The following is a 60,948-nucleotide window of genomic DNA, read 5'->3' on the forward strand; positions in this document are numbered from 1 at the left end:
TGTTCCTAAGGTATAGCAGGAATATATATGCTGTGTGACCTTACATATGCATACAACCTTATGCCTCCTGGGTGCTGTGGAGGTGTGTTGGGGTGGAGGGCAGTGAAATGGTTGCTGGCCCTCTTGGCTGCTCTTGACGTGTGTTAATGACGTTAATATATGCAATATGCTTGCTGTGTTGTCCTTACTAACCGTCTGCCTCGTGGTGCAAGGCCCGTGGAGTGCGGACGCTTTTGGCTACTCTGTCTGGAGGTGTGTTGTGAAGGTAGAGAGGGCAGTGGAGTGCGTTTGACTGCTCTCGGGGTGTGTTGTAAAGGTTGAGACGGCAGTGGAGTGCTGGCCCTCCCATTGGAAACAAACTTGACCTAGTTGGGGCGCTCCTCTTAAACAAGGAGCTATATACAGTACATGCAGTAGGCCTACAGTATGTGCTACATAATATCTGTCATGTGTGAACATGATGTCCGTACTGTATTTCTTTGATGTGTTTGCATGAGGCATCAGGACATGTATTGCTCTACTTTTGTAGTGTGCTGCTTTTCATAACTGGGAATTATAGTGAACACTCGAACATACACACATGCATGTGTAACGGATGCCAACTGCTGGGGTTCATCGGTAGAACGTTAGTAAACTCGAAGCCTGATACAGTATCGGTCGCACTGAGCAGACTGAACCTTTAGCTCAGTGGTATCGTCCTGTGCCTCCAATGCTCGAACTGGAGCGTTGATTGGTATGTTCGCGGGTTCAAGCCCAGAGTGGCAAACTAGCGCAGATGACCTCAGTTCCATATGCACACAAGCACACACACACACACACACACACACACACACACACACACACACACACACACACACACACACACACACACACACACACACACACACACACACACACACACACACACACACACACACACACACACACACACACATACAAACACACGCCAGAAATAGATTGGTGGCGACCACTGACCCAGAACTGCACTGCATCTTAACGATGTAAAAACAACACCACGCTTCACTCTTAACGATGTATAAACAGCACCACGCTTCACTCTTAACGATTTCAAAACATCACCACCACATTTCCCCCCTTCTACCACCAGTGACTTGTAGCTTACAGTTCACCTCACACCCTACAAAGCACGAGCTGTTCTCCACATCATGTCAAAAGGGCATGCTATAGGGGAGGAAACAGCATACTCTGGAACTGTCTGGCTTTGGAGACTTAGTGAACCATTACATGAGCTGACAGCAGGACTTGAAGAGACAATTGTGATGTCTTCCATTGCTTGGAATGATTACGTGTTGACCGTAAAGATGACAGTACAGGTGACATTGAAATTAACTGATCATTATATGACCACCTCCAAACCAACAAACAGTTAAGTAATTTCCTACAATTGAACAGCATAATATACTATAGGAAAGGATAGAATTTGCTTTCAAAAGTGTGTGATATAATGATAGAATATGTAGAACCAAACAGACTACATTAGCATGCTCTTTCCCATCTGACAGAACCATACTGAAAGTAAAAAAAAAAATATAAAATGAACAAGTCACTTGCAGGGTCAAAAAATCATTTAGAATGTTTTACATTAGTGTCAGAGAAATGAAGATGGAACATTTCATGTCAACTGATTCTGGTCTGGTTCTGGTCACAAGGGAAAAAGTAGACCTACGGAAATGTCAAGGTGTCAGGGGATCGATTTGAAGTCACACAGGAAATGTCAAAGGAAAAACCAGGTGTTAATGACGTCCGTTACAACTGAAACATCCGGTAAAGTCAACATGAAAAGACCACTGTAATAATCTGAGGATTAACAAACCATCTGCTGGATCAAGGGGGAACCTAACATTTCTCGGAAGAACCGAAAACATTCCCTGAAGAACCTTAAAGTTCCTAGAAGAACCCCAAGCTTCCTTACGCTGGAGACATATCAATCAAATATTTTCGCTTCGCTTCACTCCTGTTGGCTTGCCTTCGTGTCCCTCATAGGAACTAATGGCGAAGTTCGCTTCTCTTGGCCAAATTCGCATGTATGTGTCCTTGGCATTAGAGAATTTAGCACATTGGCAAAATGAAGGTTCTTTGGGTAACTTTTCATTTGTACAGTGCCCAAATCTCCACGAGCAACCCAACATGACTAATGTGTTCTCTGTAAATGTTAATGGCAAACAGGAAACACCTGTGAATGATAAGTCAGAGAAATTAAAATGAACTCAAAGGACAAATGATACTGGCAAAGCCTCTCAACAATACAAAGAACCATTTATCACACACCCATCTGTTTAGGTTAACATGTCTATTGACAATAAGTACTTAGCGCTTAATTTTTCAACTTCGTTATTTGTAATGCATCCACAGCTGTGCTACATGCAATGCAACTTCCTCATCGGTTAAACAGACTTGAGCGTCATGAATTATTATTTGAAACTCTATTTGGTTTGGAGTCGGACACACCTGAGCTAAACTCTCTAGTAAACCCTGAGCTAAACCTATAAGGCCTGAGTCAACACAGTGCTCTTTCACCACAGAGGACAATAATTTGTTTACCTGTCACATAGCAATCAAGTATGCTTGGTAACTAACGACTGGCTCACAGGCCCTGGGCAATTGAGCGGATGCTGGATGCTGTGAGCGACACGCCTGGGGAGATGTGCAGAGCATCCCTCAGACACCATGCCACCCCACTGCACACTCAGTATGTGACACACACACACACGAACACACGCACGCGCGTCGCACGCACGCACGCACGCGCACACACACACACACACACACACACACACACACACACACACACACACACACACACACACACACACACACACACACACACACACACACACACACACACACACACACACACACACACACACACACACACACACACACACACACACACACACACACAATCTCTTTGAGACTCGTCCGGGGAGACATCCAGAGCAAGTCGGCCCAGCTAATTGGGCTCGACTCAAAGCCTCTCTCTGCTTTGTTTGCTTGGTATCCCTGACTTGGGTCTCTGTGGGGATATGAGTGTGCCGTGTGTGTCGTATGTGCGTGTGTGTGTGTGTGTACTGTATACTTGTGTTGGACCAGAGCATTTATCATTACACAAAACATCCCCTCAAACCACCAACTGTGGAGCAATTACTGCAGCATATGCACCACAATGCACTGAGCAAATATGATCTTCTCGGGCTATTATCTTCAGCAGTGAATGAACCACAGTGTAAATACAGCACTACTGATGCGGTACCTGCAAATCTGTTATTGACAAGGCAATCAAACCAGGTCAGGTTACTTAGCACACATGAGTCTTCAGCCTAAAACTTCTACAAGATGTTAATGGTAGGTATAAACATTCTATTTAGCAGATGGGCCTCTATATTTTATCAAATATATCCTGATGTATTAATTTACTTTTATCAATACCTATAAAATATTTCATTAAAGAGGTCGAGAGAGTCTAGCACATACACTAAAAGGCATCTGCATGAGAGGAGGTCTGGTAAAGATTTTCCTGTATCATTTGGATTTCAATTGAGGCACGACGTCTAAGAAAAGATCTAGAAGAGGCAGCTTTAGCAGACTGCTATGACAACTGCTACTAATGTTCACCTTAACATGTCTTTTGATCATACGTAGCCTTCTTACAAGCTGCTGGTTCAGCAGACACTGCTAGACTGACTATCTTGAGTTGTTAGCCTACTTGGGACTCTCTGGGATAGTGTTTCTCAAACTGCGGTCCCTTGGAATCGTTTTCTAAAAAATCTAAATAATATTTGTGTGCGCGTTGCTCTTGGCTGCTTATTTGAGCATTCTATTGTTAATGGCGTCAGAGATGGGCCCTGAACATTTCAAGAAAATTTCAAGCAGGCCTCAATTCGACAATGCCAGACTAACGAATATCCTCTGAGACCCTTGACTGCCCTTAGGTCAATGAGTATGGGGTGACAGGTGGGGAGTATCATTCAGAGCCACACACCTGTCATTCAGAGGCACGCAGGTGTCACGATGAGGTGCTCCCTCCCATCTGCCCTCTAGGTGGGATCAGGGACAGAATACTACTTGGGCCTACTGGGCCCAGCCCCAGGGGCCCAAGACTCAAGGGGGGCCCGAAGCTCCAGCCTCTACATTTACATTCTCATATTGCATTAAAATCTCACTTTAAAAAAAAAAAACTATTTTGAAATGTTCTTGTGGGACAACTGCCCCACACCCCGCACAACATAGGATTTCACACCTGGCCAAAAACCTTGAATCGTTTGGTAAACAAGCAACACCCATTGAGGGGGGCTCTTTTGTTGTCTGACCAGAGGGCCCATGGAATCATAATCCGTCCCTGTGTGGGATGAGCTAGAATAGTGAACAGGGCTGCCATTGTGAGCAGCTGCCTGCCACACAAAAGCAAGACCTGTATTACCAACACCACACTGGTGTCCATAAGACTACACACACACATGCACGCACGCACGCACGCGCACACACACACACACACACACACACATGCACACACACACGCACACACACACACACACACACACACACACACACACACACACACACACACACACACACACACACACACGTGCACGCAGGTGTACACACTCTCTCTGTCTCTGTCTCTGTCTCTGTCTGTCTCTCTCTCTCTCTCTCTCTCTCTCTCTCTCTCTCTCTCTCTCTCTCTCTCTCTCTCTCTCTCTCTCTCTCTCTCTCTCTCTCTCTCTCTCTCTCTCTCTCTCTCTCGCTCTCTCTCTCTCTCTATTTGAGGGCCAAGGGCATGTCACACACCCATCTGCCTATCCTACAGACCTGCTCACATCACATCATGTTTCAACAAAAAACACTCTTAGAAGGACGAACACTAGGCCTAGCTAATGCTCTTTGGAAAAGAATGCCACATACCAGTGATATTGAATTCAAAACCTCTTTGTGAAAGATACCACATGACATGAAATTCAAAACCTCAGAGTCTTTACAACAGAATGCCTCACAACATTGAATGCAAAAGGTTTTTGTATGAGAATATAGAATTCAGTTGGTATGCGGTTGGTATGAAAAATGACTCAAGGCTATTTCTTTCTATACCTCAGCACCTGTTCCCTTTTGAAAAGGACAGCTCCAGGAAAAAAAATGTAAAGAAACAGGGCAGGACAGTTCCAGGCATCAGGAAGTGAAACATGGGTGTAAACCAATCTTTCGTTGAACGGTGAAAAAAAGAAATCCCTGAGCAAACAAGCGCAAAATCAGCTCATGAGGGTCCATGAACCAACCTGGCCTTGCTATCTGTAAACTTCCACTCGATTGACATCTGACCACAAGGGAATGGTCATACTTGGCAGGATATCGATGGGTGGCCAAAGTGTGATTGCATTTTGAAAACTATACACGTACATATTAACTAACCCTACATGTATACACCAGTACACATCACGGTAGGAACAGGAGGGGCCGGTGACTCAGTGTGTGTGTGTGTGTGTGTGTGTGTGTGTGTGTGTGTGTATGTGTGTGTGTGTGTGTGTGTGTGTGTGTGTGTGTGTGTGTGTGTGTGTGTGTGTGTGTGTGTGTGTGTGTGTGTGTGTGTGTGACGATCTGTTCTGCAGGAACAACGGAAAATGGTGACCCGCATTGGCTTGGGTGTTTGTCTAAGGTACGGACTGTATAAGACCAGATGACTGAATAAATGAAGGAATGGATGGGGTCCAGCGAGCAGGACAAGGGCTGTGGCGCTCGTTAGTGGCCGAAAGTCAAATAAAGAGCTGTGCTGGCAGGGACGCATTGTGACTCCATGGGCCCTTGGAACAGACAACCGGAAAGGACCCCCCAGAGTGAGAAAGTTCCAAAGGTTTTGGGCCGTTATTGAATTATGCTAGAGGGCCTTTGCTGTTGTGGGTTAAGAAGTTTCTCCACAACAAAAATTGAAAATAAGTTAAAAGCCAAATTTTAACACAATCTGAGGACGTAAATAAAGACCAATAATGGAGTGTGTTTTTTGCAGCACAGAGCACAGGCTTCAGGGCCCCCTTTGCCTCTTTTCCACTGCCGGTTTTCTGGTAGGCCTACAACTCGACACAGTGCGACTCGGCCGCCACTTTTTGCTTTGCAATTCAGCTGTGTCGTGCCTATTCAAAAAGCAAAAAGTGGTGGCAGAGTCGCACTGTGTCAAGCTGTAGGCCTACCAGAAAACCAGCAGTGGAAATGAGGCCCTTGACTCTTGGGCCCCTGGGCCTGAGCCTGGAAGGCCCATGTGGTAATCGGTCCTTGAGGGCTGCGGTCGGCCACAGGCCAGGGGACAAATCCCAGAGAGGGGAGCAGTAGGGTGGGGGGATGCTGCCCTTCCCAAAGCTCTATCTAGTTCATAGATTTTCTGTGTCACGACTCATAAAACATACGCTTTTGTCATGAATCATAAAAGTCAAATAGAGTTGAAAACATGATGTGGTGTTATGTGTGATCAGGGTGGAGGGTGGAGGGGATGGGTGCTTGCACTGCTGTTGCCTCTCTACTGGAGAAGTTGACCAAGCCTCAGATAAGCACGCCCATTAACAATGAATTGTATCTGAATGACATCAGGAAACCATTTTTAAACAGGCCACGGGACCTAATCCATCACTTTTTAAAGTTACAGTATGTTACAAAGGAAAACTTCCAGGTGATTAATTTAAGCAAGAGATGTGACAGCGGTTGCCAGATAAGAGCAAAGCTCCCACTGTAGTGTGAAAGCATGTGAAAACGCCTGTATGCCTGTTTGCTGTGATGTGTTCGTTTGTCCCAGTGGTTCCCAAACTGGAGGTCGGGACTCCTCGGGGTCACAAAAATACTGCAGGCGGGTCGCAGCTAGAATGGACTCACAGGAAACACAGGTTAATAGTTAACAACATAACTCCATATGTTAGTTAGTTGCAGTACTCATTAGACAAAATGCTTTTTTTTACTTTTCCTGCGAACATTAAATTAGAATTTAGCAATATTAGCGGACAAATAGTGTTTGGCATTTGGAATATGGGAGGTGGGGTGGGGGGGGGGGGGGGGGGTGTCCCAGCAGAAAAAGTTTGGGAACCACTAGATGAGAGGAGGTCACACGGCCTGGTGACGGGAATGTGCAGACATTGTCAGACAGCCACTCCAGCCTATTGTGTGACATAATAGGCCATTTTAGATGGGGATTAGCAACGTGTACAGCACTTAATTCACTGGAGCTGGCGAACGTTTCGAAAAAAACCAATGTTATTTTATATCCCAAACACATACTCACCTCTCTCTCTCTCTCTCTCTCTCTCTCTCTCTCTCTCTCTCTCTCTCTCTCTCTCTCTCTCTCTCTCTCTCTCTCTCTCTCTCTCTCTCTCTCTCTCTCTCTCTCTCTCTGGGGCTGAGTGAGGTACTGTATCATGGGAAATACCCATCTGAGGTAAACTCAGGACCCACAGTTACCATGGGGACAGGACAGGTGGGGGAAAGAAATGCAATCCAAATCAGGGGCACGAGTCGAGGGGGGAGGGGGGACGACTGAAAGGTGGCCTTACATGCCAGGCATACCTACTGTTAGAGAAGTATGTAGGCTGTTAGCCTTGGTGCTGTATACACCTGCATTCCCAGACACACACCCCTCAGTAAAATGGAAAAATGCACATGAATAAAGAAGATTTCATGCTCATGACATCACGCCAGAAGTCGATAGGCCTATTAATGCAGGTATGCTAAAGTACAATAGATCGCCAGACGTTACAAAGTCATTGTAAATACAAAGGCATCTGCTATCACAAAAACACACATTAAGAAACCAAGGGGTGGTGTGCTGAACTCTTGACCCTCACATGTCAACCTGTTCCTGAGTTGTCACATCAGCCTCTAGATAACCACATAGGCCTATCTTGGGAGTAGACGACACACCTGCGTGAAGATGCTGAGAGTGAGGTCACATCATAACAAATCATGATTGAAAGGCATTTTGTGACATGATTACTAGAATAAAAATGCCTAGCTTAACATAGTCTCCAGCAGCAACTCCAAAGCATCACTCAGTGTCCGTTTACACCGAGGACAGAAATAGATCAACTGATTCAGAATCAGTATAAACCATGTGTTGTGAATTATTTTGAACACACACTGACCTGGCATCAGTCACAAAAATAATGTGAATGTGAAAAGGCACGTGAAAAGGCACGCCTTGCACGTTACATAAACAAGCCACGGCCTTTGTGGCATGTTGATTATAGACAATTGCTTTATCTCCGTGTGTTTACTCTATTGTGATGACTATTATAAAATGATAACGTAATCTCCAGCCCCTCCAAAGCATCTTGCTCAAGGTCCATTTGTATTGAGAACACACTGAAGTCAACTGATTCAGAGTCAGTAGGCCTATAATAAACTACTTATGGTGAATCATTTTAACCACTATCTACTGATCTGGCATCAGTTACTAAAATGGACGATTATTATGTCTAAACTGTGACCAGACACACCCTGGATGTTCCGTAAACAAACTGGACTGAGGTCCATATTTATTAGCATTTGCTTTGTTTCCTTGGAGATTGAGCTCAAAACACACAGAGGTGTATGCGTAACTCTAATCACACAGTTGCATGATCGGTAACTGCAGGATCATGGGTTTCACAGAGGGATATTTTCAACCCCTACGGATGTTCCCACACTTTCACCAGGTCAGCTAAACACACACACACGCACACACACACACACACACGCGCGTGCGCACGCACGCACGCGCACACACACACACACACCAGCATTCCTCTTTATGCCTCGGTGGAAGAGGCCTAAATGGTTAACAGGACTGCACATGCATGCATAACTTCAAAGGGCTCTCCACTCTCTCCCCACTCCATTCTCCTGTCCAATAGAGTGGGACCTGTTGAACATCTAGCCTACAGCGCTGGTTTCCATGGTGACAACAATGCCCTTTACACACGTAAATGCAACCTGTACAGTTCATTAGCCGTGGGTCAGTTGAACCACTTCAATTTATGTATGTGTGCGGTATGTAGGCCTATGTATGTATGTATGTATGTGTGTATGTGTGTATGTGTGTATGTATGCATGTATGCATATATGCATGTAGGCTATGTATGTATGTATGTATGTATGTATGTATGTATGTATGTATGTATGTATGTATGTATAGATTAGGGTGCATCCATTGACAGTAAATAGAATGGACGCCAAATCAACGCTATTTGCCATTCAACGCTTTGAAGCCAGATTTGGGAACATTCCAACTTACATTCCACCTTAGCAACGCCAAGCGCAGGTGCTGATTGGACAACAACAAGACTTCTAACGGTCAATCAAACCATGTTCTGATGCTCATTGGTCAATTTAACTTTTAATATCTCTCTAAAATAAAACATCACCACAAAAAATCACCACCCTGGTAAGTTGGAGAGCAAGGGGACCTAGTAGTTGAGCGACAAATGATCCCCCTGGAGTGGCATTTAAGGGAGATACAGGGTTTTATGTCTCTCATAGGAATGAATGGGATTTGGCCATTTTTTGGTCTTTTTGGGTCCAACCTTGGCTCCAACTTGGCTTCAACAATGAAATAGAATTTTGGCCTCCATTCTATTTACTCTCAATGGGTGCATCAGATGCCCCCTATGAAAAGATATTGCCTCGGCCCTATAGTAAAAATGTTCTACACCCATTAAAACCACACTGTGTAAAATATTTTGAAATTTGGATGAAGTGTACCGGGGCCACCAGCCCCATGAAAATAGAAAATAAGGGTGATAGTCAAAATCAAATTGGCGCGTGAACTGGAAGGTCGCGGCTTGGGGCCCTGAGTGGCGAACTAGTATGACCTTGGTAAGGTCTATATCGTCGGCTTGCTACCAAAACCGCCTAAGTCTGATTTTGGGGTTTTTGGAAAACAGGGAAAAACTAGGCACCAAAGGGGGCGCCAAACATCAGTTGCGGTTCTAGGAAATCTTAGCCTCTGGGCAAAGAGCAATTGTGAGTCCCCCCTAATAATTTTGGTCAAAGGAGATTTTTGCAGAACTCCCCTTTTTTACTCCTCTACCACATCTGCATCATCCTGTCATCATGTCTGTGTCATTGGTCCACTACAAACAGTACAAAGATGTTAATATATGTTCTTTATTTATTTTGAGTGAAGCTGCAAGTCAAACATGAAATGGCTCCTAAGGAAACCAAACACTTTAAAATAAATTATTTGAAGCAGCAAAACAAGAACAATGCACTGCACATTATTTTGATAGTTACACTATTCTTTTTTATTTTTATTCCAAATTTTAATCCTGGATATGGTGAAAGATTGAAATATTTTTGTAGACCTTGTAACAATCTAGCATGCTATGAATTAAGTTAATTATGTCTAACTGTTTAACTTAAACACTTAGGGGTTTCTTTTGCCTTAAGACATGTAAATCTAGCATGCTGGTAAATCTCATGTCTACCAACAGATTTTCACAGATTTCTTTTACTTTCTAGCACTTTCAGTCATATTAGCTTTCAATGAAACATTATTTGCATTCTCATCCAAAGTATAACTCTTTTTGTCATTGTGCCAGAGAAATTGCTACAATGGTAATGCTTAGTTTTCAATGATAACATCGCTTAGACTCTTAACCAAAGCATAGCACCAGAGCAATGGCTGTGATGATAAAGTTCATTGCTCATATCAGGGTAGATCCCGACTGTAGTGCCTCACAGAGTAAGCCATGCAGTGACACCCAATCTCCATGTTGAGGTCCCATCAGTCATGGAGGAGGATGAAGGGGTGGGGCACTTCTTTGGTCCTTGTACCTCCTCACGAACTGTCTCCTCCTTGTTTATCATCTTTGCTTAACTTCTGCTCTTCTCCATGCTCATAGAACTGCCCCACCCTCCCAACCTTGCCCATGACCGAGGAAACCTGGTCATAGAACTGTGCCCCGCCCACTTCAACACCATGACCGTGGCATTCAGAATATGGTATAGAACCACTACTGGATACTTTATAGTTTTGATCATCCAACTGCCTATGCAATAATGTAATGCACTAGTGACATCAACCGGATGCTGTTAAAAATCTACATCATGAAAAACTACTCAAGGATACGAGTTAACAGATTGTCATGAGACGATGCAGTCTATGACAGTCTTCAATAAATCTGTGATAACATCAAATAAAGTAAATGATTGATAATTGCCCAGTTTGTTTCAAGGTATAACTATTAATTAATGTAGAGCTACAACCATTGTGTGATAAGATTATCTCAGACAGATGTCTAAGGATGATGTTTTAAAACATGGCCATTGTCTTTGAAGAGAGAGAGAGAGAGAGTGAAAAAAACCCCTCTCAACAGATGTAAATAAACGGCTTCTTGCATCACAAATGGCTAAGTCAAGTTACCTAAGTCATTCACATTGGCAGAACAATTGTGCACAGGGCCCCAGGATGAATAGATAGGGCCCCCATACCACCTGCCAAGGTCATAATAGGGCCCCTACCCCTGCCACCTGCAGGAGGGCCCTAGGCCTACAGGCAAATGCCCTCCTTGTCCTCCCTATAGCTTCGTCCCTGGTCATGCATTTTCTCATAGGCAGTGTGTGACTTTATGCATACAGATTTTTTACTCTGGTGACTTTTGTGATTGATCTATGACCCTGGCGGAAAGGCAGGGTGATGCAGCTGTGGTAGGGGAGTAAGTTTATGTAAAAATCTAATTTCGGCCAAATTCGGACTTAGGCGGTTTTGGTAGCAAGCCGACGATATGCTACTACATGCTGTTGCTGGACACCTTAATTTCCCTCTGGGATCAATAAAGTTAGGCCCAGTCTACTTAGGTCAGGGCAGTCATGGGTAAGCGGTTAGGGCATTAGACTTGTAGCCCAAAGGTTGCCGCTTCGACTCCCGACCCGCCAGGTTGGTGGGGGGAGTAATTAACTAGTGCTCTCCCCCATCCTCCTCCATGACTGAGGTACCCTGAGCATGGTACCGTCCTGCCGCACTGCCCCCTTGCACGAGTGAGGCATACACACAATTTTGTTGTGTGCAGTGAACTGTGGAGTGCTGTGTCACAATTACAATGGGAGTTGGGAGTTCCTAATGTGGCTTTTTTCGCTTTCCCTTCTTCTAATGAAAAGTAGGCTACAGATATTCCAGACCCTTGGTGAGAGATATGTGTGATATGTTGAGTGATATGTTGATCATAACATGTATGGCAACACACTTATGAACTCAAAGTTAATCAGCTCTTCAGCGTTGTGTAATGATCAGATATCGTGTGTGTTATGATTTTAATATCATTGCATACACATCATATTGTTTTACAGACAAAATTACACAAAGGCACAGAATATCAGGAAGTAAACAATCTATTTTATTTTATTTTACTTTTCAAAATAAAGTAGGTTTAGGCCTACATGACCCAAACGCAGGGTCACGAAAGGTGAGTAACATTTTCCCAACACCTTTGTCTCAATCATTTTGACTACATAGTAGTATTAGCTATGAGGATGGCCAAGTCAAGTGCATAGGGTCCAAAAACAGAAAAACATAGGCAACAGAACTTTTAGATGGGCTACTGTTTGATGGACGGATAGGCCTAGGCTTACTGTCTGATAGTTGGTCTGATGTTATCATTTCAGAAAGGGGATAGACAGCAGCTGGGCAAGGAAGTCCTCTGGTGGCTGAAATAAGAATTGCAAAAACGACGTATTTCACATTTTCCTCCAATCGTTTCCCCTGGCCTCGTTCGAGACTTCTGATTGGATCCACCTTTGTTTTGGAAAGATGACGATTCAACATGGACGCCTCCATCTCCCACATCACTGAACGTCTCTCCGTGAGGTTATGACAGATATGCGATTGATATTCTCTGAATATGATTCTGAACTGATTTTTTACAAAGCTGGTGTAAATATGTAAGTAATTACCGTTAGTAATATGTCTATTCTGAGTGGTAAAGTCGTTGGACCGACGTCATGTTTCCACAAGGTGAGTAGCTAGTTCAGTGGTATCCATCTGGCTAGCAAAGATTAGCCAGTCTTACAGTTGTGTACACTTTAATCGTGTGCCATCTGCATTGTCAACATCACGCTATCGGTGTTAACCATGTTGTTGTGTCAGACATGATCTTGTGTTACTTTCAACCGTGAGCGTAAATATGTACAGCATCGCGCATTTTCTTGCCACATCAGGTCGCCATATCACAGCTGTGATGTGTGAGGCGGTAACAGTAGGCTACACAGTGTAGCCTACACTAAAGAAGCAGAATATTTCAGGCTGCGCCATGTGTCACTCATATGAGTACTGTTTCATTTCTTTACTTCTTTCATCTATTATTATCTCCTTGGTGTAGATGTGCTGCCTCTGTCTCCAATCCCTGGTCAGGAATAAGCCTCTCCTCTACCCAACCACTGGACTCAGACTGCTACATCCTGTGACAAGTCATCACAGACCTTTCCATGGATATCCTCTCCATCCGTCATCCATCAGTCAATCTCGGGCATGTTACAGCACCTCCTCTGACGAGAAGAACCTGGACAGTGCGCAGAGTGCTCCAGGAAAGACGGCGGACCAGGGGCCATCTGTGAACGCGCCTGCCCCAACAAACAGTGTGCAGAGTGCACCAGAAAAGGACCCGGGGCCGCCCATCCCCCCTACCTGCTGCTGCATGAGCGGTTGCCATAACTGCGTGTGGATCGAGCACGCGGAGCAGCTACTGAAGTACTACCATGACGGCGGGGACAAGGCGCTGGCGGCCATTGAGGAAAATGTGCAGGACGAGAACCTCAAAACTTACCTCAAGATGGAAATCAGACTCCTGAAGAAACCTTGATGTGTGTGTGTGTGTGTGTGTGTGTGTGTGTGTGTGTGTGTGTGTGTGTATGTGTGATGCGCAGAGTGCAGACCTAAAATGAGATTGTGTGTTGGTTGCAAGATGGTTGCAGTAGTGTAGGACAGTCAGTCATAATTTAGAGACTGCAGAGAGATGCCTTGACAACAGTGCTTTAATGGGGCAGTCCAAAGTTCTGCTGCGCAGTCAGCTTTAGGCCTTTATCAGCAACAGTAGCCAAACCACTGTCAAATCACTTCTAACACTTTTAAGTCAGTGCAGGGCTCCAGAGTGCGACCAATTTGGTCGCATATGCGCCCATTTTTTTCAACGGTGCGCCTAGAAAATATTTTTAGGCGCACCGGTGCGACCAGCCATCAATAGAACAAAACCTATTAGCAAACAACCGTTTTAATGGACATAAATTAATAGTCATTCTACAGTAGTGGCCCATCATCACACAATAAAACGTGTCGATGCGGTCATTCCTTCAACTCCGCTGAACTACCGCTAGCTTTCTCCCCCTTCCTCGTTCACAGGCAGCCCGACGTTTCAGAATAGAATGTTCGACTTCGCTCAATTATCCGAGTTCAAATGTGCCAACGAGTTTTGTGTTCTCAACCAGGCGAGTTTTGCAACGGACGAGAGAGTTACAATCACGGTAAAAACAGCAAAATGACTTGAGGATATTTTAAACACGAGAGAGTCACAATCATGGGGGGAAACTAAATGGCTTGAGTGGATATTAAACATTGCCACACAACGCAGACGGGTGCGCGGATAATTGCCCGTTTCAGCCGCGTGCAGAGCTGGCCAAACAACAGGTGACGCGCTAGTTTGTCGGTACTTCTGTGAGAGTTTTTGATATCGACTAGGGCAGGCTACATACTGCCTATCAGTCCGCAAGGCATCGTTCATGCACTCGAGACAGCACGAGAGAGAGGGAGCGAGCGAGCGCACTAGTGCTGTCGTGTCTGTTCGTAGCGCTTGCTAAGATACCACAATCACTATGCAGAGGGAGAGCGCTCAAAAACGGGGAAATAGACAAAATCCAATTCACCTCAGATTCCACCCAGATTGTTTAAAAAAATATATCCATCCATCTATCCATCCATCCATCTATCTATCGTCATATTGTAACTCTGTGCTTGTGCCCTGTGCGTAGCCTTATTGCAGAAAAGGCTGGTGTGTTGATCTTACAAGTCAAACACATACTGTCTAAAAGGCTACTAATTTGGTCTTTTCTAAAAGCCAAACTGCTTGTAGCCAAGATGTGTTAGTTAGGTAGCCTACTGTCATGTCTTTTATAAGGAGCACATTTGGAAGACTAGCCTATAGCACATGAAAGGCTCCAGGTCTTTTAAAATATAGCAACAATAATAGAATAATAATAATAATTGTTATTATTATTATTATTATTATTATTATTATTATTATTATTGTTGCAATTATTGTTGCAATTATTATTATTTTTAATTATTATTTTTTTAAAGCTGAGGTGCGTGTGTGTATGGGGTGGTGAAAACATTTGGGTGCACCTAAATTTTGTGCTGGTGCACCTAAAAAAATATTTTAGGCGCACCAGTGCAACCAGTGCAAAAAGTTAGTCTGGAGCCCTGCGTCTGAGGAAGAATATCACAGTGTCTTTAGCTTGTTTTTTTTTCTCAGCTCAAAGTTTATTTAAATCATTATTTATGTCTCATAGTCAACAAAATGACTCTCTCAGTATCATCACATTTGCACACTGTACAGTTTGTATAGCAGAGGCTTACTAATATTTATTTTCAGATCATGGCCTCGGTGTGCAGACATTGCAGGTCCAATTATCTGTCTGCATTATTTGAAAGCAGATTTTTGGTCTACTGAAAGAGGCCAAAGATTAAGTCTGTTCACATGCTGATAAGCAGCTCTTCTACCACTCCCTGTCATGTTCTTATAGATCGCAAATATTACTTGGTTAACATGCCTGTCAAAGTGAAAGGTGCTCTAATATTTTTAGTAGAGTATTTATAGAATTCATGCTGCCCATTCACAAATGTTACTTTTGCCATGAATACTTACCAACACCATTACATTGTAAGTATTCATTATGTCTGGGAAAATTGCATTTTTCAGATCTTCTCTGTCGTCCGCCATTTTGAATTTCCCATAAATAGACATTTTTAGCTGCAAAACTCACTGTACTTTGGTCATACTAGTAAATATTGGTTTATTATTTAGTAATTGTTCATGAAAAGATAACACTTGGCTGCAATAGGCAGCACATTTTCAATGAGCAGCATAGTTGCAATAACTCTGTCCACCATCCTACACAGTGCACCTTTAAGCCATATTCTCAAGATGTGATGCTCTCCGCACCAGATGACTGCATTAATGACTGCATTATTTAATTTCCCCTTGTGCTTGACTGGTATTTAAAGGGTATGCCACTAATTTGGGGCTTAATACAGTTAAAATCGTTGGCTGGGGTTTATAAAGGTGGTAAAGTGTCTTATTTTTCATGTTAAGCGTTGTCGCTAAGCTAGTGAAAGTCAATGCATCCGTGTAGCATGCTACATGCTACAGTGATCCATTGACTTTCACTAGCTTAGCGACATATTCCCTCTTTTAACTTGTCTTAAAGCAAGACAACGGCTTACATGAAAAATAAGACACTTTACCACCTTTATAAACCCTGGCCAACGATTTTAACTGTAGTAAGCCCCAAAATAGTGACATGCCCCTTTAAGTATATTTATTGTGTAGTGGCGGAATGGCGTTGGTGGCTGTACAGAAGACACTGAGAAGTTTCAAAAGAGGTTTTGAAACGTTTTTATGAATTTCACTTTATTTTTTCCACATTTTGTTTTAGAAATGTTGCGATACTGCCTATCCCACGCTGTACTGTGATTCAGAGGCTTCTATTGTATGACTGAAAGTTCATACACACTTCCCTCAGACTTGAGAAATAAGACGCACAATATTTTTAAATATTATTATTTATATGTAATGAGTATGTAATGAGTATGTGTGTTAATGTTATTGTTGAACATTGTTGGTTTTAACTTTGAAATGATGTGCGACAAAGTAACATAATAAATGCATGATTTAGGAGAGACTTTTTTCTGTAGTTGCTTTCTTCCAACACTAGAGAGCGACATAACAACTGAAAACTCTACCCAACATTTGTTGACATCATGCCTAAGGAGTTGCTGCAAATGAATGCAACTATGTACCTGTGGTTTTTGTGTCTAAAATTGATCATTAATTTGTAACACAGTGAAAATCACTGATTTTCTTTTTTTATTAATCTGTGTGGGCTTTTTGTCGTTAATGTTATAGAACACCAATGCACAACCTAGTTTACATGAGAGGCAATTCATCTTCCAACTGCTAGGTCCACCAAAGAAGAGAACCACAATTCCTAGTTGTATTACTTGAAGTGTTTCTATGACACTCTATGGAGTGGTATAATCCAGTGATTCTCAAACTGTGGGCTGGGGCCCACTGGTGGGGCCTGAAAGTATTCCAGGTGGGCCTTGGAATCATTTTCTACAAATCAAAATATTTGTGTGTGTGTTCCATAGTGTTGCTGTGTACTATGTATTTGAACTGCATTGTTTATTGGGGTCAGAGGTGGGCCCCAAACATTTGTGAGAATTTCAAGTGACCTCCAATTTGGAAAAGGATGGGAACTCCTGGTTTAGACTTAAGCGACAGGCTGATTGACTAGTGGGTCTTACAAAAAAAAACTGTAGCATGCAATGACAACAGATGCTGTCTCAGACATCTCATTCTGTAACAGGATTTCTGAAATCTTTCTGACTAGATTTCTGAGCGAGGAGTGCAGATTGGGCTAGTGGGCATGATAAGATGAGTGTCGAGAAGACTATATCCTTACATGCATGACAACCTTAATAATCTTAAGATTTCATTTTCATTGTCTTTTTTAACTCTTAGGAATGTGTTATCCTGCTAGAAACTAGTTCTTCTGGAATGTCATTTGAATAGGACATACATACACCCCCTGTGTACATCAGACAGATTAATATGCTTCTTGCACCAAGTTGGTAGAGTGAATGACAGCGCTGGGCCTTGGTTAGAAATTCCTAAGTGCCATAAAGCTACCATGTTGTGTAATGACCCTACAACATTGATCTATTGTCACTTGCTTTCCCTTCATCTACAGTGCATCGTTAAACTGGTTGGTGTGGGCAACCGTGGTTAAGGAGATGGGCTTTAGATCAGAGCGTTGCAGGTTCGTATCCCAACCTTCCTCTCCCTACCTCACCCCATGGCTGAAGTGCCCTTGAACAAGGCACCTAACCCCACACTACTGCAGTAATACCCTAGCCTGGTCCTGACCATCCCATAATACTACCATTTCATTTCGTGTAATGTAATAATGGTTAAGTTGAAGCTTTCTGTTCTGATGACTTGCTGGGTTTTCACACCAGTGTGTTTCCTCTTCTGACTACATGCTGTGCCATCATCACCCCTACCAAAGCACCTCAGAGCAGACCAGCTGGGCATCAGTGTTGCCGGGCAGCAACGGAATGGAGTGACAATGGAGTCGTCATGGTCACGGGCGCACACAGGCCATGGTTTCCGTGGTGACCGTGACCCTGATCTGCGGAGTAGAGTGAGTCAGCAACAGCAGACGCAGTCTAAAGCTTGATCACTTGTGAGGTGTGTACGCCCCCACCCAGGGCTAGACTGCAAATCTGGCATGCAGCCAGGGCATTTCCCCGGTGGGCCGACAGTCCCCAGGGGGCTGACAACACTGTTGTTTGTTTTTTTTAGGGACTGACCCACAGTTTAGAGGAAGTGGCCCATTGGTCCATCTGCAATATATAGACAGCGATTGAGTCAACCAAGATATATTGAAGTACGAAAACGCCTGTATGTGTAAGAGGCCCGTTCAAGACGAAAATGATCGGGTGTTTTTTTTGGCCGCAGTCAGCCCTGCCCCTGCTACACTCTCTCACTCACTCAACAGTGAGTTATGCTTTGACTCAGCTGGATTAGGACTGAAGTAGCCCCAATGCACTTTACAGTGACTGGGCAGCATGGCTGTGTGTGACGCGTGTAGGGGATGAAAAGTGTGCGCCTAGCAAGGTGGATTTCGGGGTGGATGTTCTCATGGCAAGGCACAATTATAACAGTACTCTGGCCGCTGTCAGCTTTTGCCGGGCCCGGGACAAAACCATCTGAACAGGCCCCCTCCTCAATACATACAATGTGATGGGATCCCAATTCTGGGCCTCTCCTTTCTCTGAGCACGGAACATGTTTGGACATGCAGTCCTCCACACATGCTTTCCCTCATTGTTAGAAAGCAGTGGATCCCTGTCATAGGCATGCACAGGACGTTTTTTTTGTCACAATGTACTGTAGTCCATGTTGACATGAGCATCTACAATAATGCCTCCATATAATACATAGCCTCTATGGCATAGTAAGGCAGCCATAAGCCCCACATCCACATGCCCTCCACCCCCACTGGAGCACCTGCCCCTCAAAATGTCTGTGCATGCCACTGATCCCTGCCATCGCATCATACTCCAGCTCTTAATGATCAATGATAAGTGCTTTTCTAAATTTATATTGACATTGGGGCAAAATACAAAAAATAAGTGTTAAAAAGTGGCAAATGATTCTCACTTTAGTGGATCTACTGTAGTTTGGTTCTCTGTATTCCGAGTAGAAGCAGTCATTGTCAATAATCAATAATAGTAATAAGGTATATATCTAGGTCAATGGTCTATACATATTCTATGCCTTCCTGTTACTGCCATGTTTTCACTCTCCCGTAATAATATGACCTCAGCTAGACAGTTCACCATAGTATTTGCTGTGGTATCTGTTCATCATGATCGATCTCCATGCTTGTGTCTGTCAATATGAATACTTACCCTCAAGTGATGAACTGGCGATGGCTGATTGACTCATCTCTCCTGGCTGAATAAACTCTGTATTGGCCAGACAGACAGGCCACTTCATGGTTCATTAATGGCAGACAGAGCAGGGGGCACGTTTGCCCCTCGATGACCTTCCTTTGGGGGTCATCAGGGTCAACCCATGTGACTTTCACAATGCATTGACCCTATTTAAAAATCAAATTCTTTTGAAATGTCCATCATGTTTGTGAAATCCCGTCATAGCCATGCATTTTCTTTAGTGCGCCACACAATGTGTGTTTTCTTTAGTCCCCTCCCCCCCCACACATTTGGGCTTGAATTTCGATGGGGACCCGGGTTCGAGTCTGTCCTGGGTCATTTCCCAGCCTTCTTGCCCCATCTCTCTCTCTCTCTCTCTCTCTCTCTCTCTCTCTCTCTCTCTCTCTCTCTCTCTCTCTCTCTCACTCGTTTACAGTAATCTCTTCACTGTCACTATCAAATAAAGCAATACCGTATAACCCACCCCCCAAAAAATACATATACTGTATGAAGAAAATTGAAATGATGAAATGCAAGGTGCAATTAGTCAAGCATCTATTAGAACTCGGTAAGGAGCACAAAACAGCTGAGAAAAGAAAAACATACACAGATGTACAGTACTGTAAGTGGGTATAGGGGGAGGCGGATGGCAGTAATCTGGCCAGTGAGCATGCCAAATGTGATTATGTTATCAGACATGCCCACCTAATCTGCTGCGTTCTGGTCTGGAGTAATTGTTTTTGGTCAGTGAGTGACGCAGCAAGTTTGTTCTCTTTTGGGTTCTCAAATGTTCTCGACCCAGGCGTGCACAGATAATGATGAGGCAGTGCTAAAGCACCTGCCCTTTTGACAGTTTTTTTTATAATATAATATAATATAATATAATATAATATAATATAATATAATATAATATAATATAATATAATATAATATAATATAATAGCCTCCACAGTATAAAAAAGAGTGTAATACCCCCTGGCTACTTGTCAGACCCCTGGGGTTCCCCCACCCCACTTTGAGAACTCCTGCTTTAGGAAGCACATACTGTAGTGAGGGGGTGAGAATATGAAGATGCTGCAGGAGGGTATGTGTGCGTGCATGAGTTCATGTGTGTGGTTGGGGGGTGATTTGTTCATCCTCTGAAAGCCAAGCAGCCATACCATGTGCTGTAGCTGTAGCACTGGTGGGATTACACTTAGTGGTACACCTCATCATATCCTCCTGACAGACAGTGCTTAAGGTTGGAGGCAGACCCTGAACAGAGAGCGATGAGACCTGCATAATATCATGAGAGACAGACAGACTGACTGACTGGCTGACTGACTGACTGACATGATGATGATAATGGTGATGAATTGGCTGTTGCATAACAGCATCAAAGACAGGGGGTGGGGTTCCAGAGTGGTCACCACGTTTATTTTCTTACGTAATATGAATATTACACTATAAGCCCCCCACATTTGGGCTTGCATGCCCAGGGAGACCCTGGTTCGAGTCAGAACGCACTCATTTCCCGGCCCTCCCCCATCTCTCTCTCCCAATCATTTCCTGTCTGTTCTCCACTGTCCTGTAATAATAAAGGCTGGAAGGCCCCAAAAAATACTAAAAAAAAGAACATTACGCTAATATTATTACTGTTAATAGCATTATCAATGAAGCTGATCAAGAATGAGTTATGAAAAGTCATTTGTGACAGATATAAATAATCTATTCTAATAATCTATAAAACCATAAGGCCAACAGAGAACATTCTTTTAAATCCTACCATCTAAGTGCACATTGTGTACGACAACATTTGAAATGAGCATTAACTGTAATGAAGTTTGTTTTGCATAAAAGCCTGATATTGTAATCCTGGACAGGATAATTGACTTGGAGAAGGTCCTGTAAACAAAACCGTTTTTTTGAATGAACAACTACTAGCCAACTACTGTAACCTCAAGTGCATGTTAACACTCACACCACATTTGACTTGTCTAACTGAATGTTATTCATCTTCTCTCCATTACATTTGTGTACATATTGTTTTGTAACGGAAGAGTTGTTGTTTTGGACACCAAATCCTGCTATTGACATTTCTAAAGCCACCATGCCCCCTCCCCACCTCCTTTGCCCGCCTCCCGACTCCCAGTGTCCCTCCAGAAACATCCCCCATGACGAGAGATTAGGGTGATATGGGCGGCTCTTCCAAAATCTGCAGAGGGCCCGAGAGTATATAAGGATGTCATCGCTCCCATGGTGCCCTCAGCAACCTCATCATATAACCATCTAGACCTGCACAAGGGAGGCGAAGTTGGTAAGTCTTCTTTTCATGAACAATTATCATGCCGTTTCTTAGACAGTCATGAGGAATATGTCTAAAGGTCTAACTGATATGTTTCATTACTGATGTCATGGATTTTCTGTTGTATTTTGGTTTTGATTTTGGTTTTGATGTACAGTATGTTGTGGCCCAAGGACCTTCTCTCTGGGAGGCTGATTATCTCTTTTCCACTCCTCTTGCCATATCTGTATTTCACTAATATCATAATTAGGACGTGATGTACAGTGATAAGAAAGTGACATTACATGTTTTGGACGAATTCTTAAACTTAAGCCAAAAACAAAACTTTGCATCACAGATATTCCACAAAATAGCCACAAGTGTGTGAAACCTGTGATTTTCGATCTACCTGTAATTTAAAGTACTGTTTATAATATTATTTATATATTTTTACTATATTATTATGATAATATTTTGGAGGACTCTGTTTTTGGCTCTGCCTCATCCAGCCTCCTTGTAAGTTTCCTGCGATGTCAGCACATCTTGCATGTCCTTGGTTTAATGGGATTACGCCCAGAGAGGATTGGCTCTGTCACTCCAATGGCCACTCATTAACTTGAGCTCAGGATTACGCTTCCTAAACAATAAATAAATAATTGGGTCATCTTCTTAACCCTCCTCCTTGCATTGTCAAGACAAGAGCGAGAGACATTCAATTTACAACCCAGCTCCTGCTACACCTCCTTGTAAGAGGATTATACCCTTGTGTCGATGGGCAATTGGAAACGGCTGGGTTGTTCAGTGCCACGGGCCAATGAGGAGTTTATTTGACCTTTACAGTAATTATAGACCATTTAAAGTGGCATAAACTATGCTATAGTCAGTTGATTTTTAAAATCCAGATGGGCAGACAGCTCAATAACACTCAACGGCTATGTTTACATGAGACATTTAATTCCGAATGAACTTAAATTAATGAAAACGTCATGCAAACAATTCTTAATTCGGAATTAAATGAAAGATCAAAGTAAACTTGACGGTACTATTTAGTTCGGATTTTAGAAAACCTCATATAAATGTAGTGAATAATAATAATCGATAGAAATGCAGCCATGCTTTTGATGGACCAAAAATGACAAGGCCACAACAGTGAATTAAACCAAGCTGGAAGAGTCTTTCTAATAATGCGCTATATCGGTAGCACATGAAGGGCAGTCCAAAGTGTTTCGAATACAGGCCTGCAATGTGAAAACACCTCTGCCAACGGAGTGAAAAATCCTCAAAACAACAAAAAAACCAACAACAACTTATCATTCTCTCTTATACTATCTGTCCACAGTTACAACCCGGCTGCGAGAGCACCCCAGGGAGTTTTCTCTAAACTCGACCCAACACCTCCACCAGCACACTGACCGTGATGGACAGGCTGCCGGCCACCCGGGTCACAGGGGGCCCTGCCTGCCCCCGTAAGGGACCCCCCAAGTTCAAGCAGAGGCAGACTCGCCAGTTCAAGAGCAAGCCCCCAAAGAAAGGCATCCAGGGGTAAGTCATACACTGTACAGTGCTTTGGGTCTTAAAAGGTTCTACAGCCAGGGTCCTAACTTTTTTCACCACCAGCTTAAATGGCTAGTAATATGTTAAATCTAGTATATGTTATCCAGAAAGCAAATCTTGATATGCCTTCTTTGTGCACCTTTCAGCTTTGGTGATGATATTCCTGGAATGGAAGGTCTGGGCACTGGTAAGTAAAATATCTTTCCTTAAAAAAACACACATACAAATAATGTAGTTTGACATCTTCTTTTCTTTACATACAATAATACAAGGCAGGCAAGTATACACACCACTGAATGTAAATTCTCAAAACCTAGAGTGGCTTAATGCCAGGGCGAAGTGGCTGGATTCTGACCACTGTGTCAAATGAAACAAGAGCTCTACTGTAGCTGGCTATTATAGTATTAGTAGATTACTGTTTGCTTTCACTCACACAGATGTCACTTATCATATCAATTTGATCCCCAGACATCACCGTCATCTGCCCATGGGAGGCCTTCAACCACTTGGAGCTCAACGAGCTGGCAAAGTATGGTATCATCTAAAGGCTGGCACGGCACAGGGACCCAGCATGGCATGGCATGCCCATCACCAGCACCCCGCATGGCACACTCACGCACACATCATCAGCCTCAGTTCCCACCATGGGCCTCAAATCCAAACAGAACACTCCAATCCAATTCTCTATATGTAAATGTCAATGTCAAAACATTGAAAATGTATGTATGACCACGGCATTGATAAAAAGATAAGATAATATGAATAATATGAAGAAAAAATACAGCGCACAAAACAAATACTTTTTCGGTCTCTCTTTTTTTCAGTATCCTGCAGGACACTGTTCACACGTATCTATCTCAGTGGTAGTGGCTCAGCAGCATACGTGCCCTCTTGAAACCCAAGTAGCCCCTCACTTTGCTACAGCTCTGGCCCAGTTTTGGGCCGTGTCTGGCTCAGATGTCAGTAGCCGTACTGGGGAATGTCTCCTCTGCCTGCTCAGCTCTGCCCTCTGTCTCTAGAGCAGCAGTACTCCTCATCAGCAGCAGCAGCAGAAGCATCTCTCTGACCATCTCATATCTCTTCCCAGCACATTTTTCTTTATTTTCTTTCCTGCTTTTCTTTATTCTTTTTTTATCTCCTTTCTTCCCTTTTTTTCATCTGGAACGAAACATATTCAAGCTAAGCAAGCCTCAAAATGAGTTGAAGCAATTCAAACAAGCGGTGCACCCATGGAATGCAAAAGGGCTTCTCATTTCATGTGTCCTGGTGTCTCTTTGAGACCACCTACCCTGAGATTAAATGAATTAAAAAGCTGATCTGAGTCCTGTATAGTTACAGGTCATGCTGCTTATTTTGCATTGATGAGCATAATAGTTCCTGACACGATGACAGCCTTCCCTTTTCCCCTTCCACTGGTCATGCACTCAACAATTGACATCAATACAATCTTCTAATGTCCACTGTTTACCTGTAGCCACAATCTAAGTTTGTATGATGGATGACACGCTCACCTGTTGTACGGTCACAAAGCTGTTTTCTCAGGGATGTTCCCAGCTTGCATGTGATTCCTGGTCATGAGAGGTGTTTGAGGTTCAGTATAGGGTAATGCATGTTCCTCCTGCCATCTCCACTCCACCACAGTCAGGCGGTATATGGCCTGGGCAGGGGGTCCTCCTGCTATTAGCACAGATAACGTCAAGGGGACGGGGGAACTTTGAGGTGGGAAATGTTTTAAGATTAAATACTGTATATTTGGGCAGTGAGGACCCCCCCCCCCCCCCCCCCGCCTGCCTGATTTTGACTCTTTGCAGTGCTTTGTTTGTATCCATTCTTTTTACCTGTCCATTTCTTCTTTGTCATTCTAGCGTTTTCTCTTTTTCATTTAAATTCATTATTTGTTCCCATCAATTCTTTATTTTTCATGTTTCATTTATAGTTGTCCTCATCATCTTTCCCATCATTTCTTATAATCATTATTTTCTGCCATCACATATTTAGCTTCATTTTCATTGTCCTTGTGAAACTTCTTTATAAAAATATATTTTATTATCTATGTCTAATTTGATGTTGTTTGCATTATCTTTTTCCCCATGTAAGTTGCTCCCATGTGAGTAATAGTCCTATTCATCAAAACTCTTCATGTGTTTAAGAAACTTCTAATTCCATTTTTGTCATCAGCATCATAAATTGTAGCCTACAGTACATCTGTGCTGTGATTGTATCTATTTCGTATTAGCGGTCCATTGTGTTCATTTTATATTAGCGGTCCATTGTTGACTTTAATTTCATCTATATGTCTTATCATCAACCATCCTTTACCTATGTCCATTTATTATCGAGTTCTGTAAACATGCACTGCTCAGAGTCAGTTGGCAGGAACATTGATCCCTTAAAATGTAGCCTACAAACAATTATAGAACTCTGTTGATTTGAAATTCACTTATGTGAAATTCACTGGTTGCATTATTTGCACAACTTCACAATAGTGTATATTGCTGAATATTTTAGTCCTTAAAACACTTGTGTTCATACCAGGTGAATTAATTTCCTCCAGACTTTTCTGACATGGTGTTAGAGTGCTGTTATTGCTCATTAGGTTTTATTTTGATTATACACAAATCATAATGTACAACAACATGGCTTAATTAATTTATGTTATCATATGGCATGACATCTCTACAGGCTGAGATTCAATAAAAAGAAAAACAAATGTACATCTATCTGTGTGCTGTCCTTTCTTCCCATTTGCATGTAAAAAGGCTACATAGCCTAGTTCATCAATTATGATATAACAACAACAGCAATACTACTACTAATAATAACAATAACATTAGGCCTAATAATAGTTGTAATTATAATATAATTAGTCAATTATTATTATTATTATTATTATTATTATTATTATTATTATTATTATTATTATTATTATGCCCATATGGTCAAATTTCACTCAATTTTCACAAGTGCTTGGTCGGTGGCTTGGTGCTTGGTCTGTAGATAAACCATTTAATGAATTCAAGTGTGTGAGCAGTGGACTATGCTATCTTCTTCAGAGTAATGTCAGGAGGTCAGAACATTGTTATATACATGGAGAACATTACAGTCACAAACACATCTGGCAGATGGAAAATGTCAATGACTTATCAATTCAATTTCAATTCTTTATTTATCAGACACAAGTGCATGGCCCAAGTAAAAAAGTAAAATAAAAGACAGACAACCATAAAAGAAAATAAAAGACAAGTTCACAACCATCAGACATAGGCCTATTATAAGCCATCTCTCCAGTGTCATCTAAGCTTGGAAAAAAACCTAACAGAGCTCTTAGCTGGGTTTACCCAGGGGAACCCATGAGCCACTGAGGCCGTCTTACACTCCTCGATATAATTTCTATGTTATGCAGCTTCATGTGAAATTACGTTTTTAAAGGACAATTAGAAAATACATTCGCAGTACATTTAAGTTATATTTCAGGGGACCTAGAGAAGGTGGGGTCTGTTGTAAAGGTTACTGCCTTCAATATAGGCCTGAAGTGCAGGGGGAATCCTGTGTGTAGCCTATGTGTTCATAGTAGGCTACAGCCCTTGGAGGACTTTTACGACCCTTGGAGGAATTAGAAGTGAAGATGACACATTTTCCCCAAACTTGAATTTTACTATTTCGAGACCAATTCAGTCGGCAAATACAATTACATTTCTCAATACCACAAGTTTAATGCTTTCTTTAAAAAGCGGATAGCGGAACCTTGCATTGTCATGCGATGTTTCAGGCAGAACAGTAAAGGGTGATACCTGATATACACGGAGCACAAAAAGTGTAGCACCAAGTATTTTTGTGCCGTGGGATGGAGTTTCATTCTGTTGACTGTTGTTAGCGAAGTCAAAGACTAAACGCCGAAATAGTAGTCCTATTCGTCGTACTAACAACCTCATCGGGGGAGTGAACCCGTTCAACATGGCAGACGACATTGTGAGTGGTAACATTTTACGTTTCCTTTACATTGCACATACATGAAATATCACCGAAGTCTCCCTAGTGATGAGGCAGCAGAATTCTTAGCCGGGGAGCTAGCAGGCTAGTTTTTTTGGCAGGAATAAGCTAGAGGCTAGGGCAGCTCGCTAACTAGCCAGCTAACGTTAGTTACGGCCTGTCCAAACTGTAAATAAGCTGTGCGTCCGGTGTTATTTTGTATCCAGAGTTGGTGCATTGATTTTGTGCGGAACAACTCCTCGTTGAGTTGTTTTTGCCGTTGTGTAAAGCACCCCACATGGTTGACAAAGAAAACTCATTGACAGGTCAGTGTATTAGTAGCAGCAGCGAGTTGGCTAACCAGTAACTTAGTAGATCTGAGTTGATCTGGTAACCTCATTTAGACAGCCGGTTTATTCAGCTAACAATGCGTCATCAGGTTTTCTCTTCACTTATCTTTTGTATGATGATTAAGTCATTGTTGCGCCTGGGTGCAATGTCTTATCCAACAAGGAAAGTTCTTGTGGTCAGACAGTTCCGTATGCTCAATATTGGGAAACGGCTACAATAGCCATTTAGCGTCAGGTGTTTGAAATCGCAACTGGTTGGGATAGCCATCAAGTAGCAATATAGCTGGCAAATCCCACTTCTAAGCAGCATAACAACATTGGGGAGAACACTGACAAGCTTTCGTAGGTTTCTGTTGCAGAACAGCTGCAGTCGAATGCCTGTTTGCACACACATCATCAGGAGGTGTGGGGGCATTTCCCTTTGTAACTGTAACTTGCCCCCACGAACGTGTAGAAATAGCCAGGATTAGTTCTATGGCGATGTTTTCCCCTTCTTCACACAGCCGAATTTATGCATTAACACTCGCGGACCACCACGTCCAAAATTGGATTTGGTCTGTCAGCTGACCGCAACAGAAGTGCTGTCCACTATTTGGCTTAATTTCCCCTCATTAACATGCTTATTCACACTGACAACCTCCTTGAACTGTACTTAAACATGAAATGACTGTCATGCCTGCCCTTATCATTTGTAATTCCCATTTTCTCTGTGAGAAAGAGAAGCACAGTAGGTTAAATGACAGGCAATATATATTGTGAAACTTTGTAGCCTACCAAAAATATTTATCCCTTACCGAAGCTTCATGTTTTTTTTTCCAGAGTTTAGTTGAGAGTGTGAACTGGATAGCTGGTATGAGTGATTTGGGTATGAATTGTCAACAGTGAAAATAAAGTAATAATTGTCATGGACTTTGTTTTTGTCTCCTCCACAGATCATACGCGTGCAGTCTCCAGAGGGGATGAAAAAGATCTCCGCCACCAAGAGAGAGACTGCCGCAGCCTTCCTCAAGAAGGTAACAACACACTTAACTTACAACCGGTACCTTGTTCAGTGAAAGCCCACTTGGGAAACTCCATTGTCATTGTGACCCAACACTCCACAGCACACAGTGCTCCCTGCACTCAACAAAATTGCGTTCAATGCCTCATCTGTGCAAGGGGGCAGCCCCAAATGGTGCCCCAAAGGCGCAGTGCCATCCTCGGGTTACCTAAGTTGCAGGAGGATGGGGAGTGTACTGGTTAATTACCGTACTTTCCCCACCAACCGGAGGGGAAGGGAGTCGAACCGGCAACCTTTGGGCTGACCCATGACAACCCCTGTTTAGCCACACTGTTCTGACTCCATCGAAATCACAATAGACTGGATGGAAAGGGTTGCAAAAAAATAACGCCCTAAATTATGAAATGAGGAAATGCAGTCAGTGCTTACCTTCTTCTTAGGTCATGCAGACATGCACACTTCAGCTCCTTCAGTAAAGTAATTCATTCATTAATGTTTCCACATATGGCCAGAAGTCTAAATGTATTTTAGGTGAGAAACACCTGCATTGTGCTCAATCGTGCTCACACAGTAATAGATACACTTGCTGTTTAGGATGGTGTGGTGGTCAGGCTTACGCACCCCTTTGAGCTTTGCATTTGAACTACTATACTAAAAATGGCAAGCTGTGCGCAAACTCGCAAAATAGTTTGTGCTTAAACAACACAACGTTTGAATAATGTTGAAAGCTCTTATCATTGCACCCTCTGGTTTTTATACTGCTGTTAATGACCTTCCTGGTGTTAAAGACTAGCGGCTACCAAGCACTTTGCCTTCACTGTGTGTGTGTGTGTGTGTGTGTGTGTGTGTGTGTGTGTGTGTGTGTGTGTGTGTGTGTGTGTGTGTGTGTGTGTGTGTGTGTGTGTGTGTGTGTGTGTACACACGTGTCTACATAGCGTGCGTGTGTGTCTGCCCCTGCATAGTGTGTGTGTGTGTCTGCCTGTGTATGTGTCTTTGTGTACGTGTTTGTGTGTGCGTGCGTCTGCAGTGTGTGTGTGTGTGTGTGTGTGTGTGTGTGTGTGTGTGTGTGTGTGTGTGTGTGTGTGTGTGTGTGTGTGTGTGTGTGTGTGTGTGTGTGTGTGTGTGTGTGTGTGTATACGTGTCTACATAGTGTGTGTGTGTGTGTGTGTGTCTGCCTGTGTATGTGTCTCTGTGTACGTGTTTGTCTGTGTCTACGTCTGCATAGTGTGTGTGTGTGTGTGTGTGTGTGTGTGTGTGTGTGTGTGTGTGTGTGTGTGTGTGTGTGTGTGTGTGTGTGTGTGTGTGTGTGTGTGTGTGTGTGTGTGTGTGTGTGTGTGTGTGTGTGTGTGTGTGTGTGTGCACGCGAGAGACCCTGAGTCATCTTCAGTGCTGCCCTCCACTTGCACGCACAGGCGCCAGCAGCAAGCTGACACTCGACTCCGACCACGCTCCTTCCAGCTGCTTACTTCTCGACTCGACTCAGCCACTGCTGACTTATTGATGAGAGAGAGAGAGAGAGAGAGACCAAGTCTACTCGAGTCGAGGTCGATGTGTGTATGCATGTGCATTGAAGACTGGGCTGGTGGCAGGGTGTGTGTAAACGGGTTCACGGGGTCCATCCTCCCTCTGCTACACTTCAAGGAATGGGTCAGGAGGTGTGTGTGTGTGTGCGTGTGTGCGTGTGCGTGTGCGTGTGCGTGTGCGTGTGCGTGTGTGTGTGTGTGTGGAAGAGAGGGCGTGGTGCAGGGGGTCATATGGGGATGTTGTCGGGGGGTGGGTCGGTGGGGGGGGTTGTTACTGTAGTCCTACTCAAGTTGTGACAACTTGTGTGCATGTACTATGTTTCTGCTGCTCTACAGAAATGGTTCAAGGTGTGTGTGTGTGTGCGTGCGCGTGCATGTGCATGTGCATGTGAGAGGTTATTGCAGTCCTGCTCCTCTCCCCACTACAATGCCTCTGGCAGGTGTTCAGGCCGTTTGCCGCTGCGTGAGGCTTTGTGTGCACGGCACGCTGGCTTCAAAGAGCCCTGCACTGTGCTGGAGGGAGCACAGAGGAGGCACATTATAAATAGCCCCCGCAGGGACCTACTATGACTCCATGGGCCCCTGGGCCAGACAACAACAAAGGGCCACGTCCATGGGTGTTGCTAGGTTCCATTTTTAAGAATTCTTGCACACCCCTTTTGGCCAGGTGCGTAGACGTGGAACCACTGGGTCACCAACGTTAAGACTAGAAAGGTCCCACACACTGTTCACATTTGCAGCGTTTTACTTGCAACGTTTCCGTCTGAATTTTTGCTAGGCTCCAAAGCATTCAGATTTTCAGGCCAGATGTTAGAGACCCGATGTTGATTGGGAGTTCCGGGGTTTGTCCCCTGAGAAAATGTAAAAATATGGTTCTTAGAAGAAGTACAATATGAGCATAATATGAGAGTTGAAAATGTGGATGCTTGGGCTTCAGGGCCCCCTTGACTCTTGGGCCCCTGGGCCTGGGCCCGGTAGGCCTGTGCAGTGATCTATCTTTGAGCACCCGCTGCAGCATACGGTACGGCCCAGCCCAGCCCAGGTAGTCATTTGGGAAGGCACACGGGAAAGTAAATGCACACGCATGCATAAACACACACACACACACACGCACACACACACAACATATCGGTTTCGACCTTGCATCTACTGTACTCCTTTTACGGGTAATGTGAATTTGTGAAGTCATCAGATACCATCATGACCATGCATACACACACACACACACACACACACACACACACACACACACACACACACACACACACACACACACACACACACACACACACACACACACCAAGCCTAAGCTATTCTCACTATAACCCTGTGCAATGTCCCATTCAGATGCACAGTGCACCTCTGCTGGTGACACACACACACATGCACGCACACACATACACACTGAAGCATATTCTAGCTTCAGTGTAAAGTTGGGCAGTGCCCCACCCAGATGCCCCTCTTCTCTCCTGGTGATGCGGGTTGGTGGCACTCAGCACTCTGCTGTCATTTAATATCATGCAGCGCGCGCACACACACACACCGTACTGTATGCTGCCCTGTATCTCTCTCTTGGTCTCGCTCTCTCTTCCTCCCTCTCTCGCCGCCCCCCATCTCGCTCTCTCACACTCTCTAGGTGTTTCCTGCAGTGTGGCTCTGATGTGCACTACAACAATGGGTCTCTCTCTCTCTCTCTCTCTCTCTCTCTCTCTCTCTCTCTCTCTCTCTCTCTCTCTCTCTCTCTCTCTCTCTCTCTCTGACAGTGTGGATGGGACTAGAAATGGGGTGGGGTCGGGAGTAGCGGAGAGGAAAACAAATTCCTAAAAAAGCCCTTTAACTGACGCATCACCATTAAATATTTATAATGTAGCGTGCACTGCAAACATGCGTTCAGTGGAGAGTTTAAAACTTAAATAGAGAGTAGGTGTGTGAATGCATTACACTTAATACAGGCATCATGCATTCCTTTCCACTTCCCCTCGGTGAAGAAACCCTTTTCATATTAAAAATAAGATCTGAAGTAGTACTCGGAAAGAGAAACCGATGCAGTCATGGGTAAACACTAAGGGAGTCAGAGTTATTAACCAGTGCTCTGCCCATCCTCCTCCATCTCTGAGGTACATTGAGCATGGTACTGTCTCACCACTGTCCCTCTTGAACGGATGAGGCATAAATGCAATGTCGTTCAATTAGACTAATTGAAGTCATTATTAATATGCGTTTGATAGCACTAGAACTAATTTAGTTCCATTCCAGTGAGTTCAGTTCTTCATAACTGAACTCCCTGTATTTCTAAAGGCTTGTGGAGGGTACCCAGATGGTATCGTGAAGGCAAAGGCGAAACATACCAACCATGCACCATACATTTAATGTATCATGCACCGCAAATATGCGTTCAGTGGAGAGTTCAAAACTAAATAGGGTGTTGGTGTTTGAATGCATTACAGCTGGCAACAGTCAGGTTATGATGAATTATCTTTTCTAATATCATGTAATGAGATGGATAGAAATACTGATGACTGGTCGGAATTCGTCACCATGTCGATGTGAATGTGCTACGCAATGCATCACCAGAGTTACTCTTCAGGTGGGTCAATGGCGTTTTGAGTACCAGTAGTAGCACATGTCAGGGTGGTGCAACCACAGCTAACTCCATTATTGTATGGGTTAAATGATTTTTGTTTGTTTTTAATGGATTATATATCTAAAGCCCTATTCCGACGTGACTAGTTTAATGTATGGACGTGTGGGAATGTGATTTTTATCCCAGGACGTCAGTAATAGAAATGGCCGATTCGGACTGGATTGAAATATCTCAATAAACGAACATAAAATAGGAGGGGTTACTCATCACGCACCTGCGACTGCACTTGTCGTCATGCGCGTGCCCACTCCACAATATTATTATTGATTTTTGAGCACAATATTGCGCATCCATGGAGGCATTTGGTCCCGTGGAACAATTCTAAATATTGCCTGTTGGTTTACTAGCCCATCAAAATCCATGCTAATGCGCCTGCTTGCGTGCCTTTTCATTTGGAGAGTGCATTTGACCATACTGTCTGATTTTGGCAGCGAGCACAGCTTGGAATAACTCCCTAAAACAAAACTAAAAGTTAACCGCAAGGCTGTAATGTTTGCAAGCCGGGAGAGAATGGATATATTGTGCGTTTCGTGCACTTAACCAGACATCTTTACGTGGGTCGCATTCGGACGGGATTAGTATTACCCAGGGTAATATCTCCGGACCCTTTTACAGGAGGTAAAAGTCGCGGTGAAGTTTACCCGACATACTCCGCTATCTTCACTGACTTGGCGCGTTCGGACGGGACTACATTTCCCGGTTATTATTACTTTACCCCAGGTCCTCCCATTAAACTAGTCCCGTCGGAATAGGGCTAAAGAAGCTGTTCATTGCAGTACATTAATTATTACATTACATTACATTGCACTTAGCTGACGCTTTCATTTTATTCAAAGTGACCTACAGTTATTATTTTTCAGGGTATTGGTTACAGTCCCTGGAGCAATGTGGGGTTAGGTGCCTTGCTCAAGTGCACGTCAGCCATGGATGGAGATGTAGAGAGAAGTCAGTGGGGATTCGAACCTGCAACCCCTAGATTGAAAGACCAACTCTCTAACCACTAGGCCACGGCTGCCCAATTACTAATAGCTAATTCATTTATGGGCGTTAGCTGTGGTTGTACCACCTGAAGTCTGAGAGGAAAGCGCCATTGACCCAGTTACAGTTACATTGTTGCGTAACAGTAATGGAGTCCCGTGGACCTCGATAGGCTGGACCCAAAACCAGATCACGGTGTCAAGTGGCAAACCTGAGTCCTTGTGGAACTCCCAAACTGTGCTTACATGTACGCCTGCCGCTGAACCCCTAACCAGCTTGGGAAGTCCTACGCTTTGCAGTTTGCACAATCGTGCTGAGCCCTTAACACATGTCCATTTGTGATTGGCTGATTATGTTTTGCATGGCCTTGACCAGTGATTCTCAAACAGGAGTAGGCAAGCACACTGTAGGGGAAAACATGGAATATTTTCATACCGACAAAGAGAACGTGCAGTATGGAATACCAAGGTATGGGCAGAGATACAGAGCACAAGTAACGGGGTACTCATGGTATGACGAAAAGGCTGATCACCATTACATTTCATTGCATTGCAGTTTTTTTATCCAAAGTGACTTACAGTTGTTCACAGGATATTGGTTATAGTCCTTGGAACAGTATGGAGTTAGGTCCCTTGCTCAAGGACCAGGAATGCCCGCGTTTGTAGCGCCCACTTCATATCTGAAGTTATACTGACTGACCATCCATGACACCCGGCTAGGTACTTTACAAATGTGGGGTAAATGGCAGATTCTTCATCAATGCGTGCACAGTGCGATTACGTCACATCTGTGTACAAACAGTAAAATGGTCTATAGTAACTTAATTGTCCACTGCTACTTAATTAACCAGCTTGTTTCTACCCCTAATTAGTTGTCCGTCCCATGCATGCCAAAGTGAAGGCTGATTATTCGACTGTGTAAACGTTTTGCACGTTGGCAGTCGTGACGCAAGTTCTTCTAGACAGAGCAGGTCGACTAAATGGACACATAGTGCTTTTAGTCCATTAGAGCAGTGAGACCATCACGTTAGCTATCCATCACGATATATCTAAACCGGAGCAGACTGTAGCCCAGCAGCCCTCAGCTATCTATCGACTTTTAGTGGCCCTGGCAGATGGTGGAGGGCTGCGTGATTCGTCTGTGTAATTTGCTCAGATGATACTGCTTGATTTCTGAAATGGATCCCTGAAGCTCTTCTGTCCTGAAATGAATGTTAATGTTTGGTGCTGAGACTTGGAATGGGCCTCCGTTATCGGAAGCTTTTGTGCATCAGACGTAAACCCCTATTCCCACACACTCGCCCACACACTCTCATACCTTTTGCATTGAAGAGTGTGCTGGTGACTGACCTTTTGAAAGAGGTGTTTCGAGTCTTTCAAGTCTCAGGATTTGACTCCTCTGAATTGCACCCTGGCGCCAGCAGTCAAAGTCAGCACAGCTTGCGTTGTGTATATTTCCTGGTCGTTGTGGCCTTTTTGCTTTGTTGGCCTATTTCTTTTCCCTTTACTGGTATGCAGAGTTTTTGTTGTGCAAGATCTTACCCTAGTTGTAGCGGTTGTGTTTTCCTAAGTATCACTTCAGTGCTGGCAGGGCTCTGCTCTGCTCTGCTCTGCTCTGCTCTGCTCTGCTCTGCTCGGCTGGAGCCTGCTCTGGATCTGTCAGTCACTGCAGCAGTGGCGTTCACAGGAGCAGAGCGGGACAGGCTGCAGTGCACTGCTACTTTTACTTCTTCCCTCTAAGACACAGAGTTCTTTTCTTGAAACCTAATGCACTCCTAGCATATCTCATTTCCATCTCTCTTTCTCTTTCTCTTTCTCTTTCTCTTTCTCTTTCTCTGTCTCTCTCTGTCTGTCTCTGTCTCTCTGTCTCTGTCTCTGTCTCTGTCTCTGTCTCTGTCTTTCTCTCTCTCTCTCTCTCTCTCTCTCTCTCTCTCTCTCTCTCTCTCTCTCTCTCTCTCTGTCTGTCTCTCTCTCTCTGTCTCTCTCTCTCTCTCTCTCTCTCTCTCTCTCTCTCTCTCTCTCTCTCCCTCCCCCTCCCTGCCACAGGTATGCATGCACATTGCACATAAATACAGTACAATACATGTGTCATTATTGATATTTACTGCCGGCTTCTCAGATGTCTTGTCAACCATCAAACTTTTGTTGAAGTTTCATGGTGGAACCTTATGGCCATTACCATGAATATATAAAGACATTTAACCCCTAAAGCTCCTAAAACACATTAATGTGTATTGTGTATTCTGTCCCTCCATGCAGGTTGCCAAAAAGTTATACCTGGAGGCTTTTTCAGGATGGTTTAGTGTCCCTAAAATAGGGATGGATATGTTATATTATTACTTTGTAAAAAAAAAAAAAGGTCTTCTCTCCCGCAATTAATATCAGTCATAAAAAAAGGATGGTTAGTGTTTATTACAACACTGTTTTCTGCCCCTCCCCGCAGGTTGCCAAAGAGTTTGGCTTTAACTCCAACGGCTTCTCCATCTACCTGAACCGCAACAAGACTGGGGAGATCCTGTCCCAGAACAAAGCCCTCAGTCTCCTCAAGATCAAGTGAGTCGTGCTGTTACTCTGTCTTAGGCTCCTGTTGCCACCCTCTTCCTGTTACTCTCTGCCCCTGGCTTCCTAACTCTCTGTTCATACCTTCCCAAGTCTTTTATTTTCTTATAGGACCTAGTACATTTGAAAGTTGAAAGCTTCAAAGGTGCACTGTGTAGGATGGTGGCCAGAGTAGGTATTGCAACTACAGCTCCAGGCCTTTTTATTAGAATACCATGAAAAAGTTGATTTATTTCCATAATTCCATCAATAATGTTAAACTGTCATGGATTGTAGATTCATGGCCCAGTTTTTTAACTATTCCAATCATATTTTTTTTTCTTTTTATATACGTTGGCCTTCCAGCTCAAAAAACCCATGAATTGGGGAATTCGCATTGTTAGAATATTGTTATAAAATCAAATTTTTCTTCATCAAAATTCGGGTCACATTAAATCAGTTGAAATTTGGTACTTTCTACATAACATGCAATGGTCAATACTTGGTTAGGACATTCTCTGTCTTCATAATGGCCATGATGCGTTTAACATTGAAGTCAATGGCAAAAACAGTGCATGGGAGTTATGGAAGCCCAGATATCCTTGATGCTTTGCTGTCAGCTGTTCTTGTTTGTTGACCTGGTACCCCACACTTCACTCTTCAATATACCCTGTAGATTTCCATGCCACGTTTTGGCGCTAACTCACCAGCTTAATTCTAAATAACCAGAAATGAAACCCCATTGAAAATGAATGGGGTTTTATTTCTGTTGAGTTCATCCACCCTGTCTGTCAAGAGTCACTTTACCAAGTCCATAATACCTTTGAAAACTCTGTCCCCAGGTATTTTTGACCCAGTCTTGACTTAATTAACCTGCAATGGTTGTCTGGTGTCGTCCCGTCTTACCTTGGCCATGTCTCTGAGCGCTCAATACCCTGTTCTTCTGGACACTCTGTGTTGGTTTCTGTTCTGGAATATGATAGGACTGCAGGGTAATACTTTTTTTGTAGTTTCACTTTAAATTCTTCTCAATGTTTGGCAGTGACATTTCTTAAGAGACTGATGACTTTGTAACAGTGCAGCTAATAGTTCTGTGCGAACGTGACCAACATCTTGCTAATTTCAAGACAACCACATCCCTCTAGAACACTTCAAAATTATTTATAGACATTTCAGAGTTTGTAAGATCTATTTTGTGGCCCATTTTCCTAGAAGAAAACAAATTTGCCTAATAATTATGCACACCTGATATAAGGTGTTGGGCACCTTCGACCACACCCCCATCTTATTATACAAATATGCATGACCTGGAATGCTTAAATCCAATAGGTTTTCATGTTCATATAGATTGCTGTTGGAAAATATGCATAAAAAAGACAATATGGTCAAAAAACATGTTTGCCTAATAATTCTGCACACAGTGTATAAAAAGAAAAAAAATAATGATTGGAATAGTTAAAAAACTGGGCCATGAATCTACAATCCATGACAGTTTAACATTATTGATGGAATTATGGAAATAAATGAACTTTTTCATGGTATTCTAATAAAAAGGCCTGGAGCTGTATGCTGCTCATTGAAATCTTTTCATGAATCTTTTCATTAATACTAAGTAATACACTGATCTTTAGTAGTACAAAGTACAGTACGTTCTGCAGCTAAAAATGTCTTTTTCTGGAAATTAAAAATGGCCGACATGGAGATCATCCACCATTTCATGTGTGAAAAGTCAAATTCTCCCGGTCATAATGAATACTTATAATTTGATGGTGGTGGTAAGTATTCATGAAAAAAGGTAACATTTGTGAATGGGCTGCATGAATTCTGGAAGGAAACTGCTGAAAATATTACACAGTGCACCTTTAATACCAATAACATGAAATAAGTGATATAATCAAAAATGTGCTCTCTTGTCTCGTCATGTAGGCATGGAGACATGCTGTTCCTGTACCCCTCGTCGTCTCCCGGCACGTCCGGCGAGGTGATGGACACCGCCACGCCGCACTCCTCCTCCTCTCTGCCCTCCACCTCCTCCTCCTCTTCATCCTCCTCCTCCGCTGGCGCCTCCTCCTCCTCCTTTTCCTCCTCCTCTTCATCCTCCATGCTCCGCTCCCACTCGTCCGCACATATCAAGGAGGACGAAATTGACCAGTTCCTGGCCAAGCAGGAGGGCAAGATCTACCGCAACAAAGACCCACAGCTGTACGTTACTGATATTTATTCTGTTACTATATAGATATATATATATATATATATATATACTATATATATAATAATAAGTATTTATCGTGTTTATATAAGCTCTACCGCAACAGGGATCCGCAGTTGTGAGTTAAGGACTCGCTAATAACTATTTATTGTATTTCTATAGAATCTATCACAGCAGAGACAACAGGCTTAATACTTATTAACACATTGAATGCCAGACATTTTTTGGAATTTTAGCTGTAGACTCCCAGCCAATTTAATAATTTTGACATTTTTCGAACAGTCACCAAATATTTTGTCTTAAACCTACAGACACATGTCAGGGCTTGCCCAAAATCTCAGCTGTATGTATGTTTTTACGGTTTGTTCCTAGCGTATTCCATTCCAAAGTTATTCAACTCTAAGCGAGCATTGGTTTAGGTAGAAAAAGTGTTTGAACGGAGTAAAAGGCTTTTTTGTCACGGGTGCGCTCTTTGACTCTCCGAGTTAAAATTGCCGGTCTAAATGCATTTTCACGCCCGAAGAACAACTCCAGTAGCTTCCAAGTAAACTATTTCGATGCAAACATCACCTGGTCAGGCTATTGTTCAGAGCCACATCATCTGAAATGATAGCTAATGTCACTTGACTGGCAGTTTCTGTAGATAAAAGAAGACGTGCCAAAGTACTCACCCAAAATTAGCTTACTTCCTGCAGTGTTGCATGCTGTTTTTCATTACAACCTTCCATTTTACACCTATATTGATGGCTGCAAAACTCTTTATCCTTCCATCATATGACATATTGATATGTTTAGGAGTAGGCTAGCTAGCAAGGCACTGACAGCACATGTTTTGATTCTCTAGTCTAGGAAGTAACTTGAGACGTGACCTGACGTGATCAGGAAGTGGTTTGATTCGCTATAATAAAACTCAAATACTGTGTTTAATAAAATGCACAGGTGATGAAATATCCAGATCCTGACTTGTAGGGGTTTTGACTTTGTAGGTGTTTTCATGATCAATGGCAGTTCTGTTCATCACATTATTACGAAATTTACACAGACTGTGCATCAGAATGTATAGATTCAGAATCCGTTAAAAAAAAAAACGTAAAAAGGTAATTTTACATTTTGGGAGCCAATGCATGGGAGGCAAAAACTTACTTTTTCTGTGTCTTGGGAGTGAATCTGTTAAGAAGTACTATATTTACAATATACTGTAATGCAATGTCTTCTTTCAGAGAAGAATTCTCGTTTATGATTGGCTGATGGGGTGACCATTCATTTTGTTGACCTGCTGAAGTAACTTGGACGTGCATAGAATCTTCAATTGGAATGCAGACTGTTTCTAAGGGATATCGTTGTAGGAATCATGCACATAATCTACCGGTACTGAAAATGAAATAATCACACCGTCTGCATTTCAAGTGAAGATTGTACGTGCATCCAAGTCCGACCCATCTAACAGAGAAGTGTCTAACTTAATCGCTAGGTTTTGGTGCCGTTGGCATGATTGCTAGAACAGACAGACAGACAGACAGACAGAGTAGAAAAAAAATCCTACCCTGACCAGAGAGGCCTTTGAGGTCAGCCCGTTCAATGAAGCTAATGTCTTGACGGAGGCAGCGCTTTCTCCGTGATGCGCATGTCACAGGAGTTCCAATCCTCCGTCTCTCACCACTACAGTGTTTCCCACAGAAATTTTGGAAACTATGGGGGCAGCCGGGGTTTATTTTGTCCGGGGGGGGGGGGGGGGTCTTCTCACACGGGCCTTTTTGGGGGGGGGGGGGGGGGTGTATAATCTTGCAGCGTAAATGCAAAAAGGCAACACATGACTACAGTATGACATTGGCGTATGGACAAACTGTAGGCCTGGGCCTATATTGCAGCCATTTATATTTTGAGAAATAAGGCTACATAACATTTTACCCATGACTTGTATAATAGTAGTAACATTGTCATTGTCAAAAAAATGCAGTACAGTGAATGATTTCTGTTTACCAACACAGTTTTCATTCGTCCCTCATGCAGGGGTCTGGGAAACAATAATAAAACAAAATAGGAGCAGAGATAAGAATTTAAGAGCACTGTGAAATTGTTAACGCATAGACAAAAAGGGTCTTAGAGGGTAGGCTATGCCTTTTCCCCCACACATATCTGTAGGCGTACACATTNTACATGAGGGGTGCTGGTCACAGGGCCAGTTTTTTTCCAAATTCCTCCCATTAAAAGGCCTGAACAACATATTACACATTTATGTCTATATTCACATTCATTACACGTTAATTTCTATATGCAGCCCGATGTCTCCTCTGCTGTGTCAATGAAGGTCTGTCACCAAACTCATTACAACTGTAAAACAAAGCCTAGGGAGTGTTAGTAAACTCATCCCAACTGTCCCTTCTCTGAAGGTTTTTTTTTAATATTGCTCCCAAACCCAAGTAAACTACAACTTGACTAGGCTTTTGATCCCTGTCTTTCAAGCACTTGTGGTTCTCTCTATAGCAGGGGTGCCCAACCTTTTTTTAACCAATATCTACTTTTGAAGTTGATGGTCTGCCGTGATCTACCATGTCAGTATGAAAATTTAAGACCACCATTTATTAATCACCATTATTATGAACAAAATGTTTTCAGTAGGCTACTATGGCCGTATCTTTTCAGTGTGTTTTTAAAGTGTGTTGAATAGCCTATCTTTACAAAGCAATGCAGCACTGATAGTATGCAGAGATAATTTCAGTCATACACAAGTCATACACAACTGAAACAATTAACAAAATGATAAAAAAACATTTGGTGTATAAAAGGCACATAGGCCCTATTTCTAAAATATGATGAAGCATTATCATGTCTTCAGTGGTATAGGTACAAATTAAAAAGGCTCAGAAATTCACCATTTGTTATGGGTAAATAGTAGGCTACTATGAGAGAGAGAGAGAGAGAGAGAGAGAGAGAGAGAGAGAGAGAGAGAGAGAGAGAGAGAGAGAGAGAGAGAGAGCAATGAGAGAACTCATTGGATTGGTATTGGTTAACACCCCTGTTAAGTGTGACTTCTTCCATGAAGGTTTTTTTTTCAGCTCTCTGGGACAGTAGCACAGCAAAGGCGTTCTATTGTGAGTTTGGCCAATCGTTTTGTCACAACTGAAGCAAGAAAATAGCAACAAATTGAAGTGAATTCCATACATGTCAACAACTAACATTTCCCTTACACGCGGCACGCGATGTAAACGCAGTTAGCGATGATGCATGCGACTAGCGATTTGGACGAAGATCCTCGCATATCGGCGTGTCATAACGCATCGTTGCGCACATGTTCGTGTGCACACATGAATCAACTGTAATACCCTTACGGTCACTTCCTAATGCTTTCCCCTCATTCTGTGCTACCGTGGGACTACTTATCTAACCAATACAGAGTCTATAGGATGTATTTACTCCAGGAGGAAAATGCGAAGGAAATTCAAAATCGTAATTCAAATCGTTTTTAACAAAAACGGATATCGTTAAAAAAATAAAATTAAAAAAAAGTTATTATTTTTTTTTTTTTTAACATTTTCGTAAACTATGGCGGCCAAATTTAAACTATGGCGGGCCGCCATAGTTTCCTCAATGTATGGGAAACACTGCCACTATCTTCATCAGGCAGGTCACCTCGTTGGCCGTTATCCCTTACAAATTTGTAATAGCTGAGGCACCACATTATATGGTGTCACATTCTCTCTCTCTCTCTCTCTCTCTCTCTCTCTCTCTCTCTCTCTCTCTCTCTCTCTCTCTCTCTCTCTCTCTCTCTCTCTCTCTCTCTCTCTCTCTCTCTCTCTCTTCCAGATGTCGACATGGCTCAATGGGCAAATGTGTGCACTGCGTACCGCTAGAGGTAAGCCCTCGCCGCCTCCTCTTACTCACTAGTCTTCTCTTCCCCTTTCTCCCGTACCACAAAGTAACAGTTTACCCCCCCCCCCCCCCTTCCCTCTCTCTCTCTCTCTCGCTCTCGCTCTCGCTCTCTCTCTCTCTCTCCCCTCTCTTCTCTGTGTAACCACCATGTTTAGCCTTTTGACGAGGACTACCTGAACCATCTGGACCCGCCAGTCAAGCACATGTCATTCCACGCCTACATCCGCAAGCTCACAGGCGGCGCTGACAAGTGAGTGAAGGCTGTTGTTAGCCAATCATTTTCTCTGAAAAGCAGGAAGGGCGTTCTGACTCATTGCCCATTGCTTACCACCATTGATGGTTGTCCTTGGCTTCCATTCCAATGTCACCTTGGAGTGTTAAGCAGTTACAATACACCTTAACTGCTCCATGTTGGCACAATTTCCAGTGAATGCACTTAAATTTAGTTATCAAGTGTAGCAGTACACAATTGGACTCTTGGTCACATTTCTATTCAACTCCCAAGCTACAGTCTTGACTGCATGGTGTTTTTGTAGAGCTTGAGCTGACGTATAATAAGCGCTCACTGCTCAGGCCTAACCACAGGGGTACATATTTGGAGAGCGCCGTCGTGATGCAATCTCCACCACATTCCTGCACACCCTACTGATAGCTGATCAATTATTAAAACATTCTGCTGTCTGTGAACGGCCTGTGCGTTTCAAGTCAAGCAGAGCAGAGCGAGGCTCTGAGTGTTTCTCTCTCTTCAGAGCTCTTGAGGGTTTGTTGTTGTGCATATTCATGATGACCTCAACAACCTCTCTATCTGCCATAGAAAAACAAATCGGTATGAAACCACTTTAAATGTTTGGGAGTGATGCCTCCAAAGACACAAAACCTAATAGTTGACAGATCTGTCTTTGTGAGTGCGTGCGCGGCGCGCGTGTGCATGTCTACGTCTGCCCGTGTGTGTGTGTGGCTCTGTGTGTCTTTGTGCTATGCTGTGCTGTGATGTGACACTACCTGTTTGCCTCCTCAGGGGCAAGTTTGTGGCGCTGGAGAACATCAGCTGTAAGATCAAGTCAGGCTGCGAGGGCCACCCGCCCTGGCCCGACGGTATCTGCACCAAATGCCAGCCCAGTGCCCTCACACTCAACAGACAGGTGAGGACTCTGCATAAATGATAAACAAATATTTACCAGTACGACCAAAGTACAGCAAGTTTTGCATCAGGGCCACGGTGGGGGCGGGGCACCGGAGGGGGTGTCACCCGGGGGCGCCAGTCATTGTAGGATTGCCACCGTGTGACGCTGTCGGGAAATAAAACCCTGGTCTATTTTGCAACACAGATTTTTAGAGCTCTGTTTATGGACATGCACGGTTAGTGTTGTAGAATAGCGAACATCATGAATAAGTATTTCCCTCCTAAGGGGAAAATGAATCGAAGTCCTTGTTGCACAGTGTTGCCAAACATGAGGACACCATGCCAAACTGTTACCTGTATCTTTAAATTGTTGCATCCTTGAACTCTTCCCTGATCTTTGGGTCAGGTTTTAAACATGGCATTTTATTACCACGAAGCTTTTCCTCTCTCATCCACTGCAGCAGGGACGAGGATTGCTTTTACATTACATTACACTTTGCTGACGCTTGTCCAGAACTCTGCTGCCAGGATTCTTACTGGACCCTGGCAGCACATCACCCCCATACTCAAGCAGCTTCACTGGCTCCCCATCAAGTCACGCACTACCTACAAAGTCCTCCTCTTAACCTTCAAGTCCTTCCATGGTCTGGCACCCCACTACCTCACAGACATCCTTCACCCCTATGACTTCTCAAGATCCCTGCGGTCCTCTTCCAAGGGCCAGCTGGTTGTCCCTAGTACCAGGCTCAAGGGCACCAGTGACAGAGCCTTCCATGTTGCTGCTCCTATTCTTTGGAACAATCTGCCTGACCACATCCAGAATGCCCCTTCACTGGCCATGTTTAAACAACACCTTAAGACAAATCTCTTCCTGGAGGCTAAAGCGGCGTACACACGCAAAGCTAGCTCTACTCGCCACTCTTTCATGGAACGTTCGGTGAAAGTTCCCGCGGCTTTAACTGCCAATGCACAGGCGAGAAGTACTGAACTCTGCATTCCAATTGGTTACTCGCTTACTCGCTCGAAGATAAAATGTTTTCAACTTGGAATCCGCCCACATCGCATCGCTTGTACAGTACTCGCCTACAAGTCTCGCTGGAACACATTGACATTCTATTGAGTTAATTCGCTGAACGAGTAACTAGCAGCGACGTGTGTGTACAGCCCTTTATGGCTGCTAGTTCCACAAGCACATTCACTACTTGCACTCACACACACTCTCACGCACTGACGCGCGCACACACACTCACACTTTCCTACACAATACCTTGTGAAGCGACCTTGGGTGTTTTGAAAGGCGCTATATAAAACCGAAGTATTATTATCTCCGCCAAGGAGGTAATGTTTTCGGTCGCGTTGGTTTGTCTGTTTGTTTGTTTGTTTGTTTGTCTGTCAGCAGCATAACTTAAAAACTAATCACCGTATATGGACAAAACTTTGTGGGTTTGTTGATAATGACCCAAGGAACAAGTGATTAAATTCTGGTGGCAATCCGGATCACGAACCGGCACCAGGACTTTTTTAAAGATTCTGTCAGCAGGATAACAAAACGAATCAACTGATTTGGACGAAACTTAGTGTAGTTGTTAGTAATGACCCAAGGTACAAGTGATTCAATTCTGGTGGTGATCCGGATCACGAACCGGAACCAGGACTTTTCAAAAGATTCTTCACCATCTAGACGCCCCCTAGTGACCAGAAATTGAATTGCGGGGACTCCACAAAAAGGAGGCAGAAAGACTTAAGGGGGATTCATACTTGTCGTGAATGGCGCTACCCTCCTTCATACTTCACTCGCGACCTCACTCGCGACCTCACTCGCGCCGTCACGTGACCCAAAATGACGTCACACGCCGTGGCGCGAGCTGCCGTGGTGCGACGTCGTGCACCCCACATTTTTTGTAACTTGTCGTGCGCCACCAGCGACCATGCAGGTAGGCAGACAAAGCAGGAGTTGCGAAGAGAGGCTACAACTACTGTAGGCTACTACAGAATGGATCCTGCATCATTTTGAGGATAATAAAATGTCCCAGAGAGTTATTTTATCTTCTCTCTTAAATGTTGTTCAGTGAAACAATTGTTTACTTTGTTCAGAAGCACGTTGTGTTCAGCGATCTATTTATACATTCTGCCGCCAGAACAATGCTCTCACATTGTCTTGGAATGGTCTGGCTATGTAGGCTACAACAAAAAATATATGTTTCAATGTGGTAAGTCACAAGTCAGACGTTCAGTAGCCCTACAGCAGCCGTGTTTGGCTTTCTATTTTATACATCCGTAGAACTCACGCTGCGAGTTGCGAAAGATACTGCCGTTTCTCTCATGAACAGCAGAGGGCACTTCCGACAATGCGAGCGAAAGCGCTTTTGAAGTATGAATAGTCTGTCGCAAGTGATGACGTCATTAATGGTTCTCGCGCCACACGCGCCAAAGTGCGCACGTGAAGTATGCAGAGCCCTTTAGGGTGTAACAAAGTCAAATGTATCAAGCAGCTTCCTTGGCGGAGGTCTGCGCTCTCTGAGTGCTTCTAGTTATTATTATTATTATTATTATTATTATTATTATTATTATTATTATCCAAAGCAGCGTGCATTTTCTACAGTCCCTGGAGCAATGTGGGGTTGGGTGTCTTGTTTGAGGGCACTTCAGCCATGGATGGAGGTGTAGATCGAGATAAGGGTGGCAATTGAACCTGCAACCATGTGATCTAAAGTCCCAACATTCTACCCATTACACCACGGCTGCCCCCTTTTACTGTTGGTCATTATTCACTGTATGTCTCTATCCTTGAGTGTCTATTCATGGGAGAATACTGTCCCACAAAGGCAACTACATATTTTGTATCTACAATATCTAACATAATACCACTCTTTCTCATTTTTCAATGTTGGCGTAGTTACTGCATTTTGCCTTTGTAGGGTAAAATAAGTTCAATCACCTGATCCCTGTGAAAGCCATATTCTGTGGTCTTCAGAGTGTTCAAAAACACTCTGATTAACACCCGTATTACAAATTGATGATTAATTGCATTCAATTTTGTGTACATATGCTTTGTGGGTGTTGTAGCTTGTTAAATTTTATGTCTTTGCCTTTGTAGTATGCGGTAGTTGTCATGCACTGTGAATGACGTTGTGTTTTGTCTGTGAAAAGCTCTATAACTGCATTGCTGTTTTTTCCCTTGTATGCTTTAGAAATAGACATGTGGACAACATTCTATTGAGAACCACACCAGGGCTCATAAGCACATTTCCTCCTTGTGTGTTTTAGAAATACAGACACGTGGACAATATCATGTTTGAGAACCACACCACGGCGGACCGCTTCCTGGACTACTGGAGAAAGACGGGCAGTCAGCGCATGGGCTACCTTTACGGCAGGTACACCGAGCACAAGGATATCCCCCTCGGCATCCGAGCAGAGGTGGCCGCCATCTACGAACCCCCACAGGTGATTATAATGATGATGACCCTGCTTATAATCTACCGGTATTTGAGATCAGAAGTGACCGCGATCTACAAACCCTCGGTGGACAGTTTATAATCTGTGGATAGTTTTATAAACTAGTTAATAGGGCTGTGGAATATATCTAAATTATATCGCGATATCAATATTGCTGTCACCATATTGCTGAATACCATTTTTATTGTCATTTGTCTATGCTGCCAAAAGGTAGGTTATGCTAAGCACAATACATTCCCCTTCACTTGAGCCATTGCGAACACAGAGCAGACTTGCAGACCCATGCAGAACACCACTGTGTTTCTCTATGGCTCTCCACCCACATTGCTGTAGGGAGGGAAGATTGTGAATTGCCTAGCACAATTATTTGTCTTTAAAAGAAAAGTTGTCTTAAAAAATCGTGATATCCATATTGACTATCCTAATTATCGTGATATTGACATCTACGATCCCCCACAGATGTGACGGGACTAGTACTGATATCATAATGAGACCTATGGATCGAATGAGATGGTTAAGTTCATATGTGAGTCAAGGCAGGTTAGCGAATACTTTTGGTAATATAGCAGCTCAGTGGTTTAAGTGGAGGCTGGGGGGTGCAAGAGGTTGCGAAGAAAAAAAGATAGTTTGGCACGGCCCATGTCAGGGGGGTCTTGGCTGGAAGGTACTGGTATATGGGGTGCCTTCTCATGGTAAAGTCTGGATACCCCTGGTGTAGCTGACATGTCCATGGAGAGAATGGGACAGGATTTATGGTGCAAAGTTACATGGTTTGTAGAGCAGCATATCAACGTGGGAGGCTGTGGCTTCTCTTTTTCGGCCTAGGGCTCATGCACAACGCGGGTACCGAGTTTGCTCAAGGGTTTGATTTTATTAAGGTATTTGTGCTCAAAACGATGAGATTCTCTTTCTGGTGAGTGCTGTGTAGATGCAACTCTACCACAAGGTGGCGACAGTGGTGCATTGAAGTTAAGGGGTAACGTGGGGAAAGAAACGGAGAAGAGATTTGTGGGTTGCTCTACTTGCTGCTGATGTAATAATCATAATTATGTGCTTATTTCCCTTGTGGGTTTATTGAGTTTTAATTTAGAAATCTGAAGAAGAGTAAATGCAAAGGACTGTTAGAAACGACAATGACACAATGAAAACAAGCCCATGCATAGTCTGTATTATTTTCACAATCACATCTTATTTTCCTTGTTATGAAGTGAATTAATCAGTGTTGTTTTTTGAAGTTTATTAACCCATCGCGTTGTGTGTTCAGATCAGCACCTAGAATAGTCAGGAGCTGTCTGCAGTATTATTTTCCAAGTTGTTTCTTATTAGTTTAGTTTAGTGTATTGGCTTATTTAACAGGGGCCATGTACACGACAGTTCCAGTACCAGAGCTGGCTACAAGGCTAGTTTGCATCTGTGGTCCCTGCCTAGGCAGGAGCTATCAAACATAAATTTTAAAACATGGACAATACATGCCTTACTGTCTCAGTACACACATTGTGTGTGTACACGTGTGCGTACGTGTGTACACACGTGGTGTGTTCAGATGGGCACCCAAAACAGCCAGAAGCTGCTCGAGTCTGTTGTAGATTATTTTCCCTGTATGATATGAAGTTAATTGACTCTGTGTCTGTGTCTGTGTGTTTTCAGATGGGCACCCAGAACAGCCTGGAGCTGCTGGAGGACCCCAAAGCTGCAGCCGTGGAGGAGATCGCCGCCAAGCTCGGCCTGCGCAAGGTACAGTAGGGACGCCTCATCGATATCATTAGCATCACCAACATACAAGGATGTTTATTCGTCATATACACTGATACTTTGGTATCACATGTAATGAAATGAATGGCCAGTGCTAAAAATTATTGAAGAAAGACGTGTCTGTGTGCACGCATTTGTGTCGGTCATCATCATCATCTATGGAGAACTGTTTCCAAAGCTGTTTCCAGTGATGAGCAAGCTGAGTTTAGATGATACAATCCAGATATTGCCTGATATTCCAAATGCCTTGTTTAACCCCAGGGGTGTCAAAGTCATTTTGGTCCAAGGGCCTCTGCCACATGCAGCCAATTTGATCTTAAGCTGGCTGGACCGGTAATGTAATTGCAAAATATTGCAAATTTCTGATTCACCTCAGAATCGCATTGCTATTAATCATTTCAAGGTGGATGACAGTGGGTATATCAGGAGAATTGACTGCTAATTAGAAGCAATAATATTGTTCTCAAATGTTAAATACCTGAAAAATCAGGCCCATGGGTCTGGCCCACGGTCACATCTAGCCCATGGGTCTTGACACCCCTGTTTTACCCGCTCAATGCTCACGTGATTTAGATGCTTGGCCCTCCTCACAGCATATTTATAAGCGGGAGATCTATAGTGTATATGTGGGTGTTACATTTGCAATGTTTGCTGTGCAGTGAAGCTGCATATTGAAAATGGACGGCATAGTCCTCTTACCAAGGTAGCATTAAAAGCACACAGGCAGGGCTCATTGTCAAGATAAGTTGAACATATGCAGGTGTCATAGTCAGAAGAATGGCCTACAGTAACACGGTGCATTAAACAGCTTGACATGGAGGAGGGCCAGCTGTCAGCTCGCCTTGGGCATAGGGTGTCATATTACCGTGTGTGCGTGTGCGTGTGCGTGTGCGTGTGCGTGTGTGGCCATCAGTTGGAGCCTGCCTGTTTCCTCATTGTAGAAGCAGCACGAATCAATGACTCCCACATTCCGCCCACGCATTCTTCTTCACACACAGTCTAAATGGCCTCCATATGCTCACCTTGATGTGCATGCGTGTGTGTACGAGCGCATGTGAACATGTCTTTGTATATATGTGTGCGTATATGCATGTCAGTCCGTCTGCACTATCTGTGTGCTACGTTGTATTTAATTCCTCTATACTTCCTGACATGAGTGTATAAGTGTAGTCATATGGCATGATCCCATATTGTTTCGTCTGTTTCTTCTTTTCACAGGTGGGCTGGATCTTTACAGACCTGCTGTCAGAGGACACCAGAAAAGGCACCGTCCGCTACTCCAGGAACAAAGTAAGTTCTTTAACAAAGAATTAAGCATAGCAGATGTAGAGGCTGGTGAGCATTCTGATTAAATGTGTTTAGCTCTTGATAATTTTGTGTTTTTTTAATGCTGTACAGACTGCGTCCAACGACTTTGTATGAACACTATGCTTATAATTTCACTTCACTTCACAAAAAAAGTATAACTCCAGTCCTGCACACTGACCATTTAAACCGTTTGAGTTGCATTGAATTTTCTGATTCAGTGACCTCTGGGGTCATCTCCAACGCATCTACTAGCTCAGGTCTACGGAAAAGAAATCACAAATTGTACTTAAAGTATTTGACTTGTGGTCTTCTCCTCTCCCATGTGTAGGATATCATTTATCAATTAATAATAATATAATGATAATTTGTGTAGGACTCGTATTTCCTGAGTGCAGAGGAGTGCATCACGGCAGGCCACTTCCAGAACCAGGAAGCCAACGCCTGCCGCCTCTCCCCCGACGGACACTTTGGATCCAAGTTCGTCTCCGTAGTAGCCACAGGTACAGCACATGCTTCCAGATAAAATAAATAAAATAAAAATCCAATAAAAAGGAGTGGTCAACACTACATTTGGCCGGTTGGCTGGTGTTAATTTGGAGTCCTGAGTCCTGATGGTTTAATACAAAGCGACTTAGAGATATTACAGGGTATTTCTTACAGTCCCTAGAGCCATGTGGGTTTATGTGCCTTGCTGAAGGGCACTTCAGCCATGGAGTTAGGAAGGTACTGATAAGGGGGGGGGGATTGAATCTGCAACCCTGTGACCTACACTCCAACTCCTTAACCATTACACAAACCTGTGTAAAGCGTCCACCTCCTCCCTGTCTATCCTGTGCACAGGTGGTCCGGATAACCAGGTGCACTTTGAGGGCTACCAGGTGTCTAACCAGTGCATGGCCCTGGTGCGGGATGACTGCCTGCTGCCCTGCAAAGACGTGCCTGAGCTCGGCTACGCCAAAGAGTCCAGCTCCGAGCAGTACGTGCCTGACGTTTTCTACAAGGTACGGCGTCACACACACGTGATACACACACACAGGAGTACTGAGTTCTGTGCTGTAAATCACAGGCTTGGTGTACGAGTTGAGATGATGAGCAGAACTGCTTACAGCTACTGAGCAGGAACCTTCATACTGATCTTTGACTGTTTTTGAAGTCCTCTCCCTCTCACACACACACACACACACACACACACACACACACACACACACACACACACACACACACACACACACACATACACACACACACACACACACACACACACACACACACACACACACACACACACACACACACACACCTTCTTACTCTGTCTGTCTGTCTGTCTGTCTGTCTGTCTGTCTCTCTCTCTCTCTCTCTCTCTCTCTCTCTCTCTCTCTCTCTCTCTCTCTCTCTCTCTCTCTCTCTCTCTCTCTCTCTCTCTCTCTCTAACTCTGTCTGTCTGTCTGTCTGTCTGTCTGTCTGTCTCTCTCTCTCTCTCTCTCTCTCTCTCTTCTCTCTCTCTCTCTCTCTCTCTCTCTCTCTCTCTCTCTCTCTCTCTCTCTCTCTCTCTCTCTCTCTCTCTCTCTCTCTCTCTCCCCCCGCCTGTTAATGTTGGGTCATCTCCTTGAGCACACGGCCTGATGCTTGGTGCGTGTGTGTGTGTGTGTGTGTGTGTGTGTGTGTGTGTGTGTGTGTGTCTCTATTCTGGAGTCTCTGTGGACCAGATGCTGACTTCCTGATCTGTCTATCTGTCTCCTTCTCCACAGGACAAAGACAAGTTTGGCAACGACATCACTTACTTAGCCCGGCCCCTCCCTGTGGAGTACCTCATCATCGATGTGAGTAGATGAATAAGCTCAATAATGGCATTCTTGAGGTTCATATGAAGAACACATGACGCACCCTAGAAGCGGCCCAATGCACCTGCAGAACACATGACACTCCCTAGAACCAGCCAAAGGCAACTGTGGAGCACAAGCAGAAGCGGCCTAATGAAACCTACTGCATATGGGTCAATGACATTTTAGTTTTTAGTGGATTATCTTTGAAGCATATTTGTTTCAGTGCATTAATCTATTGATGATCTTGTTTTTAACTGTCTTCCTTCACAAACCGCATGCAGAAGTTCAGGGAAGGGGAGACCATTTGTCTGTTAAGACACACTCTGGAGTCTTGTAATATAGAATTATTGAGTTCTTTTTAGGCATACTAATTAAGTTAGTGAGTGCTTTTGGCAGCATAACCAGATACTTGTATTTTCAGCATGTTGCCAGGATATTATGCAAGCATTCAGCTTTGAGTGCAACAGGTTTTTACTGTGTCTCTGAAGGCAATCGAACACATTTGGATGCAATATTATTCATGCCATTTAAATGACGGCAAGGAGACTTGTTACTTTTTGGGGGAATTCATTTCCTTTAATCAGAGCAGTGGAGATGAAAGGCAGTCGTCGAGAAACTGGGAAGTGCTGCACGCCAAATGACCCAGCTGCAGAATCCAGCCTTTGGCTCTCTGTGGTGTATCTGCTATTAGATATTAGTTCTAGCCTTTATCTCTTCAGGAGAAATTCAGTTTGGATAGGAGAGAGTGCAATTTACCATGAATTCCAGCATCGGCACAGCAGACAGACAAATAAGAGACGTGTATACTATACTAGACTTTCATCAAAAAATAATGCCAAGCATACTAAGAGGTAAGAGTGGGGCTCGAATCTGCAACCCATCCTAGCCCATGCCCAGGACGACCTCTTGCATGCCAATCACTACTGGCCTCTGCCATCTTTCGGCCGCAGCCAGCTCCCTGACTTTGTTTGGCGCGAGTGAGCCACAGGTCGCCAAACTCTGCAGTGGTTGCATTCATGAATGTCTGTGCTCTGATCCTGTGTCTATTTTGCCAAATGAGCCATTTCACCAGAATTCCCTTTGTCATAGCATGATCTGCCGTGCGTGTGTGCAAAACACGTAGGCTATGACCTCATGGCAAGATAAATGGCAGGACTTTTTTTGGCAAGTGTCTAAAGACTAATGTCAGGAAATAATTGTAGTTTCAACTGGATTGTGTCCAGTTTTCTACAGTTTAGACACATGCCCATTGATTTCATGTAGACTCCCAAAAGCTGCAAAGTGCCTGAAATGCAGTCTCAATGTCCACATCGCTGATGGTATCCAGCCTCAGCGCCTGATTTCAGGTTTGGCAAAGTTTGTTTGCAAGAATATAATAATATACAGTGCCCTCCATAATTATTGGCACCCCTGGTTGAGATGTGTTAAAAGCCTTAAAATAAATTCAGTGTTTATTGCAGAAGAATACTGTCACACTGAAAATTGTAGGAAAATGTAGCCTTCAACTCAAATGAATTGTAAGAAAATAAAAAAATCCCTGACTAAAAAATAATTATTTTTCATTAAATCACCTGTTCCACAATTATTGGCACCCTTAACAATTCCCAGGAAATAAATATAATTGAAGCATTTCTGTCATTTCTACAGTAGTTTACAAAGTTTCCCAGAGTATGTAGGAACATTTAATTAGTAATTCATCACTTCCTGTTTCCCTGGGGTATAAATATGACGTGACACCGAGGCCATTTCTCTTATCCACTCTTAAACATGGGAAAGACAAAGGAACACAGCCTACAAGTGAGGCAGATGGTCAGGCAGGTCAGGCAGAGGCTACAAGAAGATTGCCACTCAACTGCAGCTGCCCATATCCACTGTGAGAGGAATAATTAAGAAGTTGAAAACAACTGGAACAGTGGTAAACAAGCCTGGACGAGGACCCAAGTTTATTTTGCCACCACGCACAGTGAGGAGGATGGTAAGAGAAATCAAAAGATCTCCAAAGCTCACTGTTACAGAATTACAACAAATGGTAGCATCCTGGGGTCACAAAGTCTCCAAATCAACCATCAGGCGCTGTCTACATGCCAACAAGCTGTTTGGGAGGCATGCAGGGAAAAAAACCTTTCTCACTCAAAATCATAAACGCAAGCGTCTGGAGTTCGCCAAGCGGTATTGGGGCTTCAACTGGGACCGTGTGCTTTGGTCAGATGAGACCAAGATTGAGCTTTTTGGCAACAAACACTCTAAGTGGGTCTGGCGTACCACGAAAGATGTGCATGCTGAAAAGCACCTCATACCCATTGTGGAGTATGGGGGTGGGTCAGTGATGCTGTGGGGCTGTTTCGCTCCCAAAGGCCCTGGGAACCTTGTTAGGGTGCATGGCATCATGAATGCTTTGAAATACCAGGACATTTTAAATCAAAATCTGTTGCCCTCTGCCCGAAAGCTGAAGCTGGGTCGTCACTGGGTCTTTCAGCAAGACAATGACCCTAAACATATGGCCAAATCTACACAGAAATGGTTCACCAGACACAAAATCAAGCTCCTCCCATGGCCATCTCAGTCCCCTGACCTCAACCCCATTGAGAACCTGTGGGGTGAGCTGAAGAGGAGAGTACAGAGGAGAGGACCCAGGTCTCTGGATGATTTAGAGAGATTCTGCAAAGAGGAATGGCTGAAGATCCCTCTTTCTGTCTTTTCCCATGTTGTGAAACATTGTAGGAGAAGATTAGGAGCTGTTTTGTTGGCAAAAGGGGGTTGTACAAAATATTAACACCAGGGGTGCTAATAATTGTGACACACATTATTTGATGTCAAATAATTATTTCTTTATGTGGGATTTTTTCCCCACTGAATAAATGCACTTGTATTGAAGGTTGGATTTTTCTCTTTTTTTCCATTAAGGTCCCATATTATTTAGAAAAAAAATAAAATAATTGGAAGCTAAAAAACGCATCTCAACCAGGGGTGGCAATAATTATGGAGGGCACTGTATATTTATAGTCATAAGGTTTTTCTTATTCCGAGAAGTGTGCTCAGTATGATTCTGCTGCTGATGTTCTGCCATCAGTCTTCCATTTGGTAACTGCACATATATTTAGTGCAGTTCTCTCCTTAACAGCAAGTCTCCGTTACCTCTTGCTGACCTTTCACCCTTTGACCTTTTGACCGCGTTCCGCAGATCACCACGACCTTCCCCAAGGACCCGCAGTACACCTTCTCATCCTCGCAGCGCTTCCCCATCGAGAACCGCGAGGCCTTAGGAGAGACACAGGTACGACACACACACACACACACACACACACACACACACACACACACACACACACACACACACACACACACACACACACACACACACACACACCTGGCCTTAGGGGACACACAGGTACAGTATACACACACACGCCTGGCCTTCCTTCATTCTAAGGCCATGCATGTTATCTATTACAGGGCTGATGGTATTCAGGCTCAATGCCTGATTTCGGGCTGGGCAGAGTTTGTCTGCAAGAATGGAGTCATTTGGTATACTTATTTCAAAAATTGTTAAAGAGTCAGGCTCAGGATTGTCTTCTGCCATCATCATGCCTGCTATTATAAAGCATTTCCATGTGGTGTATTAACATTATTAACATGTTTGTATGTATGGGCTGTAGGACTGCCAGAGATTCCACAGCGATGTACTGTATGTTTCCCAGTGCTCATATGGTGTATTAACTGTGTGCGTGTGCGTGTGCGTGTGCGTGTGCGCGTGTGTGTGTGTGTTGTAGGATTTCCACAGCCTGGCGACGTATCTCTCCCAGTGCTCCTCTTCAACCTCCTTCCTCGACATCGTCTCCGATTTCCACCTTCTCCTCTTCCTCGTCACCAATGAGGTCATGCCACTAGGGGTGGGTACATGCAGGCACACTCACTCACTCACTCACTCACTCACTCACTCACTCACTCACTCACTCACTCACTCACTCACTCACTCACTCACTCACTCACTCATTCGCATAGATAGCTTTTTGGTCATGAAATGAACTCATCAGTCCAATGCCTTCTACATTACGGATCACGGCCACCTGTTCATGTCTCCTATCGATCAGAACTCTACTCAGTAGTAGGCGATGCAAGACCTTTCACCCAGACTTTTAGTTCCAAATGAGCTCGTGTTGTCGTTGGCGACGGCTGAGAGATGTTGTTGAGCAGCTCCAGCACGTTACGTAACAGATTTTACAGGCTGTCATTGTGAAGAGGCCCATCTGAAACCCTCCTCTTGAAGCCCAGACTCTTTTTTGTTTTTTTTGAGCCAGATGTTGGTGGTGTCTTCAGCACTGCACATGCTCATTCGTGTTGTCTTGTTTTGGATTGGATGAGGCATGAACACTGTCGAGCCTTGGTAGATTTTTTTTTAAATCCAGCGGTTTAACTCTGTTGGACAACAGGAACCAGGATGAACGAGAATCTTCACTTTACCGTAATACAGTATTGACAAGTGGGCCGTCCTTAGCTTTCGTTGCCATGGTGAATACTTGACAACAGCACTCCAATGCCATGATCATGCCACGCCAAACGAATGTAGAGTAGAGTAGAGTAACATTGCCTAAAAATCCTGGAGGTGTCTAGTACATTACAGTTAGTAGTTACTAGTACATTTACAATTAAAAATGTCTATTTCTGGAATTTCAAAATGGCGGCCATGGACAATATCCCTCTTTTCATGTACGAAAAGTGCACTTTTCCCAGTCATAATGAATACTTGCAATTGGATGGTTGTGGTAATTATTCATGAAAAAGGTGACATTTGTGAATTAGGCATGCGTTCTGGAAATAAACTACTAAAAATGTTGCGCCTTTAAACATATGGCACAAACTCGCGCCAAACGAATGTAGAGTAGAGCACAGGCAGCCATAGGCAGAACACTGACACAAACAAACACACACACACCGACAGCTGTGGTTGATGATGAATGTGTCATCGTGGCCTGTGTGTCACTCTCCTCCCTTTGTTTCTCACTCTCCTCTCTTTGTGTCTAACTCATCTCTCTCTCCCTCTCTGTTGGAGCAGGACAGTATCGGTCTGCTGTTGGATGCGGTGAAGACGTCAAATGAGGAGCTGGCCCAGACCTGGAAGAAGTCCGAGCAGTGGGCCACCATCGAACAGCTGTGTAGTGAGTATCAACTGCCTTTGCTCTCTCACTCAGCTCCGCTCTCTCCCTCTCTCCCCCCCATGCCCAGCTGTGTGGGCTGGTTAAGAATAACTCATTCATTCAACTAAGAACAAATTGATCAGAAGAATAAATCAAAATGAAATTTAAGCCATGAATGAAAATTGTGTGTGTGTGTTTTCGTGCATGCATGCGTGCGTGTGTGTGTGTGTGTTATTGTGCTTGTGCGTGTTTGTGCGTGCATGCATGCGTGATTGTGTTCTAGGCACTGTGGGCGTGCAGTAGGTGGGCTCTATAGACATTCATGTGCATGTTTCTAAGAGTGTGTGTGTGTGTGTGTGTGTGTGTGTTTCTGTCTCTGTTCCAGGCACAGTGGGCATGCAGCAGACGAGCTCTCTAGACGACTACGGGGCGCTGGGCGGCCCGTCTGGCTCGACACCCTCCGCCTCCTCCTCCGCCATGTGGTCGTGTCAGCACTGCACCTTCATGAACCAGCCGGGCACAGAGCTGTGCGAGATGTGCAGCCTGCCGCGCAGTTAGGCCTCCCCACCACCGGGAGCGCCGCTCAGCACAGCACAGCCTGCAGAGCAGAGCAGATCAGAGCGCCCCATCCTCGCCCACCTACGCCCCCACACACAAACGCACAGCAACACCAACACCATCCTCCCAAAGCCACCGTTGGGCTATCTTGGTTTGGGCTTTGTCCTGCCTCCTCCTCTCGCCGCACCATCCCCTTCCCTCCCTTCTCTTTCTTCATTACTACATGTCTCTCTTTCACTCTCACTCTTCCTCTTCCCCTCTGTCTCTCTCTTTCTCTCTCACTCTGGCTCTCATCAATGTTTCCCCTTCCTCCCCCTTGCAATCCCCACTTCATCCTTCTGTTGCCCTAAGGTGGGAGGTGCGTGGTCACCGCAGCAAATGACCAATCAAAAGCCGCCGTGTGGGCACAGGGCGGGGCGGGGTATCATGCGGCGGCACGCGGTGTGGTGTTCGACCACTTCAAGGACAGACAAAAGAAATAGAAAATAAAAAAGATAAAAGAAACAAAAACAGACAGTTGTGTACTTGTAGCTCTTGCAGTTTGGCATGGATGGTCTTAGGTAAAGCACCCTGATGAAGCTCCCTTGCCTCACTCCCCCAGCCCTGCATCCCTGCTTCTCTCCCCTCTTCTTCCTCTCCCTCGCCTCCTTCTCCTCCTCCTGCTCCTCCTCCTCTTCCTCCTCCTCTTCCTCCTCCTTTTTGTCTTCCTTCTTCCTCCTCTCTTCTGATCGTCAGGACATCAACAAGACCCAACACAGTCAGTCTGGACTAACTCATGTTGCATAAATGGGTCCAATCTCTGGCCTAACTCTCTAACAATCAGTCCAGTGTCCTGTACGAACTCTTTGCTCGATCGCTCAACCGGTCCAGTGGGTCTAGCCCTCTCCATCCCTCGGCCTTCAAACTGATTTGTGTACATATACGAGTTGAGGAATGACACTGTTAATTTAATTTGATATGGCGCTTTCTTTTTCCTGTCAGTTGTTTTTTTTTCCTTTCTTTCTTTTTTTCGCTCCTGTATTGTGTAATTACAGACATGCAGGGTATTGAAACCAGTGCTATATATTTTTTGGTTGTGAAATTGCAGTGGGACTTTGGACTTTGAAAGAGAGCTGTTGAGCTTGTATCCTGCCCCCATCCTCCTAAAAACATGCCCACATAACACAATCACTGAGCACAGAAATGATATGCATCCGTTTAACACTGACACTTTGACCACATCAGATTGCATACAACTGAGTTTTACCTGGTTACACACACACACACACACAAACACAAACAATTCAATTTTCCGTTGGCAACATTGCAAATGTGGCGAAGCTGGTTAGCAACAATCGAGAAAAGGGGTCCTGGTAGTGGACTCTGGTGTTTGTGAAATCAGTCGAGAGATCAGTAAACTCCTGGTTTTATTTTGTGTGCTTGTTAGCATTTTAAAATCTTGGTTATTTAGAACATATGTGTATTGAGGGATTTTGTAGGGCAGTCTAGCAGCGAGGGCAGGGATATGGAGTTTGGAGATTTGATGATTGGTGATTCTTCAGAGGTCGGGGCAAGGCTTTCTTTGGTGATGTTATTCTGATTTGGAAGTTGCCCGTTGCAGTTGCGCTTGGTAGCCAAACTGCACAGAAAAGACGCACACGACTTGATTGTGATTCGAAGTTGTCCGTCGTGCTTGCAACAAATTATTTTATTTTCTTCACTCCCGGCCTTGTTCCCCTGGCTGTCTTTTTCCCTGTCTTTGTACTCGTCTAGGGGTGAGGGGAGATCTGAAGAAGGGGAGATCTGTGAGAATGTGCTTCCATTCATCACTTGCCCAGCGGTTCTAACCATTTAGGGGCCCTAGGCAAAGTCAAGACATGGGGCCCTTTTGAATTACTTCTGCCGGGACAGCTGGAGGTGCGAAGGATGTCTAAGCATAGAGGTGTTGTTCCTGGATTCAGAAAGTGAAAATCCTGCCACAACTTTGATCCAACCAGCTCTGAATCAGCCGTTTGTAGTGAGTACAAGACCGGTTAGACCAGTTACTAAGGGAAGTCGCTTGTGTTGGAAGGAATGTTTGGAAGGGCTTCTACTTCTGAACTTTTGACACCTAAAATTAGGGAGAAAGGGTGTTGAGATATTGATTTGTGTTTCTTTTGACTTTGTTTTTTTTTCATTTACTGTTGCATTACAAGGACAGAGACCACCCGCCATTTTTCCAAATGAGAAAAAGTCAGTCATTCCAGCACTATTGGTTGTATGAAGTCAGCCGCATTTTAAGCACTATTGGACATAATATACGTATGTCCGTGAATTTGTAAACATAGCCAGTTCAGGTCATTTAAAAAGGGGAGATAGAGCCTTCTTAGATAACACTGATTGATACTTTTAATTTTACAAAGCTACAGCTCAGCGTATGGTGTAACCATGATGACTGTAATGGACATGCATATTCCAGAGTGGTGTGGTTGATATGGGATTTAAGTTATGCTGTATTTATGATTTATGAATTCTGCATTTAACTTCTGGTGCAACAACAAAAGTTATTAAATGGGTTTCCTTTTTTCCTCCCCTTCCTTGACATGACATTGGGAAAAGTTTAAAGCATCTTCTCTTCAACCATGTCTTCCCTTGCTCCCCAATTCCACCTCCCACCTATTGGCAAAGACGCTGAAAGCCCTCCCCATCCCCCCTCCCCCATCCCTGCGCCTGTTGAAATGCAAGCTGACAGCACAGCACTGCTTACTGATCCAGAGCTGAAGGAGGATACCCTCCAAATTGTACGCTGTAAGGTTGAGTTGGCATTTTCAAAAATACAAATAAACAATAAAATGGATACCTTTGAACGGGCCTGTTGTTTGCCATTTGTTTATTGTATAGGCGTCATTTGATTTTCTTGAAAATCCTGACAAAAATGTATTAATACTCAAACACTTAATTACCTCCGCCAAGGAGGTTATGTTTTCGGTCACGTTAATTTGTTTGTTTGTCTGTCCGCAGGATAACTTAAGTAAGGCACGGATGAAATTGTGGAGTTGTGAAAAGAAATGGCAAAAGGAAGAAGTGGTTAAATTTTGGTGGTGATTTGTATCACGATCCGGATCTAACTCTACAAAAACAAGGCAGAAAGACTTGGAAAAAAATTAGGGTGTAACATAGTCAAATGTTCTATCAAACAACTTC

General features: G+C 43.8%; 3 protein-coding genes across 3 annotated transcripts; all 3 read left to right on the plus strand.

The window, feature by feature from the left end:
• The first annotated feature begins 12,769 nt into the window (after window positions 1-12,769).
• On the plus strand, window positions 12,770-14,086 carry oxld1 (oxidoreductase-like domain containing 1). Its single transcript, XM_063221159.1, has 2 exons — window positions 12,770-12,973; window positions 13,338-14,086. Exons 1-2 carry the CDS (start codon window positions 12,923-12,925, stop codon window positions 13,815-13,817), a joined length of 531 nt encoding a protein of 176 aa, XP_063077229.1. The 5' UTR covers window positions 12,770-12,922; the 3' UTR covers window positions 13,818-14,086.
• A 3,765-nt stretch (window positions 14,087-17,851) lies between these two features.
• Window positions 17,852-25,231, plus strand: pde6gb (phosphodiesterase 6G, cGMP-specific, rod, gamma, paralog b). The gene is made up of 6 exons (XM_063221160.1): window positions 17,852-18,051; window positions 18,301-18,435; window positions 21,863-22,027; window positions 23,334-23,536; window positions 23,695-23,735; window positions 24,017-25,231. The coding sequence occupies exons 4-6, from the start codon at window positions 23,412-23,414 to the stop codon at window positions 24,091-24,093; spliced, it is 243 nt and encodes an 80-aa protein (XP_063077230.1). The 5' UTR covers window positions 17,852-18,051; window positions 18,301-18,435; window positions 21,863-22,027; window positions 23,334-23,411; the 3' UTR covers window positions 24,094-25,231.
• Window positions 25,232-27,362: 2,131 nt separating this feature from the next.
• Window positions 27,363-60,611, plus strand: nploc4 (NPL4 homolog, ubiquitin recognition factor). Its single transcript, XM_063221787.1, has 17 exons — window positions 27,363-27,517; window positions 28,800-28,880; window positions 36,455-36,564; window positions 38,476-38,751; window positions 42,563-42,611; window positions 42,784-42,878; window positions 43,647-43,770; window positions 47,019-47,198; window positions 48,858-48,944; window positions 50,181-50,252; window positions 50,644-50,770; window positions 51,111-51,271; window positions 52,019-52,090; window positions 55,275-55,367; window positions 55,864-55,983; window positions 57,147-57,249; window positions 57,614-60,611. Exons 1-17 carry the CDS (start codon window positions 27,503-27,505, stop codon window positions 57,784-57,786), a joined length of 1,938 nt encoding a protein of 645 aa, XP_063077857.1. The 5' UTR covers window positions 27,363-27,502; the 3' UTR covers window positions 57,787-60,611.
• The last annotated feature ends 337 nt before the right edge of the window (window positions 60,612-60,948 follow it).

Source organism: Engraulis encrasicolus, chromosome 17 (genome assembly GCF_034702125.1).
Source record: "Engraulis encrasicolus isolate BLACKSEA-1 chromosome 17, IST_EnEncr_1.0, whole genome shotgun sequence".
NCBI lineage: Eukaryota > Metazoa > Chordata > Actinopteri > Clupeiformes > Engraulidae > Engraulis > Engraulis encrasicolus.

What these genes read in the sequence shown, in the direction of transcription:
- pde6gb (XM_063221160.1), top strand. Translation starts at nt 23,412, where the DNA reads ATGGACAGGCTGCCGGCCACCCGGGTCACAGGGGGCCCTGCCTGCCCC. An exon ending in CCAAAGAAAGGCATCCAGGG is followed by an intron (nt 23,537 to 23,694) that starts GTAAGTCATACA and finishes TGCACCTTTCAG; the next exon opens with CTTTGGTGATGATATTCCTG. An exon ending in AATGGAAGGTCTGGGCACTG is followed by an intron (nt 23,736 to 24,016) that starts GTAAGTAAAATA and finishes TTTGATCCCCAG; the next exon opens with ACATCACCGTCATCTGCCCA.
- oxld1 (XM_063221159.1), top strand. Translation starts at nt 12,923, where the DNA reads ATGTCTATTCTGAGTGGTAAAGTCGTTGGACCGACGTCATGTTTCCAC. An exon ending in CGACGTCATGTTTCCACAAG is followed by an intron (nt 12,974 to 13,337) that starts GTGAGTAGCTAG and finishes TCCTTGGTGTAG; the next exon opens with ATGTGCTGCCTCTGTCTCCA.
- nploc4 (XM_063221787.1), top strand. An exon ending in CTCAGTCTCCTCAAGATCAA is followed by an intron (nt 36,565 to 38,475) that starts GTGAGTCGTGCT and finishes CTCGTCATGTAG; the next exon opens with GCATGGAGACATGCTGTTCC. An exon ending in CGCAACAAAGACCCACAGCT is followed by an intron (nt 38,752 to 42,562) that starts GTACGTTACTGA and finishes TCTCTCTTCCAG; the next exon opens with ATGTCGACATGGCTCAATGG.